The sequence below is a fragment of the Acanthochromis polyacanthus genome, chromosome 4 (genome assembly GCF_021347895.1).
Source record: "Acanthochromis polyacanthus isolate Apoly-LR-REF ecotype Palm Island chromosome 4, KAUST_Apoly_ChrSc, whole genome shotgun sequence".
In the NCBI taxonomy this organism is placed as follows: domain Eukaryota; kingdom Metazoa; phylum Chordata; class Actinopteri; family Pomacentridae; genus Acanthochromis; species Acanthochromis polyacanthus.
This window is the reverse complement of record NC_067116.1, coordinates 32490251-32562339: the sequence shown is the minus strand read 5'-3', so window position 1 is coordinate 32562339 and position 72089 is coordinate 32490251. Positions and strand designations below refer to the sequence as shown.

At 39.1% G+C, this 72089-nt stretch overlaps 2 protein-coding genes and 1 long non-coding RNA gene across 3 annotated transcripts; all 3 read left to right on the top strand.

Annotated features, from left to right (window-relative positions):
- Window positions 1–9671: 9671 nt before the first annotated feature.
- dpt (dermatopontin) lies at window positions 9672–17150 on the top strand. The gene is made up of 4 exons (XM_022213561.2): window positions 9672–10759; window positions 14415–14540; window positions 16139–16246; window positions 16455–17150. The coding sequence occupies exons 1-4, from the start codon at window positions 10485–10487 to the stop codon at window positions 16519–16521; spliced, it is 576 nt and encodes a 191-aa protein (XP_022069253.1). The 5' UTR covers window positions 9672–10484; the 3' UTR covers window positions 16522–17150.
- A 22853-nt stretch (window positions 17151–40003) lies between these two features.
- zbtb11 (zinc finger and BTB domain containing 11) lies at window positions 40004–52336 on the top strand. The gene is made up of 10 exons (XM_022213551.2): window positions 40004–40530; window positions 42437–42687; window positions 42781–43012; window positions 43094–44109; window positions 44973–45293; window positions 46785–47190; window positions 47594–47711; window positions 47798–47956; window positions 49937–50112; window positions 51588–52336. The coding sequence occupies exons 1-10, from the start codon at window positions 40221–40223 to the stop codon at window positions 52118–52120; spliced, it is 3522 nt and encodes a 1173-aa protein (XP_022069243.1). The 5' UTR covers window positions 40004–40220; the 3' UTR covers window positions 52121–52336.
- Window positions 52337–52979: 643 nt separating this feature from the next.
- LOC127533645 (uncharacterized) lies at window positions 52980–57657 on the top strand. Its single transcript, XR_007941410.1, has 4 exons — window positions 52980–54533; window positions 55106–55269; window positions 55414–55506; window positions 56361–57657. It is a non-coding gene; the product is annotated as an uncharacterized LOC127533645 (long non-coding RNA).
- The last annotated feature ends 14432 nt before the right edge of the window (window positions 57658–72089 follow it).

The window sequence follows — 72089 nt, the reverse complement described above, 5'->3', positions numbered from 1 at the left end:
AGCAGGATTTGATTGAGTTCGCTGAAAGGAATGGCGACATAAGAGCAAGGACCAGATTTTCTTTCCTACAGAGAGCTCAGTACAACTCATCATAACCAAATAAATAACTTATATGAAAAGTGACCTTGTACATTTTTCACCTTTGAAGCTAACATCACAGAGTTTTGATTTGAATTTCAAATGCTGCAAAACTAGACTGGAGGCATAGGAGGAAAGTAAACGCTCTGATTAGTGAAGCAGCGCCTGGGCTCTGATTTCTCAGAATCATTTGAATAACGTCATAGGCTGAAAAACAATACAGCATTAGCTGAGTCAGTGTCACTTTCCACATTTTCCACTCTACTGTATGATTTATGACCACTAGCAGCCCACTTCCCCTGCGGATCAGATTACAGATGCCAGACTTGTTTGTGGAGATGCTCCACTAAATGACATTGAGACAAATGTTTCCAGAGTCCTTTAAAAGGCCTGCTGCCATACTGTACAATTCCGATTAAACTTGAACTGTAATTAAAACGTAATTTACATGTGTTTTTATTAGTGTTAGCTGATGTTTGTACAGCAATTTACCTGGTGGAATAACTGTTCAAAAATATCAACTCAAAAGTCAAAGGAAGCCTTGAAAATGTCCCAAATCATTGTAACTGCCTCATAAAAATATCCATCCAAAGGATTTGTTCAATAAATTGTTCAGGCCTTGATGAGAACTCTGTCATAATCACTGTATTGAAACTAATGCAGAAGTTAAAAAAACTGAAATTCCTCAAATAGCCAAGTGAGGCTGACTCTAAACATGAGTCAATCTACATAGATCTCCATGTTACAATGTCCAGCTTTACAGCAGATATAAACAAAATTATTGCCAGATACAAAGAGCAGTTTTGGTCTTTATAGCTAATTTCACTGTTTATGACAACTTTATGAAGGAAGACTTTTTATAGAAACCACCTGTTTGAATTTTATAAAGTCTTAAAGTTATATATAATTAGAGTGATGCTGCTTTGTGTGACCAAACAGTCCATGACCAAGAAATGTTCCCATGACCTGTCTCCACTCACTCTCCATCTCTTTGCTCATTTTTTGCTCAGCTGGAAGTTAGGAGGATCCAGACACTGCCAAGATGGTGGTACCTGTGACCACCATACTTCAAAACATTTCTACAGGAGACACAGGTGACATGATGGATGGTTTGTCCATTTTTATACCCAGTCAGTGACTAAAACACAACTGAACAGGGTTCAGTGACCCCTTGTTCCTGGATAGTTCCAAATATGGCAAACTCGAGAATTCTTGAAATTGTAAATTTTTCTGTGTTGAATAATGGACAGGAATACTGTTTTTTTTTGTATTTTAATGATTTCTTTTAGTTCTGTACAGTTTCACATTATTTTTAAACTTGCTTTGATTCTGACAGTTTAAGCTGCTTACATTCACTGTGTAGTACTGTGAGTGAATGAATCATTGAACATCAACTGTTTCCTTGCCATGAAAGGATCTCAGACAATCCTCAGCCACCTGTTGTTGTATTGCGGGATACACTCACTGCTTGTGCACTAATCAATGATTTGAATTACTCACAGTGACTAAGTATATCCCCTGCACGTCCACTAGCTACTGACAAAGAGCTCAACTGAACTAAGCAAAAAACCGATTGTTTCAGGAAAGGATTTGGTTCAGTTTGTTTGCCCTAAAGATATTTTTTAAAAACATTTTTCCACCTGTGTGATCATACTGCAAGAGGGAGGCCTTCATATGTACTCTTTTCACGATAACATTAAAAATGATCAGGTTTGATGGCAAAAAGAATAGCATCAAGTGAGGATTTTTGCTAAATTTTTTTAAGCTAGGCTAATTAGCGCCCATTTTCGGCATGAAGTAAAAACTTCACAGCACAAAATATTGAATGATACAAAGGACAGACATGTAAACTACTAACAACATAGTGCTAAAAGAAGAGAAAACATGTTTAGTGTTAATAGGACATATGGGGGTATGATGTACTGACTTTGACCTGTTAATCAGCGGTTTATATAAAAAATACATCCCCAAACTCTTTTATCCTCTCCAGAAAATTTGAGAAAATATGCAATCCTGGCAGCATCATTGTAGTTTTCTTTTTAGGAGGCCTCAAATTTCTGTTTGACTCAAATAATCATTATCGAGATCACTGCGGTAGCGTCGAGCCATTGGAAATTAGTTTGTTTTCAGTTGGTGGTCTGACTTTCCAGGATCTGTCAGAGAGGATGAGAGTTATTGAACTGTGCTGGTTTTCCAAGCAGAACTAATATATTCACTCAATTTGTTAGTGACAGTGTCAAAATACGAAACACTGATGGGCGCAGCTGTACATCATCAGGAAATTTTAACAAGATGCAGTCAGCGTGCAGCGTTTGAGTTCAAATCCGGTGTATGGAATAAAAAACTGAATATATACGTATTGCTCTTGACAGTTTTACAATGTGGGAAGCATTTTGACCCTAGCATGTCATCTCAAGGGGTGGCGTGGATCAGTGGGTAGAGTAGCCGTCTTGCAACTGGAGGGTTGCCGGTTCGATCCTCGGCCTGTTGTGCTCATGTCGAGGTGTCCCTGAGAAAGACATCTAACCCCTAATTGCTCCTGATGGGTCATGGTTAGTGCCTTGCATGGCAGCTTCCGCCATCAGTGTGTGTGAATGTGATGTATCATGTGAAGCGCTTTGGGTACATTGCAAAAATACAGACCATTTTTACCATTTTTTTTTTTACCATCTCCCAGATAACCTTGAAGCCTCGGTGGGGGGAAACACTGTGGCATCAATGTACCCAAATAAATGAGAGCAGGGTATCATGCGCCTGAAATACTTGGGGTGTGATTACTTTCTGGGCAATCATTCCTGCTCTCCCATTATCATGACTGTCAGTGAGGCTTATCTGTGCCTGCCTGCTTTGGCGGCCGTGGCTCAGACACATCCTCCAAGCAACCACGACGCATTGTTCTAATGAGGTTACAGCCTGAAGCAAAGTGATTTGTTTTGTAGACGTTATTATGGTGGCCTTTTGGCTGGCCCCTTAATTTCATCAGTGAAGCACTATTAAACAGCAAAGGTCTGATGGGAAAACGAACCATGCTGAGGGACCTTTTGACATCCTCCCTGCGGCAGTTGCGTAACCTTGCATACCAGGGATGGTTGTGTTTTTAGAAGTGAAGTATCTCGCTATTCATTCACAATTATAGCCTCAGATGTTGACGTTGAATTAGTTTTGATAGTCTGTTTTCATTTTTTTTTAAAAAGCAGGCACTTTTTAATCATGCTTTCAAAGATAATTATGTTGATGATTCTTTGTGCTTTTAAGTGTGCATTGTGTTTAAGAGAATGCAGACTGCAAGAAGCCAAGCAAAAATATCCCTATGACTGAACTAACATTTTGGTAATTAAATATATGAAATTAGAATAGCGGCATTTAAAAATATATATAGGCAGAGACTGTTTGGGTGCAAATAAACTGAAAAAAAATTACAGTAGGATTTTAAAAAATAATAATAATTTAAAAGATATTTCTGCAAAGTTGCATGTAAAAATGGCAGATACACTACATAATATCATAGTAGCCTAGTAATTCATATACAAATTTCAACAGTTTGTAATTTTGTGAGATGAGCTTAAAATAGCAAATGTTGACTTCTGGCGGTTAATGATAAATAAATAAATTGTCACGGTAACAAAGCCAGTTACTCCAGATGTTGTAATTATTCACAGATCTCTGATTATTGTATGTGTATATTGCTGATATTTACATGACCTTTTAAATCTTGCCCAGTGCTGGCTCATCAGGTTTTATGATTTGCTCATTAATATCCTCTACTGAAATTCAACAAGTTGACCGTTTTAAACAGGATGCCACCTGCATTTTACAACTATGCTTCTAAAACATTGGTGGACTTGTAAGAGACGTGATAAAAATGGTTGAAAACATGCAACAAGACTCGGATATTCTGACATTTAGTCCCTGGTGTTGCTCAAGCTCCAAAAATGCTTGATCATTTGCCACAACGCAACAAGCAAGATTAGAAGCAAGATACAGAAAAAAGAAAAGCTGCAGAAGAACATGCAAGATGGATCTTTAGCCATACTCTGTGTCGGATGTTGCGGTTCATGATCTGCACCTAAAACCCTTGTGCTACTTAGACGTCTATCTTTCATAGGCCTCTTCCTGCCTGGTAAACCCCCACAGTTTCCCCTACGCTCAGCCTCTGACAGTTTTTTAGAAGTAACGGCACCATGTTTTTATCACCAACCACTAAAACTGAATGATGTTTGTTGGTGCTAACATTTACAAAAATAAAAGCCTTTTCTGATCTGACACAGCTATGTTAAAACTTTGGGGTCGCACTGAAACGTCTTGGCTAAGGAAAAATGTCTGCGTGAAATCACCAACTGTTTAAGTTTAGGAAAGCATTATGCTTTGCTCTGAAGTATTTATTTTTTTAAATTTAGAAAACGTGTTTAATTGAAAGATTGAGGGACATTTGTCATGGTTTAAGTGGAAACAGACAAGTTTTATACTTTCACTTATCATTGCAAAATAAATCTTGTTTGCACCATCTAATTATTATTGAATAACTTAGACTGTTGGCGTTTAGACCAGTCATTACTATGCAAATACAGGTAGGAAATCTCCCGGGAAACTTAGGTGTCATTTACAGTACAACTGGAGTAACTATGAAAGGTCTGCTTCGGAAAAAAAGAGTCTTGCAGTCTTTGGAGGTAAATTATATAATTGGCTGTTGTCCTCTGCCTCTACCATAACACTGAGATTCAGGTTTCTCTTTGAAATTGGACTTCTTACAGTTGTTTGTTGGTTTGGGCAGTAACCGAGCTGTGAGCGGTATCCATGTTGCTAACGCTATCTTTGGCAGCCTGAAAACGAGCCAGGAGTTTCTTTTCTCTCTCTTGTTTCCAAAGTGGTGTTGATCATTTTGTGTGTATAGTTGTTGGTAATTGCGAGGCTCTGAGGAAATTAGACAGTGATCTGGTCTTTGAGATAGCAGTGAAAAGAGTAAGTTTACAATTTGAAGTCTGCTACTTTATAATAACAACTGCGGGGTTAAGGTTGGGGAATTATAGTAACCATTAGAAGAAACTAACACTGACTCATGGTATGAAACAGCAGTTCTACCTTGCTAAAGCCTAACATCTTGTTGACCCATCCATCCACCCTGACCTCTTTCCCCAGAGGACTTCATGACTCTGCCACTTGTATTAGCTCCGACGTTCATCACATGATGCTCAGAGAAAGAGTAGCAAATCAGAAGAGTAGACTGATCAAATACCTGCCTTTAACTTGTGTCTAAAATTGATTTGTGGTTCAGGTTATCATTTTGGCTTTGTCTGAAATATCGTAGCAACTGTTGAATGGATGATCCTGATTTAAATTTGGGTGCATGATGAAATTACTTTGATGAGCATGAATCACCAACCATATAATGCCTTATACAATGCCTTTGTCCAAGCATAGATAACCAAATCTCTGCAAAACAAATTATTTGAGCATCACCACAAATCTGTACATTGTGTTGGGCGCCATTTTGAAAATTTTAGCACGCTAACATGCTATAACAAATTGGTGAAAGTACCACTATGATGGCTTTATCTCAAAGCTGTGCTGCACTTACATTAAAGTGTCTTTCTGGTATGACTGCAGATACTTAAAGCTGCTTCATGGTTTCTATGTTAAAATTTTTAAAACCTTTGTCATCTTCCCACATCCATAAATGGTAGGACTCTGTGTGGTCATTTCAACACAGCCTCATGCATATTGTAAACTGGATGTTTGTACCGTATTTCTCTTTCTTGGCCCTTTCCTCATTCACTGACTTTCTCATGTTGTTCAGCCAAACCTGATAAACAAAGGAGCTTTTCTTCTTGCTGTCAGGAGGTCGCCATCATGTGTTCTAGTGCGCATGTGTGGAACGTGTCGGCTTGCATCCAATTGTAGTTTGCGTAGAAATACATGCAGTCCAGACTGACCGCCAAGTTCCTCTAACCACAACCAAGTGCTTTTAGCCAGGCTGGGATTCTGTAAGACTAAATGTTTAATATTCAATATGCCTGAATGGGAATCTAGCTGCTGAAGAGTTTGCAACCATTTTCAACTAACTCCATGATATTTTAAAGTAACGGTCCCAAGAAGCATATAGTTTCTTTTAATATACGGGTGAGGAGAATCCTGTATTTGTTTGCATAAAGCCAGGAGTATATGAACGCTGGGTTTAGATATGATGAAAAGCAGATGTGCACCGTAGCTCCTAAATGTTTACCTTAGAAAAGACTGGTTTTCATTTGTGCACGTCTGACACAATGATGTTGCTATATTCATTCTCTTACGGATCACTGATCTGCATCAAAAAACACATTACATGCTGTTTATTAGATGCTAAAGAAGTCATTTGGTGTTTCTTTAACATCTGAATCCAGACGACTTCGACACAGTTCAGATCTCAGCTGGTTGATTCACACACTGACACCGCGTGAAGTGACTCTCGATCGGAGGCCTGACCGCCTCACAGTGTGATCTTTGGCACACTGCAGCCTGTATGTCACAGTCAGATCAAAGTATCGTGAATGAAGCCCTACATTTTCAACGCGCCAACAGCAATGCTCTAAATAGAGATTTTTAAATAGACAGTAGTGTCTATAAATACCCATCAGATCTGCTCCATTTTGACTTTTGTGGAACTCCTCTTGCACTGACTCACACACTATTCCTGAACATGTGCTGTTATTTATTTTTAGACGCTTTGAGGATGATCTCTCGCGTGGGATCAGATTCTCAGGCACACGGTTATCAAATGGATTTCTCCCCTCACAAATCAAAACCAACAAGTCTTTTCCTGACATTAAAGTGGTGAAAAGACACTGCAAACATCCTAAATCACAGTGTAGGTTTGGATGAGCAAGAAAATACTTAAAAAAATAAATAAATACAATGCAAAATAATGACCCATATCTTTGTTTTCCTGTTGTGTGCACTTACTAGCCACTTTATGAGCTATAACTATGAAATCGTCCAATGCATATCAACAGGGTGGACAAAGAGTGAAGAACACATTTGAAAGTAATGCAGTCCAGTAAACCACCCACTATGATCTCAGTAACAAACGCAAAGTAGAGTGATTACCTTTTTTTTTTTTTTTTTTAAAGTAGAATTTATGGGAAAAAATATTGTGTTTGATGACATGATGTTTCACAGCTGTACCTAATGAAGTGGCTAGTGATTGTATTATACTGTATATTGTGTAAGCAGACTATTAATGGTGTAGCTCATAAGGTTTTTTTACCATTTTGGTACAAGACTATGGATTGAGTTTGTTTGTTTAATATCTTAACTAAATGAAAATAGCGCCTTTAATATACTTGTTTCATCCAATCAAAAGATGACAGAAAAGTAAATGAAAGTTATTTAAATTATAAAAGAAAAGCAACAAATCTTTACACCTAAGAGACTGGAACCATCAAGTGTTATTGAAAAAGCTTCCAAATAATTTAAGGTCAGGTTTTGTTTGTATTTATGTTGTTGAATAGATAAATCTGTGGTGAAGCGTTTATGTTTTGTATTTAATCATATTGTATTTTTACATAAAACATGCATATATATATATATATATATATATATATATATATATATATATATATATATTTTAAAGAACACACACATATATATATATATATATACTAAATAACATAGTTGATTAATACTGAAGATGAACACTTTTTTGTTTACAACATAATTCCATATGCATTCTTTTATAGTTTTGATGTCTTCAGGTATTAATCCACAGTCTACAAAAATATTAAATAGAAACCATTAAATGAAAAGGTGTGTCTACGCTTTTGACTGGTAGTGTATATATAAAACATTTTTAATCTACAAAAAATGCTCAGTCCATCTTGATACCTGGCTGACCTGCACATTTTTACTTTTTTTAAAATGTTATTTTATTCTCTCATTATAATAATTATTCTCAATGACATGCTAACTTTTTATCATTAGGCTCAAAAGCTGTGCATTTCACCACATATTTTAACATTTTTTAAAGAGTCATTCAACAAACACATCCTCTGAATCCTGAATCACATTTGAACCTTGTTCCTTGGATTAAACTTCTTCTCCTGGCAGTGATTAAACTCCTTAAAACTCATCTCTGATCACCAGAATTACATCTTGTCATGAGAAATCCTTTATTAGGTCATAAAATATGCAGATATGGCCAAAAGTAACACCTGTGCAAAATTATTCTTAACGCCACACTCCATAAATAATATGAGCTCATTTTCTGACGGAGCCTCATTTGTCTGGCAGTCGGCTTTTACAAGATCGTGGTTTCACAGGAACAGGGCAGGCTGTGGGAAGTCTAATGGCTGCTGTCCTGTGATAAAGTGAAGAGAATGGATCGGTGACGCTGCACTGTGTCATGTGTGTTTGATTCCCCCTACATGTAAGGGTCATGTAGCACTTAGTGATGTGTGGATGTGTGTAACAGCTTTAATTTCACCCCTCTGACCGCTTAACTCCACTACCTTAATGTACAGCTCCATATTGTGTCTCATTATTGTAATATATTCTAAACAAGCTTCTTTCTACAGTGTTAAATGCTAAATTGAACTTTAAAGATATGACTGACTTTATACTTTTCTGTCAGACAGCAAATCCAGTCTGCTTTTCTCAGTTTCCCTATTGGTGACCCCAAGAACACTAGTTCCTACAACAAACATGTAAACCTTTAACCCTCTTGTTGTCCTCATTTAAGGGCACCAAAAAATATTGTTTCCTTGTCTGCAAAAAATCCAAAAATTCAGCAAAAAAATTCCCCAAATTTCTGAAAATTTGCAAAACTTTCAGGAAGAAAATTCTAATAATTCCTTAAAAGTTGCACTTAAAAGTTTTATTTCAAAAAAGTCCCCCAAGTTTGGCAAGAAAATTCTTGTCAATATTTTCAAAAAATCATAAAAATATCTAAAGTGATTACATATCTATCAGTAAAACTTCTATTTTCTTTAAGAACATTCACCAAAAAAATCAATTTTTTGGTGAATGTTCTTCAGTAACATCTTCAACATGTCTTTTTTTCACCAAAATTGTTCAAAGATTTCCCAAAAATGTTGAAAATGTGGACATCAGAAGTTTCACTGTGAAAATATTTTTTTTCCCCACATTTTCAGACTTTAAAACGGGTCAGTTTTGACCCGCAGGACAACACAAGGGTTCATAACTGGCCAAAATTATTTATTTAAATTTCTTGTATTAAAAAAAAGTGTCAGTAAAAAAGCATCTGGGTGCAATAGTTTTTATGAAGCATTGCACAACAGAGGTCAAATGAGTTTCTCTTAGGGACTATTTTGTTTTGTGGATTTCTACACACTTGCTATGTTGGTGGGTTTAAAGCACTGCAGTGTGTTTATGTGGGTTTGGCTCAAAATTAGCTAAAGTGCCCGTGTTTATAGTGAAGAAGGAACATGTCATCCACTGCAACACTGTGACTTATTGATGCTCATTTTAGTAGTTTTTAGTCCTTTCCTTTTACTTGGAGATGTTGTGTATACAAAGAATTCTTCTATTCTATTTATATACTATATAGTATGCTATTGATATAAAACTCTGGAGGTTTATCAAATTGTTTTTTTGTTTTTTTGTTTATTTCATGGTGTTTCTAATAGCAATAAACAAACATAGAAGGAGCTGAATATCATCAACTTTACTATTAATGTGACACTTGTTTATGAGCTTGATAAACGTTCACATTTAGAAGAGAAAGGAGTTAAGGAAGTTATTTATGTTCAACTGGAGCATTTATCTGTAAACAGAGGAGGTGTTCTACGGCTCCACTTATCAGGTACTTATAATGTAGTCCTGAGGTTCCAAGGCAGCTTCACCACCGTTAACACCTCGAGGCATAAGAGTCTGGGCCATTAGCTGTATGATTAATGTGTAAAGTAAATACCTGCAACTCCATGATTCAAGCTTAAACTAAGGAAGCCTCTTTGATAAGCGATGATAAGAAGTCCTGTTGCACTTTTGGTTGTTTTTTCATTTTCATGTTGCCTGAAAGAACAAATATTCAAACTCCAAACAGTTAAAACTTTGACATTGCTCTGCTTTATTCAGACAAATTAAGCTGTTATCACGGTGCAGGGTTCAGAGCATGAGCATTTAGACAGTTGACACGTGAGTTTCCATCCTCCAGAGTCAGATAAAGCATCGCATAAATATCTGAATGGCAAAATGCTGTCTCTTAAGGTAAACCCTCATCTGCATGAAGACTGTGTTAATGCTCCATCTCTTAGTCTACCTTAAAAAGACAAGTGAGGTGCACTTTTGGATTTGTCCTGCGAGCAGCAAATTACACATCACTCCTGGAAACAAAACATCTGGACAACAAAAGGCTCGTAGGAGTTTAAAGTGAGACAGCTGTGAAGGAGCTCTGCAGACGGACTGATCTCTTCAACATGAATCCTGCTCTGGTGGTGTTGGCGTCCTCACTGCTGGCCACAGTGGCAGCTCAGTCTCAGGACCATTATGACATGGGCTGGGTCAATGGCTACCGGCAGGGCTTCAACTTCCAGTGTCCCCACGGTGAGGTCCTGGTGGCTATCAGGAGCTACTTCAGCGAGCAGGACGGCTCGGACCGACTGTGGACGTTTGAGTGTCAGCCCACACCTGAAGGTCTGGGGGAGCCCAGTGACTGTTGGTGGGACGACATCAACCGGGCTGGGATGGAGTGGTGGGTCTTCTTTTTTAAATCAGTGTTTGCTCTCTTTAAACCACTTGTTACCTACTTTATCTGACTTTTATAGCTGTGAAGTGAATGCATGTTGGCAGACAGTCACATCTTTGCAGGATTTACAGTGAAATCAGGGAGAGTGTGGGTTAAATCTATAGAAATCAGGGTGTATTTAGAGTTTAAACATCCTGTAAATGAGGTTGATAATATGTTTGAAAATTGCTTAATTTGAAAGATGTCAAGTTTTTCATAAAGAGCTGCACTGAATTCAATCCGCTGTAGGTTTTTCTCCAGTTTATAATCTTGATAGCAGTACACTAACTGTGTTAGCTAACAGGGATTTAACCTGCCATGATACAAATAAATGATGCAGAATGATGTACTACTACAGCAAACTGGAAACAAACTGAAAAAGAGAAACATAAATCATTCATCTGGATACATCTGAGTCAGATTACATGCATGCAGGAAAATATCTTTGAACAATTTTCAGTTTGAATTCTTTTAAACTCAAACAGCTGTGAGCATGTTCAGATTTGCTGCTTTCACGCAATAAATTCAGAAGAAAAGTGTTTTGGCCCAAATAAGCATCTCAGGAGATTGATTGCAGACAAATCTGCATGAAAGCCACGTAGGAAGCCCATGATCCGTTTGAGTTATTGTTCCAATCAACAGGAGGAGGTGCAAATTATAGAGTTATGCCCTTTATGCTGGGACTTTGACCAACATGTACTCTTAAAGGTCACTATTAGTGGACAACAGACACCCACACAAGGCTTATGAGGACTTTGCTGTTGAAGGTGTGAACAAAACCACCCGTGTTGTGGGTCGTGGGTAACGTACACACAGATGGAAGATCTCCTGCTTTAACCTACTACAGGATGCTTTTGGTCTTTTAAAGAGCAGGCTGCAGCAAAGCTCAGAGTTAACCGTCTTTTAAGTGTTTAGTTAGTAGGCGGATGATAATGCGTCACTAAATTAAGACAACACTAATTATTCTTTTGTATAAATTTGTTGCTACAAGGGAAATATTTGCATCCAGTGGCCAACATGGCATCCAAACTTTGACAATCAAATAAAATATAGTGTATTCAAAAGTAGTGTAAATGAAAAGCTTAAAGAGCCCATATTGTACATTTATACATGCTTTTTTGTTTTTCTTTTGGGAGTCTACTGGAATAAGTTTAAATGCTTTAGTGTTCAAAAAATGTTTTTGCTCATGCCATACTTTGCTGAAGCGTCTCTTCTCAGCCTCTGTTTGAAACACTCTGTTTTAGCTGTTGTTATCAAACTATTCCCTCCTATCTGCTCTGATTTGTCAGCTGGCTGGATGAAAGTGAGGCAACACTGGTTACGTACTGGAACTGTAATCTCTACTGTACAGGAATGCAGCTTTCACTCTAACAAGGACATGCTGGCTGACGGCAAGGCAGCCAAACAAGCTGTTAGGAAGGTTTTATGTAAACGTCTTACATGATGATGTAAATAAGTAACAGCAAAAGTCTGGATTTTAAAGTTTGTAGGACTGCAGACGTTATGCATGCAACAGAAAAAGCAGAATACGAGCTCTTTAAACTTCATTATGCAAAAATAGCACAGCTAGTGATGGTAGCTAGGTTGCCATGATGGTTTTTTTCAGTGCAATTCCACAAGTGACCACTTGGACAAAACAGGCAGCAAGGCATAGTGGTGGCCCGCTGTAATCGGTCCATGTGTATTCCTTCTCATTCCAAACTATATTAATACAAATAGCACTTAACAGCTATAAAGAGAAATCGATGAACCTCCATAGACTAAACTGATGCAACAACTTTAGTGACTGTCAGTTTGTAAGGGAGTTAAAATTGTATCCAAAGGAGGGATGAGACACTCTGTTGTGACAGTGCATGCTGCTTAGAAACAATGCATCAGTATAAAGAAAGGTGAATTTAGACTTACAGTTTGATCAGCTGCATTACAGTGTTTACCCACCAAAACTACCAAAAGTCAGGAAAGCTGTGAACATTTGTAAATGCTATATGTGCATTTGAATGAAAATGCAAACAACTCTGCTTACAAGTAATGAATAAGACACTAAGATACCACCCTTGGTTTGTGGACATTTTGTGAAGGAGCCAGCATGCACACGTCTGAAATCTCAACAGAATATTGTACTGGTCTGCACATAAAGAAAACCTGAATGGTTGATTCGGCTTTCTTAAAACATAAATGTATTGCAATATGAAAGAAACGAGCAAATACATGCATCCATGTACGCTCATGCTACCTTACAGAAATAATTGTGGCTGAACTCTGTAACATACATTTGTCCATGTATGCCTGAATAAAAAACATTCATTTATTGCAGGCAAGTATTTTTAATAAATTGCCCCACCTAAGAAATAAATAATGTCATTTTTAAAAGTTTTACTTCTATATATAACTATTTGCTTGGAGTCGCTAGAAATTTGTTAGATTTTTGAAAATTTATGTGAAGACATGACTTGAAGTGAAAATGGTGCAAGAAGACAAACAGTTGAGGCCAACTTGTGGTTTCCAAGACGTTTAAAGAGTTCACACTCAAATCTAGCCCATAATGACAGCCTGCAAAGCTTTGTCTCAGACTTTCCACATGTGCATCTTTTGTTGCTTTCATGAAATTTTGAATTCTGTCCACTGTTGTCTCATTCAGAGGAGCAAAGCCAGGTCCTCCTGCGCCTATATGAATCACAGTCTCTCTCCACAACAGTGTCTTCGCCTGTCAGTTCCTGGGAACATGACTAACCTCAGTGAATTTTAACAAGCTTCGCAAAGAAGGAAAACACATTGTACTTTGTAGACCGCAAGTTAAAACATTTTCCTGAAGCTTTGCAACACGCCATTCATAAAAACCGGATTGTAAAAACAGTTAACAGCAACAATAATCCACAACAGGTTCGGCCAGGAAGTAGGAAAAAATGAAAAAAATGTGTTTGTGCTTGCCCTTAATTTCGTTCCTATGACTTACAGTTTCACCTTCTTCCAAACGCCACAACCTCACATAAACACATTTGACTAACCATGAGCTTCACTTAAAGGTTGATCTAATTAAAGGACTTGGATCAACCTTCAGAAAATCTGTTAGGAGGGAGAATTGTGGCCTGACATGTTTTTGTAAACAGCCGTTTGATTCATACCCTTAAACCCACCTCTGACTCTGATATACTGGTTTCAGAAGACTTTTTCTTCTCTTCAGATTTATTTCGAGTTGAGCCTGGCTGCACCCAGCCCTCTAATTCGATGGCAAACACTGAATGCTCTTTATCACAGCCACGCCTGCCTCTCTTTAACATAGCTGTCTGTTTGAATTACACTGGCAAGGACATTACCCTGCAGGGAAACTGCCCCCATTGGCTGAATGGCTGAAGGCTGTGTCCATGTTGCCATGACAAACGTCTACACATGCTTCACCCCCTGCTGCTTGGACCTGGTATTCTTGGAGTGTTGTGGTGACAGAGGAGAGTATGGGCCATAAACAAATGGCACCATTAACCAACTTGTATTTACAACAAACAAAACAATCACATTTGGTTATCTAAACAGTTTTTCAGTGTTTCACTCTGTAAACTTCATGTTTGTCTTGAGAGAAATTTGAAGAAACTGTACATCACCTAATGACTCTTGTTTGTCTCTGCAGGACTTCAACATGCACTCGAAATGGCCTGGTAGCTGGTGTTCAGAGCAAGTACTTTGAGTCCGTTCTGGACCGTGAATGGCAGTTCTACTGCTGTTACTACAAACGCCGCTGTCCCTACTCCTGCATGTATGTTCTCACGGTGCTATAGACATTTTAAAGAAGTAGTTTGTCATTTTGGGAAATGTTCACTTTGTTGCACAGACTGAGAAGGAAACAAACTTGCAAATTTATCTGTTAAAGCCAGTAAACAGTCAGTTTAACTTAGCATAGAGAATGGAATAGGGTTAAGCAGTTAGCATGCCACTGAGCACATGGAAAGCTCACTAATTAATACTGTTTTAGTAGTTTTTCTTAATCCATACACAAAGAGAAGAGTAAAGGTCAATTCATGCTTTCCATGTTTAAAAGGGTCTGCAGAAGTGTGCACAATGTGCATTTTTTCATCCGCTGACATCTGGGAGGGTCAACATACATGCCTATGTGGACACTGGCATGCCTGAAACCGCCGTTTGCTATGAGGAGATACACACCTTTATAGTTCATTATTTAAACAGCTGTAACTGAAGTAGTTGCTGATTGACTTTGTAAGTGCATTGATTTGTACATGCTTTCTATTGAAGGCACCCAAACACAGTAGGAAGTTCTAAAATTTTCAGAATGTCATAATTACTGACATAACACCAATCTGTAACCAGCTGCTTTATTCTTTTAGAAACATCCAGAGGAGTCCCATGTGTTTTTCTGTGTTCAATACGGGAGGCAATGATAAAATAAGATAAAACTAATTATTCCCAAAGGAAATTGACACAGTCTGCGTAGTGTAGTCTGTGCACCTATTGTAGTCTGCATTGGTCATGCAAAAACCATGAACTGACCTTAGAATGACACCCTTCTGGTTTCATATGAAGTCTGTACCAGAATATGTTGTAGAGACTCCAGAAGTCACTGCTCCCAGCCAAGAAATAGTCCCACACATAACCACCCATGGAACATATATGTTTTTGTGTGGCTAAAATGTAACTACCATGATGTCTCACATTGGTTTGTTCAATCAAGTTTAAAATTTGCCCTTTGCTATCTTGGTTTTGTGAAACCCAATGGACGGATCTGGCTAAGAACTTGAAGACACCATACACACCCAGACAGTGCAGTAGTCTATCAAAAGATAGCACTGCTTTGAAACAGCTATATGGTCTATTTTACTCTAAATGGGACCATAATTTACTAAATTTACATCATGCTGTATTGCAGAACACTTGGAACTAGTGATCTTGTCCATAAACTGATTAGAAAAATGTTTACTGAAGTAACGATCAAGTGAGAAGTCATTTGAGTCATTTTCTCAAAAACTTCTATATAGTTGGATTTCTTTTGGTAACTGGAGGAGTCGCCCTCTGTTAGATGTCAGAAATTATATTTAAGAATTTTATTGGCTTTTCTTTCCCAGAGGCTACATATTTTTATATACAGTCTGTGGATGAAACATTAGCAACCTTTACAGCTCGTGGTAGATCTTGGCTAACTCTTTGCTCCATCGTTCAGTCTTTGCCAAATTGGCTGTAGCATCACATTTAACAGCCAGAGAAGAGAGTGCTACCTTCCCTTTTAACTTTCTGCTAAAAAAAAAAGTGAATTAGTTTTTCCCCAAACTGTCCTCACTAAGGAGTTATACATTAATACTTAACTTGTCAAAACATTTAATAACCTTTCACTGCTTTCCACAGGAAAACCAGTGACATCCCTGAACACTACAGAGAAGAGGGTGAGCTGGTTGTCCCCACTTATGGCTACTTTATCCGAGGTGCCCAGACCACCTTCAGTGGAGTGCTGAGGTTTGTCCAAAAGAGATGTTTTTTCTCTTCCTGAATTATTTCAGATTTGTTGTGGCTGAAATTTAGAGCTCGAGTCTGTCCAAAAATGTTTTGTGAGGCCTGTGAGACCAGGATTTATTGGCAGATCAGACTATTAGCTGAAAAAACAATGAATATTTAATAATTTATGATTGTTGAACTGACTAATTTTTCCTGCACTTTGTTTCAGAGATCGGCAGTGGAAGTACATCCTGTGCAGGATGACAGACTTTGACTGTGAATTTGAGAATTTATAGACCTGTAAGGAACATTTTACTGATGCATAAATACATTTAATACATATTCACTCTTTCATATATGCAGATATGCAACACTGATATAATACATAACTGATATGGTTCATGTTTTCACTCACTATAGTCACTGTTTTTATTAGTCTAGCATGCAGAATGGCTCACATCATATAAAGGTAACAGTTAAACAAGCATCTATGTAGTGGATCTACTGAGGATTCGGGCAGTTTGGATGGCTTTAAGTGTTTTCATTTAGTTGAGAAGAACTGGAAGTCTATTGGCAGCAAGTCAAAGTGGTTTTCCAAAACAAACTCAATTATTTGACACTGTGTTCATAGTGGTGGAAAAACACAGTGTGTCAGGCTCTGCTCCAAGATCTCTGAGCTTCAGTGAGCTGATTGATTGGGATATTCTCTTGGTAGTAGCACTTTGTGTTGGAACGCATGAGAAACTCTTTGAGTCGTTGGAAAAACCAGCTTTGCATGCAATGAAATGTGCCCCACCAGCTGACATCACCTCCATTCTTTATTATAGTGTCTTGTTCAGTTTGGCAATTACATACTGTATGCCTACTCATGTAACCGTATTATGTGAAAATGGGATTAATAAAATCATTTATTTAATATTAACAATGTTGTGTTCACTTTTAGGGACAATAACAATATATAACGTTTGAATGTGTTCACTGATACTATCTCAGAAAATGTTGTGGTAGAAAGGATAACGTAGCCATGTGAGAGTAGAAACCTTATAAAAGCCCAGAGAAGATGAACTCAGCCATGACGATATCAACAGCTCCTTTGGGCTTAACTTGGCTGATGGAGCGCTCAACACTATGTGATATTGCCACAACACAAAGCTCAGAGGCTGGTTGTGTTTGTGTGCTCACATGCTGCTTGGAAAGAGCTAACATCAGAGATTACCATATCAACAGCTCATCATTTCTGAGGAGATACTATGCCAAATGTGAAACATGAAGAAAGAATGTGAACAAATACATCTCATGCAACTAAACAAGGCATTTTGAAGGATTAGTTTCCTGCTGATGACTGGAAGAGAAGACTGACTCCAGTATTTAACTGTTCAATTTAGGACTAAAGCCGCAGATTAGAAAACAACGGCAGGTTACTCTTGAGGGCCTGGAGCTGTCAAATCATCAAGTGCATAGGAGTCTTTCACAGACGTTTCAGACCATACATACTTTACCTCAGAGAGTTACCTATAGCTAATAGCGTTATGATGTTAAACTCGGGTAACCAGAGGGATGAGCTAAGATGCAACACTAACAGGTTTGTAGGATATGCTGAGTCTAAAGTCAGAGTTTTTCTATAAGGAGGTTCTTCTTTAATCTGCTACATCGCCATGGTAACTCAGACTTTTTCAGATTCAAATTAGCTATAAGAATCGCCACATTTTCCCCAAATCATTTCCTGACAATTCTCAATGAGCAATATAAATTCTCAGCTGAGGGAATAAATGACATTTGCAAACCTGTTGAGCCATACATTAGTAATACCACTAAATGAAACAATGCATTCACAGCAGGTAAACCGTACGCATTGTGTTGCCAGCAGAACATCCATGTATTCAACTGGTGATGCAGAACATGCATGAATTTGTTTTTATGTTTGGACTGATTTGCTGTCACTTTACATTAGTGACATTTATCACAGAGGCTATTCAGTCACTACATTTATTTTACCTTTAGTTTGTCCTACAGCTAAAGTGATTTCCATGTAGCCTTCATTGTGGGAAAGTGTTTGAATATGTTAGCACTTGTTCAGTATGAATGTTGAAGTTTAAGAGCTCCAGTGTGCAGCTGTGATGGTAGAAATCAGCAACTGCAGCTGTTTTTCTGCTATTATACCTCTCTGAAATGATTTGCAGTAACAGTAATTTTTGCTGTAATACATTTTTAACACCTCCACAACAACAACCAGCTGATTAGAGAAGGCACCATGCCATCGAAGCGTTCAGTGTGTGGTAGAAGAGTCACATGATGTTTCTGAAATTACCTTTTGTTGAAGGGAAAACAGATCCTGATGAAGAGAATCTGGTTAACCAAAGGAGCTGATAGCTAACATTGTGCCACCTATTATCTCAGACTGAGGTTTAGGTTTTGTTAAGCTAATGTACACAAATAAAGCCCAGCTGTGTGAACTTGGTTCGTATGATATCCCTCTAAGGAAGTCCTGGAATGCATTAGGAAAAGATGAACAAAGAAGCATCGAAGAAGCAAGAAACTTCAACATTGCTATTGAAAGAAATTTACATGTGAGCATAAACACACAACTGTGTATTTGTTTGTCTTATGACTCCATATCTGTTTCTCCAAATATGCATTTCCTTAAAGCAGCAGCAGGAATGAATAACAACAAAGTTTGCAATGAAAAGAGGATGTGGTGATACAGAGCAGGATTTGAATGTCACAAATGTGAGATTACTTTTAGTTTGACTGTCTTTGCTCATTTGTAATGCATGCTTGTGTGATATGAGTAGTTTGGCTGTGAATAAAGTAAAACGTTCCAAATCAACGACAGACTGAAGCCTGTTGTGGAGTCTTTAGGGTAATGTGATATGTTGCAAAGTGCTGTCTCATTCCTATATGAAACCTTTGAGCCCTCACAGCCTCTCTTACTCAACCAATTACCAGGTTTCATCAATAAACTCAATAAAGGGTTTAGTGCTCTAGGTGGAGATTGGAATTGGGCCTAAATCTGGGTCTGTCTGAAGGTTAGAAAATCTGCCTTCTAGCAGATTTTTTCTTCTATAGGAAAGCTGAAACGTTAAACACCGTGGTTTCACAGAAGACAGGTTGCCAGATTCTTGGTCAGGGTGAACTGTCTGACCTCCAGACACCACTGGGCTAGCTGTATCTCACTGTATTTAGCTTTTATCTAACGGCCTGATGACTCATGCTTCCAGCTTCATAGACACACATGAGAGTGGTATCAGTTTTTTCAACTAACTCTTGATGCAACAGCAAATTTAATTTTTTTTCTTACGAAACTTGTAGTGATGATGGCTAATCATGCTAACTGCAAATGTATGAAAAAGCATGTTTACTTTTTTCATTTTGGAAACCATATCAACTCAAACTTAGTAGATTTTTCAGAGCTTTCACCAAAACCATTTAGTTGAAAGCACAGGTGAGAGCTCCTCAAACTGCAATAAAGGAACGTTTACAATATTTATATGTCTGCTCTTCTGCCTTTGAATGGCATATAACTTTTATACTGTGCAGCTGAGAGTTCATATAACAAAATTTTCTTAACTTTCCGACTTCATCTGCCAACTTTTCTTTGAACTTTGAGGTAAATATGTTCTTTCCAAACAGTGGTACCATGTGAATTCAGGGTAGGTCGTAAAAGAACAAATACTAGAATATAAAGTACCTACCAGCCACTTAGTGCTCATTCTCCTTCCACTTGTTGTGGATTTTCTTTGCCACCTCAACTTTCCAAATCTATTCAAACCTAATGGAGTGAGCTGGTTGAAGGTCAGCGGGCTGCTGCACCGTCTTGAAAAGAGCTGGGGACCGGGCCAGTAGCTTTCAGCACTGTTTGTTTATGGCAGCTGCTGTTTTGGGGCAGGAGGCCAAACGCCGCAGCGTCACACAGCTGTCCCCTGAGCCAGCAGCCGGTGGCGAGCCACGAGCCTGCAGCGTTCTCCTGCCCTCAGAGACCACTGTCCCTGTGGTGGAGGCCTCCTTCCTGAACTGGAGATATATTGTCCTGCTCCGTCTTCTCCTACCTCCAACACGTTTTCATTACAGCCAGATGAAAAACGATCCTTTCCAAACTACACTCACACTGGCTGTAATTAGAGTTCGTAGGAGGAGCCACAGAGCTATTAAAGTCTTCTTACTGCAATCACTTCTGGAATCTGTAGTTAGCCACCATATAATCAAGAGCTAAGTATACATTTATGGCAACAAAGCACCATAGCAATGAAGGATTAAAATTCAAATTCAATTTGCTTCTGTTTAGAGCAGAATAACTCAGATATTAACGCTTATAAAGCTCATAATGCATGTATATTTTATGACAGTCCTTGATCACTGCACTTGCAGCTTTTAATCTGCATTCAGAGAACTTGTGTAATATGTAAAAGTTCACATGTAAGGACAATACATCAAAAATAAAAGCAATCAGCTGTTGGTCAGTGTCACTTGGCGAATGAATGAGCTACTCTGAAATAAGTTAGCGTGGCAACATGCTAACATGCTCATTGTATCATAGCTAACATGCTGATGTCAGCAGGTTTACATTTGTTCATTAGAACGAAACACAAAGTACAGCTGACACTGATGCGTAGACTGCAAATAAGAGATAGATGTAGCCGTCATGGCGCCAACCGTTTCTTTGTGGAGCATTGTTTTGAAGCCTCCAGGCTGGATTTTGGCCATCGCCACATTGGCCTTTTGAAACATAAAGAGCCAGGGGTGGATCTGACTGAGAACTCGAGGACACGACTAACGCCCATACGGTAGTGACCAGTTCATTAAAAGGTAGCCCTGTGCTAAAACAGACCCTACTTTAGCGTCTATTTTACTTTAAACAGAATAATAATTTGCAGAATGAACATCACACTTTTAAAGGAAACTTGAAACTCGTGATTGAGACCATAAAACTATTAGGAAAAGGATTACTGAGCTAACAAATCAAGTGAGAAGTACGGTCATTGTCTCATAGACTTCTGTACAATCTGACTTATTATTGAAACCACAGGAGTCGCCCCCTGCTGACTGTTAGCAAGACTACAGGTTTGAAGCATTTCAGCATTTGCTGTCCTCCTATCTGACTTGATGATGTAGCAAATGATGATGTCCTGAAGTAGAACAGGAATGCCTGAAGAACATGATGAAGAACATGAATAATTGAAGGCAAAATATTGCAGAAACAAAAGATATACCTGGCATGTAAAGATATGGTATCAAGATCCCACACTCTTCCTGGCCCCCAATGATGAGCTTAGTGCAAGACCAATTTATGGGAAAATGCATTTAAATGTAGTTAGCTAGCTTAAAAATGAGCAATTTCAAAACATTTGTATTGATAAATTCCTAAATATACAGCAAGAATCCAATGCAGAAGTTATTGTGGCAGCTTTATGAAGTCACTTGACACTAGCTGAAAACGATATCACCTTGCAACACAAATTTTTGCAAGGTTTAGCCTTCGCTTTTGTACAGTGGGAGGAAGTGGTGATGTCTCCTCCATCATTACATACAGTAACGTGATTTGGGTGTAATCATCCCATTCAGGAGGCGTTCTCATTGTGGATGATTTCTGTACATACGGGCCAAAAGGGAGCTTTTTCTCCTTCTAGATGGCTCTGTGGGTGCATGATCACCTTATTCAAAGGTGTTGTTGCTGTAATTTAGCACAAAGAGGACCAAAAGTCTTCATTTGGAGGTTGGAGGGTTGGTGTTGGTGGGGTCAGTGGACATTCTTTTAGGAGACTTGAGTTAAAGTCTCATCTCAGACCATAATTATAGTATTATTCTTTGATTTAAGTCTCATTTTGACTTGGCTTTCACTGTTTTTCAGCTGATGTTTGGTTAAATTTAGGCACGAAAACCATTTGGCTAGGTTGAGAAAAGCATCATGGTTTTGAGTTAAAATACACCCTGTCACTCAGTTTACCACATTTTACAAAGCTCCGGAGCTTGTAAAATCAGCCTGGATCAAAGCGATAAAACCCACAAGCTGACGTCTCTGTCTCCAAACCAACACCGATTAAAAATTCTACATAAAATCAATAAATTATTCAGTATAACTGCACAATTGGGGGTTCGTGAAAGAATTGTTGGTTGTCCGCATGCACCACATCACATCCACACTGCAGCTGATGAGATGAAGGGAACCACTTGTATCAATTATACAACTTGAAAATGATTGACTCCAAGGACACTTCTCTCATCAAACACCAATCATTTCTGAATAAAAACAGCGAGCATGTGATGATTTTGTATTCACAGTGAATCCCTGAGTGCCTCTGGCTCAGTTATTGCCTGAGTTCATCAGATGTGATCCAGTGAGGCTTTTCTGCTTCTGGAGTTATGAACGAGACAAATAACAGCTTCTCAGAATAAGAAGCTATTGCAGTCACGCTTTAATTTTTTTTTTTAAATTTCATTTTAGTGTTTCTAAACATGTTTGCAGGAGGCTCAGAGTGAGTGCCGAGCTGAACAATATTCAGATCTGTCTTCTATGCTCCTACTGGTGAGAATATCTTATTTGTGAATATCAATGCATATAAGAGTTTCCTAAATGTTCCAAAACAAGCCAAACTAGCAGGAAACACATATGTGCTACTTGTAATAAAATAAGCACCATTTTTCAACAGTATGTCAAATGGTGTGCATATGTTCAGATATGGACTTTTTTTCATTTGCTTGTTTAGCACTGCGGAATTTTAGTCTTTTTATGTTTTTAACAGTTCATTTTTTATGTTCTATTACTGTCTCACTTTGCTTTTTTTTTTAACTTGTCCTGTTGTTTCTTCATCGTAAATACAGGAAATATATAAGATGTATTTATGATAGTGTTTCTTCAGATTCACAGCCCCTACTGAGTCCTTCATTTATAATGCAAAATAGGGGTGTATTTTTCATTGTTTTTTAGTGTTGTTAACCCAACTTTGTGTCACATTTGTGATAAAAAGTGCAACATACTATAACTAAAGTTTGAATGTTTAGCAAACAGCATTTCCCATAAGCGCTTCTCCATCCACTACCAAGTAGAGAAGCTATGAATCTGTTGATGTGAATACCTGGGATCTGTAGTTATTTATATATATATATATAAATAACTATAACTATAACTCTATACACACACACATATATATATATATATATATATATATATTTTTTTTACATATATACTTGCAAGGTAACCAGCTGCTTTGAATATTAAATTAAACCATTCTCAGTGGAATACTGTTTAGAGTTACAACAGCTAGTGAAACAGAAGTTAGTGAGATGTTGTGAGACTGTGTTTTACCTGCAAAGCCAAATGCATTTCTCTTAGCTGCAGCTATGCTTTGTGTTTTGTGCTAATTAGCAAATTTTACCTTGCTCTATTAAGATGTGAGCACAGACAAACATCACATTTACTAAGCTTTGACGTCAGACGCTTGTATATTTACGTGTTGCTCTCATGTTAGTTAGCAATTACCCTCACAAAGCTGCTAGCATGGCTGTAAACTTTTAGCTGTTTAATTTAGGAGAGAGTTTCTATTGATATGTATAGAATATGAAGTGAGTTTACTCCTTGCTAAATTACATATATCACTGTTTTACTTTGTATGTACTTTAATAATCTTTTAGCATTTGAAATTTTGTCAAATGTAGTCATCTAACAGTTGACTGCTTCTATTTTTCATGTGATGTCTTTTACAGTTTCTGTTGCAGTTGCTTTAGAGAGTGTTCAGCCCAATTCAGTTAAGTTTTTGCAAACGTTATAGTTCTGTAGAAAGTGAAAATGATGCAAAGAATCTTCCACGTCTTGTTACAGTGCTCTGTTCTGCTGGGAAACCTTCACTTAGAACAAAAGCTGCTCAGGAGCAGCTTGAGGAACACAACCAAGAGCTCAAGGTCTCAAAACTCCAGAAACTCCGATTCAAGCGAGTATTTGCAGGATGTCTAAAACAAGGCCAATCCACTAATACCCCATAGGACCTTGAGGATCCACTAGTTCAGTTCAGTTGAGTTCAGTTTATTTGCCATTTGAAGTAACAAACCACATTGGAAAGAGGTGCACTACAAATATCAGGACAACTCTGTTCATGATCTATTGATATTTGTTTTTATTTTAGCTATTGACCAGGGATGTCCCAAGCCTGATTTGAAAATCAGGAGCAGGACTTATCACAGTAATATTTAGTAAGAATCTTTGACTGCATCGGTTGGAACACAGGAACATGGAACAAACCAGCACAAATAAAAATATATTTTGCAATTACTCTCTATACATCCATGTTATATGTTGATATTATACCAAATTATTTATTTCTCAAATATGTGAGCTGAGAACAAACTATAAAGGGATTAAGCTTTTTTTTTTTCCAGCAAACTGCTCCTCTAGAGTAAATCAGTGCAGTGTTGTGTGAAGAAGTGAAGAAGTGAGGGGCTGTTTGGAGGTGGGCAGGACAGACCAGTGAGGCAGCACCATGCAGTGTGACCCTGACCCAGCCCTGGGGCTGCACAGATAGCCTGTTTATTTTAGGGAGCCTCTGCTTGCTCTCACTGCTCTCACTCGAGGACAAAAACAGCTGCCTCGTTTCATGTCTGACAAGAAGAAGAACTCTGCGGCACAAAGCAGCCAAAACTCATTCTGAGCAAAACTTTATCACAGAGCTTCACTACTTTTCTGACAACACAGACATCATATGGGTGCACAATAGTGACTATCAAACTGTTGTGACCAGTTTAAAGGGTCAGTTCCATCAAAGTATCTGTCTCTGTGTACGCTGTTTCCATCCAAAACAGTTGTTGCTACTGGAATAATGCATGTATAATGTGTAAAAAAAAGAAAGAAAAAGGCATCTGAAAAATTCAAGAGCAGCAACTGTTTTCCAGAAACAACATCCTTGTTACTCTGGATAATCCACAGACCTCATTCTCAGGAATTTTAATAGGGACTGTTTCTTTTGTAGAAAGTCATTGAAGTGAAAATTTTTCGCCACAACCGCCATGGCAGCATGACCAGATACCACTGTGGGTAAGTAGGAGCATATGGTTTTTGAATTTTTTGGTTTGGTAAAAGGCACAATTTGGGCTTTTATTTATTTTTTGTAGAAACAGATTTTGCCCACACTGAGACAAAACTATGGAAATTTTGCTGGAGGATGACCACGGGATAATGACACAGTGAACTTCCCTTCATTTCCTAGGATTTTATAGAGTCAGCTGCTTTAAACATACCATAAAGATGTTAACCATCATAAGCTACAAGCCAAAACAGACCAAGTCAGGCTGCAGCAGCAGGAGTTGCTCTTTTTGTTTTGTAAGAAGACAATTGTGTTATTTTTCCATTTATAAAGTACGTCACTTTAATATGACCAACAACATGCGTTTTTAATTTGTGGCAAGACACTGCAGCAAAAACATGTTTTTTCATGCAGTATTCAAGTTTAAGGTTTTGTTCTTCTTTCAAGACAAGCAGAAGGAAAACATTCAAAATACACATTTGGGTGTTTAGTTTATCAAGCATTGTCTGTTTGAGTTTGTAGATTTCCCTGAACATATGTGTCTGTTAAGGGTTTTATTCTCAAAGTGAATTTTCCTTCTAGTCAGAGCCAGAAATCTCCTCCTCACTTCCACCTATATACACCAAATCTCCCAGTTTCATTCCTAACTATATTCTGAAGGTGTTTGCAGAAGGATTACTTCATATATCATTCATAGTGTGGTTTATAGAACATTTTATTCCTGTAAACATGGTGAAAATTGACATTTTCAGGCTGTTGAAAGTAGTTTCTGATTCATGGAGTGATAAAAAGAAATATCAAAAATTCCATCAGTGAAAACCTTTAACTCTAGTATGTCAACAAAATGACACAAGCTGGCTTTTTCCATGCAAGTTTGCACATAGGTGTAGGTGGATAAGGTTATATTTGCTTATTCAAACCTGGAATTTAAGAAAATTAGTAATGAAAAAATGTGATTGATTTATTGTAAGTGAAGTTTCATGGTGATGTCTGTCTGGCAGAACTGTGTCGTGTCCCCCCTTAAGTTCCAACTACATCGGACCTTGGTGTGTCCTGGTCCACATGTGGCAGCTTGCTCAGTACACTCCTTACAGTTTGGATGTTTTTGGTGGTGTGGGATCATGCAGAAGCTGTTGCCTAAGGCAGGGTTCAAGACAAAAGGAAGCATGTGAAAACCTGTGGCTTGTTTTTGCAGGACACTGATTAATAGTTTAAGGAGTGTCCTTTATTGAGCGCTGTATTTACATTGGATGCCGAGACTGAATATGAATTATAGAAACTCAGTTCTAGTCTAAAAAGAGCATTTCAGTTATCCACAATGACATTCTTCCAGCACAAATGATATCATGTTTACCATTCATATGTGTGGAGTTTCTCATTACAGATATCTATGGTTGAGCTGCAGTATCAGATGTCAACAGCCAGTTAAAAATGTAATAGCTGAGTCTGATTACTTGGAACTAAAATTAGAGATATCAGGAATGTCCTTCTGCCTAGTCATACTGTGATAGTAAGAACGTGAGGTTTAACACTGGATATCAATCCAGCAAAGCATTTGAACAGTGTTAAAGAGGCATTAGTGGCTGCAGTGGTGGATGAGATCATTTGAAAATCAGAAGATTTCATCAGCAATGGGATTGTGGAGAACAACAGCTTTGTATATTAGACACTTGTGGTCGAAACTTTGTTTAACTTTGGACTTTAGCTGCTCTGACATGGAAGTAAAACAGTTTGTCACATCCAGTTACGGCTGCAGCGCCAAAGTATTTTTGAAAGGCAAGCTGTCTGCGACTTGCTGTAGTTTTGGACGTAACCACAGATGTCTGCAATGTCAAAACTCTATTCCAGTTTGGGATGTCTTCACCGTCATTCTGACTAGTTCAAACTTGGATTAAGACTTCCAGAAAGGACAATGTAGATATTTTGAACTAGAGAGATCTTGAACTAGAATTAAGACTAGTCAGAATTAAACAGTAGATGTCTGAAACTGGAATTACAACTAGTCAAAATCCAGCTGCTGATATCTGCAATTCGTATCACAGATATCTACTGAATTGTAGATATATGTATGAGAAACCCTATAAATATATTCAGTGAACATGACGCCATTTGTCCTTGAAGAATGACAACATGGATATCTGAAATGTTCATTTTGACCCGAAAAAACTGAATTATGCACATCTGTGATACATATCCAGTTCTGCCGGGTTAAAATGTGTTGTCATATTGTGACTGCTTATAGTGGTTTTTGTAGGTCTTCATCTGTGTCTGCAGAAAGAAAACTTTTAATATGCTTTCATTCTCCACAAACTCCTCATGTAGGAGCTCTTATCAGTCACAACAGCTGCCATTACTTCTGCAAACAGTTCAAATGCTTCACTGGACCAATATCCAATGAGAAGCCTTGTGTGAGCAGCATCATCACAATAATTTGGGCTGGTCATAGATATTTTGGAACAAAGAATCCGACTGATGTTGTTGATTCCTGTAGCTGTAATTCCTCACAGTCAAACGCAGCTGAAGTCGTAGTTTGGTTTTAATGAGGACATGTTATTGAGATTCACCACCTGAGATCAACAGACTAAATACTCCACCAAAATTGATTTCTTGATGCCTCATTTTGTGTTTAGAAACTTGAACAGAAAGGTGAATCCTCTGCTTCCTGACTGCTGCAGTTCCCAGTCGTTGGCTCTTGTGAAATGTTCTTTGCATTGAGGACTCAGGAGGGAGCTCTGCACTTGTGTTTACACAGTCACCTCGTGCTCAACCTGCGCTCACAAAATTACGGTGTCAGATAATCGAAGCCGGTTGAGATTTAAAGTTAAGAACAACAGCTTACCCACTTTTTTCCCCTCTGGATGTGCGGAGCGAGGAGAGTGCGTGATGTGGGAAGGCAGCCAAAGCATTGTGGGAACAAGAGGTGTAAGGTGAGCTCAGTGACCTACTGGTTCCCAGCCTTCCCTTTGGTTTTCTCACTTTCTCTGTTTGCAGCACCTCCAGACAAAAGCATCATTATTGCTCTTGGATTCTGCTGGTGGTGAATTCTCGGCAGTGAAACAACGGCACAGAATAAATTATACGGTTTATGGGCTGCGATGGAGACAGATGAATGGACGATGACGAGTCAGCAGCAGCTGATGTTTCCGGTCACTCAGACTTGGAAATGTTTCACTACAACCCTTCCAATGGCAGTTTTGTCTCTGTCTCATTAGCTATGATGAGCTTGTTGCTGCCTTCCCCGGAAGCATGAGAATGAATCAGATGGTGCCACAGAGAGCGTCTTTATTATGAAGGTGTCAGGGCTTATTTTTACCGGACGTCCCTGCAGGTGAAAGGTCGAGGCTATGAGATGTACTAAGGTTTGTCTGTGCGTTAATGTGTCTGTTGCCCAGAGGCCCAGGCAGAGAGAAGAGCAGGACTCTGACAGTATTGTGTTACACCAAACAGCCTCTTCTCACACCACAGAGCATGTGCTTGTGTCTTAGTTGTGTGGAACCCAACCGTGATGCAGAGTTTAGACACACTGCAGGAGGTTCTCAGGATATAGAAAATACATCTCAAGGTACAGAACAGTGCTCGCAGAACAAGCACTGACATTCTGAACATGACAGTTTCTACTCTTGGGATGCACTTGCCTCACATGAAATACAGTTAAAATAAAATCTGTTCACTGTCGCGGTTGTTCAAGGTTAATAAATGCAAATTGGAGAAAAGAAGCCAAGCGCTGCCAGCTGTAATTATTCGGAAAGACTAAAACGTACTGGTCCAGCACTTTGATGTTTTTCTCCAAGAACATTAGTTCAGAAGCAAAGATTTACATCAGCACAAGATCCAACACAAATCTCCATTAAAATGTCATGTTCATTTATCTTTTACATTCAGTGACAGTTAAATTGACTAACATTGATCATCTCGTTATAATGCAGTTATTATAATGCTTTCTGTATTCATGTTTCGTCCACCTAAACGTTGTACCGACAAAGCACCTCCTCCTGTGGCAAAATATTGCCATGCCATAAAACAAAAACTGGTCAGGATCAGTTTGAGGAACATGATGAAGAGCCCAGGGCATTGATCTGGCTTCCAAACTCCACACATCCAATCCAGTCAAGCATTTGCAGGATGTGCGATAAACAAGCCCGATTCACAGAGGCACCAACCTGATGAATCACAGCTCCTTTGGTGGCATATGAGCAAACTACACAATTTTATGTGGTTTGTTTTAATCTTGTGGCTAGGAATGTTGTTTATCTGTGCTGATTTTTAAAGATATTAGGGCCCAAATTAGAGATTGTAAGCAGGACCAATCACTCTAACTTTTGTTAAAGTATTGACAGAAAACAAAATCTGGTTACATCTGTTGCTCCATGGGAACATGGCACAAGCCACAAATTGTTTTTTCATATGCTACTAATCCACTGTTGTAATTTATCTTGATTTGATATTAAAGCCTGGACGCTGGTTGGAGGTCATTAAGCATCAGAGAAGGCTGTCATGGTGTCCCTTTACTAGCTCAACACCCACAATGCTCTCTGTTTGCCTCCTCAGCTAATCTGCAATACTTGAGGTGTCTATTATTGAAAACAAAAGGTATCTGGTATCAGCACATACCAAGTATTTTTGATTCAGATCAGATTGGGAACAAAGAAACTTGTTTGGGACATTGCTAATATTAGAGTATCATCAGTAAACCCGCAAAGGTGGAATCTGTGATTCTAGTGTAAGATTGTTGATATTTATTTAGTCAGCATTTCCATAATTAGCATATATTAGGTTTCCTGTCGCATGTCTTCCACCCACCCACAATCCCATTTTTTTCTCCTCTTGTGTGCACAAACTTGAATGTACACAGAACTTCCAGGAATAGTGTTGTGTAAATCAGTCCAAACCACTTTGTTTGTTTCCCATTTACAGAGCCAGTGTTGTGCTGGACAGAATGGACAGTTCGTGGACTGTGGGGAGATTTTCACAGATTTTGGCGGAAAGTGTGTTGAATTAGTATCACCGACTTTCAGTGTATCTTCACCTCTTCTACACTTAGTCATTCCATCTGCCTGCTAACCTGCTAGTACTGGTTTGTTTTACATGCAAGAAGACATTATCACATAATCGTACATGTGACAGCCGTATTGCTCACATCATTATTTGCAGTGATTTAATTTGGTGCATTTTCCTCAAAACTCCCTCAGTGTAGTTTAACTAGCTGCCCAGAGAACACAGGACTTTTTAAGGCCTGTTGAGAAACAAGTTCACCTCCTGTTCCACAGCCTTATTCCTGTAAATGCCGTGAAGTGTCCGCCTCTTAGCCAACCAGACAACAAAGCACTGAAGGATAAGTGAAAGCGGTGACATAAGCAGAGCCGTGATCGTGAGCTCTTACATCATCCATTCATGGCCTCTGTGCTGGTTTCCATGACAAGCTGTGCCTGACTGCCAGTGACCTCCATCGTGGACTTTTCTCTTTTGTGCTCAGTATCACAGAGAAGGATTAAAGGAAAATTATGATACAAAAGTTTCTGGATGAAACTCTGAGACAGATTTGTATCTCCAGGTGTGTTCACATCTTGGCTGCCTCTCTGTGGCACAGAGACCCTCCTCAGGCAGAGTGTAATGGAAAAGTACTCCACTGCCAGCAGAGCTGTAACAAGCTTTCTATCACCATGTCTGGCCTTGGGCACAGCAAGAGCAAGACAATGAGAGATAAGGCAGTCTCCACTTGCCCATTCTCCAGCTGTGTTTGATACCTTTATCTTGCCCAGGAGTCTGGGTCAGACACAAGATCTTCCGGCCTGTCTCAAAGCTCCACGACTGAGCCATTACTGTAACAGGATAGATAATAGATTACAAATCTGCACCTTAAAAATAGATGATTTATTCCATTCACATCACAGGTTCATGTGGAGGGAACAACTTTAATGTTACCAGATGGTGAGGTATGTCTGTTACATTCAAACCAACAAGTTCACATGATGCTGATTAAGCCTATTACACTAAAAATGGAAAAAAATAGATGATGAATAAAAACAAAATATGAAAAATAAGCCTTAAAGAATGAAGAAATTTAAAAAAATTAAAATGGGGTCATTACAAAAGTGAAGATGGGCCCATTTTTAGTTTTTCCGTAAACATAAAACGAACTTGCCAGGCAACCAACAGAGACAGAAAGTCTGAATGTGACTTTGATGACTCAAATGGGACCATAGTAATTTGCGTCCAGTTTGGTTTTTGGGGAAAACCTGTTCAAATTCTAAAATTCCTGGATACATTTTTTGACTCTTTGAACTCAAACTGTATACATAGAAGTGGTTTGGAGTTATTCATAAACATGCTGTAACTTGGAGAAGACAGGTTGGTTTGAGATAGAACTGATGGTAAAAGGCGGCATCATCAGCATAAAAAAGGACATTTCTGACTGTAGAATAGCAGGGAACTTAATGCTGATCTTTATGGACGATAAAAACATTATCATCCTGAAAGATTTCCATATTTTAAGATTAGACAATTGATTTGTGATCAGAGAGAGACGCTTGGATGTTGGTCGACTAAACCAAAATCAATAGAAGGTCATTTTCATTCAACTGTTTGACTTCAACCTTTGTATTTCTGACATAATATGAACATGTATGCAAGACACAAATCACCTAACAATAAATCAGTAAATTATGATTATGCAAATAGAACACACAAACAAAACCTGGATCTTGTAATTATGATACCTGCTTTAATTGTCCTATTTCTGTTGTGTACCATTGGTTGTACTGACGAATATCATAAAATCACTTTGAAATCTTGAAAACCTGCAGATTCACAGGAAAGTTCTGAGGTGCTCCATTTCCAACCCCTTTAATCAATATATTTTGTCTTGGAAGTACACTTTCAGTCCACATTAACACAAGTTTTTTTTATTTAAAAACAGTAATTATGATCTTATATTCATGATGACTCAGAGATCTTGATCATTTCATATCAAGGACAGCTAAAATGCCTTTATTCTTGGGAAAGTGTTTGTGTACAGTCAATATTGGCACACTTAAAAGGGTGAGTGGAAAAAGATTCAACAGCAAATATACAACCAAAACCACAAATGACTGAATATGCAGGTAATAGGGGCACAGATGAGTATTATTTTGCTCTGAAAGGCCAGAGGCTCCGTATACTCTCATTTCAAGGTTAGCGGCTGAGGAGAACATGTGCGTAGAGGGAACCATTTTGGCTGGATCTGTGTGTCACAAGATGTACTGTTCATGACAGATATTTTGGTTACTGTGTATGGGGCCTTTGATGAAATCATGAAAAAAGACTTTGTAATAGCGAGCCCACTTGGGCCAAGAGGCCGGCAGGCTTCTGAGTAAAAATGGACAATTGTGATAAGAGAGGATATAAATTGGTGTTATGTGGAGCTTTTATGGGAGAACTTCCTCCATATCATTCAGTGTGAAGCTGAAGAAATCGATGATGAGGGCATCAAAGTGGTCAGAGAATGGAGAAAGAGGGCAGCTCGTAAAGGCAGGAGTTACACAGCAGCTATGAGTGCAAGTAAAAAGAAGATGAGTTTGATAGTAATTCAAAAACTTGCAAATCTGGAGACATCTATCTCATGAGGGGAAGCTTTCAGACAAAACACTGACAGAAAACCAATTTCAGCTTCGTGTGTGGAGTGCATACAAGGAAAAAATGTGGCAGTGATGGAAGATGCATTCAAATCCTTTGCTTAAGTGAAAGTATTAATGCAGCCATGTAAAAATTCTCCGTTATAAGTAAAAATCCTGCTTGAAAAATATTTAAAAGTGTCATATTGCGCGCCCTCTCAGCCAATTAATTAAAGTCACACATGTCCACACATTGTTTCTTTACATTTTTCAGCTCAAAATACTGCTTAGATAGTATATTTTATATATTTTATTTATTTTTTATTATTTATATATTGAATTTCCCTTCGGGGATGAATAAAGTGATTCTATTCTATTCTATTCTTTTCTATTCTATTCTATTCTATTCTATTCTATTCTATTCTATATTTCACCATGACTGTATAACCCCTGGCTTTAGGACTGTTCAAAATATCCTGCTGTGTTTGAAAAGCAATGACCTGCTTCTGTTTCCGCCCCCTTCAGGAAGAACATGCTGTCTGAGCTGGATGACCATTGCGTACTGTAGTTATGGGGCAGAAATAAACAATATCTTAACAGCTTTTATTTATCTCCAAGTTTGTAAAAAACACAAAATGCAATATAAATAGGTATTCATCATATGGGATGTTTAAGTAAAAGTACATAGGTTTTAGTGGCAAAATGTCGTTGAACAATAATGTAAAAGTACTGGTTTGGTCCTTCTGACTGATAAATGATTATACTAAAATATGACATGATTATGTTATTAATCAGTATTTTTTTTAACTGCTGCAGGTTTGAACTACTTCAAATACAGTCTTATTTATAGGCATCATAGATAAACCTGAAAGTTTTTCTCCTGATCAGTGGAAGAGGGAAAGAAGGAAAAACAAAGTTCTGATACACAAATCTGTTTTCAATGTTTAGACTTTTTCTCAAACCTTGGATTTTTGGAGAGAAATTTGGTCATTTGAACATTTATTGTAATCAAAATTTGCTTAGAAGGAAAATCTGAATTTGCTGAAACATGTTAACAACTCACAGGCATATCCCCTGCCTTTGGTGGTTATTCAACACAGAAGTATGAATGAAGCTTTATCCTAACCTTTTCTTTACCCTCTACCCTTTACTGAACATTCTCAGCAGCTGTCTGTTCACTAACATCTATCATATACATGTGGTTTTATATTTTCATCTAATTCAATAAGAGGACAGGCGTGCTTCCAAAAACTATTTCTATAAGTTTTCAGTTTTCTCTACAGCTGCACTCTGTTGCGTCGTCTCCTCTTTTGCATATGACTGAAACCCTCAACTTAACAAAGCACCTGTCTAAACTGAAGATATGTTGTTTTTTACTAGACTGAAACAGACACTAGTCTTCCTGTTTTGGACACCTTTGTCTTCATAGCAGCAAACCTGCATGAAACCAAACAACACTTCAAGAGAGGAGGAAGTGTCACAATGAGCAGAGCAGCTATGAAGCTGTGAGCTGACGGCTGGTTTAAAACAGAGGAACTAAACAGGAGTGATAATAATGCAGATCAGATTTAAGCAACCTGTGGTGTGCTGTTAAACCTCAAGAGACGGCTGGATGAAGCAAACAAATGTCCTCTGACAGGATGCAAATAACCTCTTTTCCAGTGTTCATGTAAACGCTCAGCAACACGTGTTGAGGTGTCTGCCAGCGGCAACTGAGAATAAACATATTGAATCTCTGCCTCACCAGAGAGGGAACCAAATCAGCTCTGTATGGGAAGTTAAACAAGATGGGAATGACAAGAAGACAGAGGCAGCTGCACTTTCTGGCTTTGTTACGCTTCCAAACAGTCCAGAACTGCAAGAATGATTATTTTTTTCTAAATAACTGGGCGTCCTGTCCAAAAATGTTCTCCCTGAGGCCAATCAGTAACAACTGTGTCCTTTTATTTGGAGCTGTGGCTGCAGTTTGCCCTTGGTCCAGGTAGTGTAACCCAGGAATGCAGTAGCAAAACACACCACTGACTAGTTTTTGATGTCAGGATTGGTATGTGGCACATGGATGAGCAACAAATTAAGTATCGCTCCTCCCCTCAGGGTCAGCGTAATTCAGTGAAAATGTGAGCCTGGTGACTTGCTGAGATGCACAATTCTTTCTTGAATCAGCCAGTTATTGCAGTAGCGCCCCCTTCAGGCCCGTTGGACCAATACGAATCACTTTCTTTAGGTTCAGAAACAGTGAAGCGGTGACACCAAAACTTCTGTGTGTGAACAGTTATACAAGTACTGCAGTGCCTCACTAAAGCCAGTCAGTGTAATTCAGAGGATTGAAATGCAGCGTTTCTGTCCAGCAGGTTCTCATCTGTGACTAATAGATGGACCGCTGATTCATCTCCTCTAAATTTGACTGTGGGGGATAATAGTGGAGCTTGTTGCTGTTGTTTGGGAGACTATGGAGCTTTGGGAACTGCTGAAGGCCTTGTTTCCTGTAAATGTAACAACAACCAGCAGCAAACTGATGAATGATTAATCATTCATGTACTGAGCAATGACAGACTTTTGTTTAGAATTTGCAGCTTTGTTCTGTTTGTAATAATTTAAAAATTTGGGGGGTTGGATATTTGGTGACATAAAACAAACAGAAAATGTCAAAATGAGCAATTTGTTTTACTTTTCTTGAGTTTTTAGCTGTCAGTAAATTGGTAAAAACCACTTTGATCCAGACTGAAATATCTGAAGAACTATTAGATAAAGAGTTGCACTGGCATCTAAGCAAAAACTGAAGTCACACCTGCAAAATGATATTGTTAGCAGTACTTAGTGTTCACTGCTAACTAATAACTGTTTAGCATGTTAAAATGCCAAATGAGCACAGTGAGCAGGGTTTACCTTATCCCGACCAACCATTAGCAAGTTGGCATTGTCACTGTAATGCAGAAAATAGACCTGAAGCGAATCTCCAGCACCGTGGCGCGCGCCGGCGCTTCAGAGACGCGGCGCTGGCGCTCCGCAGTGTGTGCAGTGGAAACTGTCTGATAGAAGAGAATGGGTTCTAAGTGCTGCGCAGTACGATTCAAGAGCGGTTTCACGTTAGGTGGAATTTAGGGGTAAGGAAGTCATGTGTTCCCCAGCTCTATGTAGCACATAGAGAGAACTTGATGAACATGCTTCCAGCACAGACTGTGTACAAAAGATGGACATGTCTACCTTGATGTCATCCAATGCTTTGCAGGCTACTGTTTTTAAGATTCAAGTTTGGAATGTTATCAGATACTTTAAATGGTACCATCATTTACAAAATGAGCCTCAAACTATACTGAGGGAAACTTGAAACTAGTTACTGACACCAGAATAAATGTTTACTGAGGTAACAGGTCAAGCGAGAAGCAAGGTTATTGTCTCAGAGTCCAGAGTCCTCTTCAGAGGCCTTTTCAGACCTGGAGGTTATATCCATTTATATATATATATATATATATATATATATATAAGTTTCTTAAACAATGGTTTTGATACTAAGTGTTGTGGCTAATCTAATATTAAGCCACAAGGTGGAGCATGAGTGGGGCTGAGATGGACCATACAAAGGTCTCTGGGACATTAACTCTTCTGTGACGGTATTGACCTGTCACTCAAGGAAGCTGTTCCCTCAATGCATTAATATAATTCAAACAGGTGAGTAAAATAAAAATGGGTTCCCTGTGCAGTTGTCATTAACAGGAAATTATGCTCTTTAGACTGAAACTGTTCATCTGTACCAGGATGTAAATGTGTTGATTTCCACTGCATAGTTGGATTTTTTTAACATGGCGGTCTGAGCTTATACATCCAGCCTCAAGTGGCCATTTGAGGAACTGCAATTTTTGGTGCTTCCATGTTGGTTTTATTTTTCAGGCCTGAAGGTGCCGCTTGCATCCATCCATCCATTATCTATACACCTCTCAATCCTCATTAGGATGGTGGGAGGGGGGCTGAAGCCTATCCCAGCTGACTTAGGGTCACCAGTCTATTGCATGTCAACGTGCCACATGCATATAACTCTAAATTACAGGCTGACAGCTGAAGTTTAGTAACATGTGTTAGCATGCTTACATTAGCATTTTGCTAAAGACAGCATAAGCCTTACGCAATGCATGACTGCAGATTCTGAGCTATAGTTTAGTTAGTTAGTTAGGCTCATCACTTTCTCCTGGAGCATAGGCCACCGACAACAGTCCGGCAGAGTGCTCTGTCCTGGGCTGCTCTTTCCAGCTGTCTCCAGGTCTTTCCCATCTTCTTGATGTCAGCATCGAGGTCTCGTCACCAGGTGTTTCTTGGCCTTCCTCTCTTCCGCTTCCCTTGGGGGTTCTACTTGAGTGCTTGCCTTGTGGTGTTACTGGTTGGCTTCCTCAGGGTGTGCCCGATCCAGATTGTTAGCTTTGCCACAGAATAAATAATTAGGTGCTAAAACAAAGTGACTGTAACCAGGAAAGTTACGTTTGCACTGAATCTACATACACTACTGGTCAAAATTTTTTAGAACAACCCAATTTTTCCAGTTTTTTAAAAATTGAAATTCAAGTAGTTTAAGTCCAATGAATAGCTTGAAATGGTACAAAGGTACATAGTGAACTGCCAGAGGTTAAAAAAACAAACTCCAGGCCTACTATTCCACTACCAAATATTTTTGAACGGTAGTGTAGATGGCAATCCTCATCAACCAGGATAGTATCAGGGTCTACATGTCTCCGCTCATAACCTTCAATCCAATCCAACTTTATTTATATAGCACTTTAAACAACCACAGTTGAAGTGTGTACACAATAGCTGTACAACCTTGCAGAGGAGAATCTTCTCTCAGATGCGTAGAGGCAGGTGTCCGGATTAATGTAATAAATTCTGTATATATGAAAACTGTGAACTAGGATTTATTTATGACAAATCCCAGGCAGTTGCACCTTAATCCACAGACACTCAGGACATTTGTCCCATAATTGAAGCTAATATCAACTGTGCTGTGAAGATTAAACATAATCAGAACCATTAGAGAAGCAAACGTATTTACAGTTGTATCCAGCTACTTATGTAAAAGAAGGTCTGATTTCCGTATGTCCTAAATTTTTGTGTTTCTAAGGACAACTTGAAGTCTTTTAAATCAATCTAAAACATGTGAAAGAATTTGAAAGACGGTAAGTCTGACAAAAAATCTGCTGTAACCTGCTTTCATTCTGACAAATGCCACAAAACGATACTTTCATACAGGAAGTGAAACCAAACCTCATCTTGCTTCTCTTTCGAGTTCAACCACTTTAAAACAACAGCAAAACAGAAGTAAAAAAGCAAAACCAGTCAATTGGCGCCAAGTGATGCCAACTTCATTAGATGCCTGCAAACACATGGTTTGCATGGACTGAAAGCAAATGTAAAGCAGATCTTTGTGCAGTGGTTGCTCCGCAGCTGGAGGTTACAATGGAAAACATTTGATCACCCCTAGATTTTTAACTTGGACACTGAAAAGGAGAGTCTAAGACAAGGATTGTTGAGGGTCCAAGTGGTTTAGACTGAGTTTACTGGCAACTAAACCTGAAGAAGTCAGAAGAATAAACTGCTGTTTCAGTTGCCTTTTGATTTAAAGGATGGTGACAGGAGCTAAATGTTAACTATCTCACTCTGCATACATGCAGTTAATCCCAGGCATACATGAAGACAGTGAAGCTCCTTTGTTTCCCCCACTTTCATTCATGTGCACACTGCTGGTAAAGTATAGTTACTGTGCAGTAACAGTAATCACATGACTGCTGTAGGAGGTCTCACAGCTCAGTCAGTGTGAAAGGTAACAAAATGATCCTAATTTAATGTTACTGGAAGATTAGTTACACACTTTTTCTGCGTGACTGAAGTGTATTTTATTGCTATGGGTGCCTCCAAGCGGAATTTACCTTCAGATACAATAACATTTCTTTCTTTCACTCGTCCTACATGTGCGTTTTATTCCATCTAGCTTTAAGACCAACAGTCCAACAGTAGTTAAAAGGTGGCTGCGATGATACAGTATGACAAACTGTATTTTTTAAAGCCCCCCTCCACTTGTAAATATGTGTTTTGGTGTAGTTGCTGGCTTTCAATGACCGTTATTTGACCTGTCAAATGATCAGATCTGACATCCAGCATTTTTTGAATTATCAGTATTGTTACTTAATGTAATTCCCAATAAAATCAATCAATCAGTCTCTCTATCTGTAGTTGCTCTGTGGTCCTAAACAATGCCCTGCCCACAGCAAATCTGATGAGTTACACATCACCAATACCAGCCAATCAGCACTATGAGATAAGTGATGAAAAACAAAGGCAGTTTCTGTTGGAGTTTATGCCATTCAAAATTTTGACCTCAAGATTTTTTTTCTAAAAATATATTTTGGTTACAAATATTGGTTGTCATTGGCCTAGGTTACCAATATACAAAATTGGAATTAGCCGTAAAAAAACAAAACAACAAAAACATACCAGTCTCTCTCTACTTTCTGTTGTTTTTTTCTGTTGTCATTAATAAATTAGTGAATTTGTCAACAAGGGAGATGTAGTTTTAAGAATTTTAATTCATGCGATTGAATTTTTTAATCCAAAACTCTGATAAAACAGAAATTGTAATATAAACCAAGTATTTTTAGATTAGAAACACATCTGAATAGTGAAAATGTAACTAGGAACCATAAAATATATTAACTTAGTTTGTTATTATTATGCTGAGAAACACAACTGCCAAAAAGTAAAATACCAATAATTAATTAATTAAAAGTAAAACATAATGGTTAAACTTTTAAAATAAAAAGTATAGAAAAAGATTTGTGAACTAATCAATGGAGGAGGTGTAATTGTAAGAATTTAAATGAGGTGTGTATTATTTTTTATTTTATATAAAAGGTGTGTTGTTTCAGTTATGGGCATTATTTTTCATTTTACAAACAAGGTGTGTGGTTATAACCATAGACTGGATAAATGTATTTATTTATTGTTTTCATTTGATATACAGGGTGTGGAGTAAATACTGCAGATTGTATAGATTCTGATTATAACTGGAGACTATCTACATATTATTTATTTTATATATATTTCTAAAGTATACAGTTTTTGTGCGTATACCTTTGCACGTGGCGCCCCCGTGTGGCAGATGACGATCATTACGTCAGCGTACGCAACGTCCGGTTGTGCAGCAGCCATTTTGTCTGCTCGGGTCTCCCCAGACGGCAGAGAACTGCAGTTCCACCTTAACAAACAATTTGAAATATTGTTGTGGCGTCTATGTTTCACGTTATTTACTATTTGATCGCCGCATAAAATCAATACCCGTCTTTTAGGAGCGGAGGAGGGCTCTCCTCTTCGAAAAATACCCGTAACTCGGCGTAAGAAGCGCGGCTGGGCTGAGACATGTCGTGTGAGGAGAGCTACTTGGCCATCATTCGCTATCTGACCGACGAGCGGGAGCCGTACGCGCCGGGGACGTCCGGTAATACCAAGAGGAAAATACGCAAAGCGGCGACCTGCTACGTTGTGCGGAACGGGACGTTGTTTTACCAACGCCGGCTGAAGGACCAGAATGACTTCACGGAGCTGGAGGTGGTGCTGCAGGCCAGCCGGAGGAACGAACTTATCAACGAGGCGCACATTATGGTCGAGGGGGAACACCTGAACCAGCAACTCACTTGGGAAGTCATCTCTCAGAAGTACTGGTGGAGAGGTTAGTTAGTTTGCTGGCTGGCCAGGTTAACTAGCAGTGACCGGGAGGTGGTTAAAACAGCCTTTTTAAAGCTGCAACACATTTAAAAATACGCCACCGTCACCACCGGACACGCACCGACTCTCTGCTTCCATCTAGTGGACAGACAAGTGTTTTCTGTCTGAACAGTTTCATCTCTAATTCCTACAGTTTAGGGCTCAACTATTTGGAAAAAAATATAGAATTCGGTTTGTTTTCTGACAGCTATCGCAATCTGTGATATAATTTAAAGCTTAGCACGCAGGCTAATGTGTTTAACAGAGGTTCTTTCTCAGTAGTTTGAGCAATATCAGTTTCATAATATTGTAATATTTTTATCTTATGTTCAATATTACAGTTCTATGTGCAGTATTTGATTATGAAGTGTAATATTTCTTTACTGCTTAAGTAGTTTTGCAGTATTATAGCCAACTTTAGCTCAGTTATTTTTATTTTCAGTAATATATTGTACTGATGTCTTATTGCTTTTCTATTTGGTGCTGCATTTAGTCTTTTGTTACAGTTTTTTGAGTTATATATTCTATCCATATTTTCAAAAATTCTGTCTTATCTTACTTCATAAGATACCGTCACAGTATGAGCAGTTCTTTTTTCCAGTGTACATATAATAACATGTAGGCTGCTTCCAACATTTTTTTTCTATTACATTTTAAAATGGCATTGTGTTATAATACAAGTATCACACAAGGCGTTGCTGTGTTAAGTTAAACACACAACAAACAAAAAAGAACGTACAGAAAGGAAATAATTGGACCTTTCGGTAAACAATCCCTGACATTTAAATAGGTAATTATTCACGTCTCAAGTGCAGCATCAAAGTATTGCACATTCTGCAATTAAGTTAAATAAATTAATAATAAAAACGTCTGTGTGGCTTCTTAGTCTTTCCAGTAACAGTAAGCTTCAGTACAAAGCCACTGGACTTCCCTCTGGTTCTTGAGCTGTTTAGATGGACTGAATTATGTCCTAAACTGCAGCCTTTGCGATTAGCTAATTGCATTGCTTTGAATAGTGAGATGAACGGGACGTTTCTAAATAATTAGTTTTACTGATTGTGTGATTGAATTGAATGTGAGTGCTTTACTTTTTAAAGAAAAAAATATACTCGAAGAAGGTTGATGTAAATGTTGACATTAAATGCAATAAAGTAGGGCAGGAGAATAATGATATGTTAAAGAAAAACTACCTTAAATGTCAACATTTTCATACTTTCTAGTATTTTATTATAGAAAATATAACAACAGTAAATACCTCAGTTAAATTAAGTTGAATCTTTACTGGCCAAGTATGTTTAAGCATATAAAGGGTCTAGTACACTTGCACACAACAATATTCAGGAGAGATATGTACCTGGTATGTTTATATGGAAACATGATGTGTGAATTTGTTGCATTGGGGAATCTTGATGGACAGCATTTGCAGATTTCTACCAAAACAATAACCAAAGGAAATAATTGTTGGTTGCAGCGCTGTGGTTAGTTGGTGTATTAGTGTCAGGGCTCCAGATTGACTCACACACAGGAAGCGCTGGTGCTGCCTGCTGACGTCCTGCACAGAATTGTGACTGTTTATCTCACAAACACACTCCAGCCTGGTGTTTCACGTTTAGAACACTCCAGTGGTTTGAAAAATATTGAAGTGAAAGAGAAAAAAAACAAAGCTTTGCAAGTCATATTCCCAATTATATAATTTAGTAGTGCTGCTTCTAGAAATGGACGCAGACTTCGCCTACTTGGTTGCAGTCTGAAGCCCTGATATTGTTAATTTAAATACATGTATAAGGTACTGAAATATCTCTCTGCGTTCCTTTTTGTTGGTGTTATTGTCCCCAGTCATTGACATGTCCTTTCTGTTTGGACTCCTCCAGGTATCCTAAAGAATGTCAAAGACCACATCAGAAAATGTGTTCACTGTCAGAGCAGGCGGAGCGCTGATGACGGCTCTGGGGCTCGGTCGTCTATCCGGCCGGGGAAACGCAAGACGGCCGGCAACATGAACGATGAAGAGGACGAGGAAGATGAGGAAGACGAGGAGGACGAGAGTTTATTTATCGGTGATTCTTCCTCCCAGCAGAGATCTAAAGTGGCAAAGGGAATGTCCAAACATGAACTGGTCTTTGTAAGTAACAGACACCTTATCAATTAGTGAGATAAATTTAATGAAAAGACTTTTAACGTGTTTTTGTTGTTGTTTGTTTTGCACTCTTTCCAGGTTGACAGTAAAGGTGAAGTGAATCAGTTCCTGCCCAAACACAGCCAGACGATGTTGGACAAACTCAACCATCAGCGTCTCAGTAATCAGTTCTGCGACATCACACTGCTGATTGAAGGGGAGGAGTATCGTGCACACAAAGCTGTGCTGGCAGCCTGCAGCGAGTACTTCAACGAGCTCTTCTTTGAGAAGGGGGCTGCGTCCACACATGAGGCTGTGGTTGACCTCTCTGGTGAGATTTTTGTTTCTTCATTTCTGTGGTAAATGTTTCACATCGTCGTTTGTGTTTTCACCTTCCTTCTTCTTTCTGCAGGTTTCACCAAAGCCAGCTTCCTGCCACTGCTGGATTTTGCGTACACTTCAATGCTTACGTTTAATTTCTGCATAATGGCGGACATTGCCAACCTCGCTCGGCACTTGCTGATGACGGAGGTGCTGCAGATCTGTGAGTCGGTGCACAAGCAGGTGGAGGAACAGAAGCTGACGGTGTATCAAAGAGGAGACGTGCACACTGTGGTGTCGAGCCAGCTGAATTCTCCGGAGTCGAAGGCCGAGTCTGACGCCTACATGGTGACCATCCAGAGTGACGGCAGGGCAGTGGTCACACACAGTGGTGTCGCTGTTTCAGGCGAGTCTTTGGCTTTTGTTGCTGCTCCAAAAGAAGCCTACATCGAGCAGCAGATGACAGTCGTCACTCAGGCTGTGGATGAAGGCCAAGTTCACGTTGAGGAGGCCGGACAGAGTGACACTGTGGCCCTGATCGCTCAGAGCGGTCCGACAGAACCAGGACAGACCGTCACACTTATCTCAGGAAATGCAGAAGGACTGCAGGGGGAGACGATGACTGTGGTCACCCACAGTGGACAAGCCGGAGCCAGCGAGTCGCTTGCCGTGGTGTCGGCCTGCTTGGCGATGGAGCAGCCGCAGGTTGCTGAAGCAGGAGCTTTTGTTATAAACGTAGATCCAGACAAAATGAGTCCCTCTGAGGTCACCAAGCTGGCATCTGCAGCGACTTCGCCGCAGAAGGAAACTACAGAGCCCCAGAGAGTTGAACCAGTGCCTGCACCATCGGGCCGCAAACGAGGTCGTCCAGCCAAAGTGAAGAAACCAGTGGAGGTGGAGAAGTTCCTGCCGCTGGAGGAGGAGGATCCATCTGCAGATGAAAGCCACGCAGACAAGCAGGAACTGATGTCAGATGACCCAAACAAAAGGCGACTCCGGCAGCGCTCTATTGGTGAGGGCGGCTATGCTCGTCTGCATATGGGGCTGGAGGATGAAGAAGAGGGCAAGAAAGGTTCAACTCCACCGCGGGCAGCCACACCTGCCAAGGTACACAATTATAGTTCAAATAAAGAATGCAGAAACACACATTCAGACTTCTATGGTTTCACATGTAACAAACACAAGGAACTGGTCCTGTCATCCTGCAGGGTGGAGCTTTCCGTACTGTTTGTCTGACTGTCAATGTTACAACGGTCGACTGTTGAGTACAGAGCAGTTCATCAGTGTTTTAACAGAGTCTCAGATGAGCTGGTGTGTTGTGCTCCATATAATGGCAAGAAGAAAATGTTACATTTTCACATTTATTTACTATGCTAATCTTAATATATAGAACAGTTAAAAAAACAAGTTACAAAGTGCTTCACAAAGCAGTGAATAAAAAGAAATAAAAGACAGGTTGAAAGGAAACTGAAGTAAAATCAGGCAAGGCCATCTGATAAAAGCAGAAAGATACAGATCCTTTCAGAGTCTCAAGCCTCGACTACAGACCCTGTGTCCACGTTAGTTTTCAGGTGTATCTGATCAGATTTGAATGTGAAGGGCATCAATAGTAATCCCTAAAGTAATCCTGTCATCTGTACAGATGATTGATCCTTTTTTTTTGTGTTGCAGGTAAAAAGGCTGTTGCAGTAAACAACGGGTGATGAGAAAAAATTGTGCAAAATGGTCTCCATCCTTGAAAATTAAAAAAAAAAAGTGTTTTGAATGATTTTTAAGATGATTAAAAATGATTTTACAGGCTTTAAAGCATACTGTTCAAAACTCAGATTACTGTCAAACCATGACTCTTCACAACAAGCTTCACATGATCCAAAAGAGCTTTTTAGGGGTTAAATCAGTGACTAGAAAGGGACTCTTTTCAATCACGTGTGATGTGTTAAAAGTTGTTGATGTGCTTTTGTGTGGTTTAGATGACTCCACGAACCGGGAAGAGAGGAAGACCACCAAAGCAGCCAGTAGAGACTCCTGTGGAGGGACAGCCCGTGTCTGAATCTGTGTCAGACCCGGAGGTCAGCACTATGGAGGCGTTGACGACAACAGAGGAACGCACAGAGGAGGAAGCGACGAAGGCGGCAGATCCAGAGACTGGAGCCAAGCCAGAACGAACCCCAGCAGAGAGCGCCGTGGAGGGAGAACACACCTGCTCTGAGTGCGGCATGTCCTTCCAGAGACGTTACTCCCTCATCATGCACACATTAAAACACGAGAAAGCTCGTGGATACAAGTGCAGCGTAAGTCTTCCTGTCGGTGTGATGTTTAATTAAGTGCAAACTGTTGTTGCTTGGGCTCATTCCTAGTCTTTCAGCACATAACTCGTCCCACAGCTTTAAGAAAACCCGTACAAATTATATAGCGAAACACGTGGCTCTGGAACGGTGTGCTTTATTGTTGGTTTGCGATTCATCATACAGTTCCGAAATTTAAAAAAAAAAAAAACTTACTGAAATGAAGCCAGCCAGACAACTGTAAAAACACAGCTGTCTTGTTTATGCTGTAGCTCCTGGATATTTTATTGCAGAAATTTCATGCAATTTTAACCCTAAAAACCCAATGTTGCAAAATACACTTTTTTTGTTATTATTTTCAAAAATTACATATGTACACACCTATATCTCTATATATCTATATCTATCTATCTATCTATCTATCTATCTATATAGATAGATAGATAGGTGTGTACATATGTAATTTTTGCTCATTGTTTTCTTTATTTCGGTTTTTATATATATATATATATATATATATATAATTTTTTTAGGTTGTGTTGCAAATTTAGATTTTTTTAAAGATCTGTTTATATATAGCTATAATTTTTTGTTTTCTTTTTGCTAATATTATATATATATATATATATATATATATATATATACACACACATATTATACAGTTTTAAGTTCAATTTTATGTTGCTAATTTTTTTTCGATATTTGGCTCATACAGGGTAAACGGTCACAGTACTTTAAATGTTATTCCTTCTTCTATGGGTTTTTATGCAGTTGCAGTATAAGTGTTACGACTTCTTTGAAAATCCAGAATTTTTGTCCACCTACAGACTACATTTTCACCAAATACATTTTTTGAAAAGGTGCAGTTAACCTTTTCTCCTTCTCACATTTTCTACTGCAAATGAACAATTCATGTAGACATTTTTGTCCTCTTTCACTCAGTGTAACTCTCATTACTGTAGGAATTGCTTTTTTTCATAATTTACCTCAGAGCACAGACCAACATTCTCACTGACTCCCATTATGTCTGAGCTCTAAGTGTCGGTAGAAATCAGAAACAGTGAGTCACCAAACCTGCGACCAAATCTAGATAATGCACAGTACGTACATGAAAATACATCAGCATGGTTGAAAAAAAGATTATGGTGCACGTGGTAAAATAAATTTATTCATTCAGCTTTTAGTTTCTGAGCTGTGACTGTTTTTTAGAGGGTCTAATCATTAGTCTGCCTCTCTGCTCGCCAGCTCTTCTCACTGCGAGCAGCTGATTGATACTGAACCACATTTTAAAAGATATTAAAAAGTATCGGTACCGGGTTTGTGAAACATGCTGGCTTTTCAAAATAGCATGCTTATATAAATATTACCTTATGTATAATTATAGCAGGCAGGACATATTAACTGGCAAAAGCTGCATTGGCACATCCAGAAATGTCAAAGAAATGTCGTTATTGCTGCTGTTTTCAGGCTCTCACTCTGATGATTCTGTCCTTGTAGCTGTGCAGCAAAGAGTTCCAGTACGCCGCCTCGCTCAGAGCCCATCTGGCCCGACACAAGCAGCAGAGCAGCCAGCGAGCGCCCATCTCCAAACCCGTGGCAGAACCCAAGCCTGATGGCAAAGCTGAAAGTGATGCGGAGGAGAAGAAGCTCACCAGAAGAGAGTTTGTGTGCGACATCTGCGGGAAGACGTTACCGAAGCTGTACTCTCTGAGGATCCACATGCTGAACCACACCGGCGTTCGGCCTCACTCCTGCAAGGTCTGTGGTAAGACGTTCGCCCACAAACACAGCCTGAAGATGCACCGAGTGCTGCACGACGTCACCAAGCAGTTTCAGTGTGAGTTCTGTAAGAAGACGTTTGTGAGCAAGAGGAGCATGGAGGAGCACACGAGCCTCCACACAGGTCAGTTCCTTTGAAAGGTTATTTCAGACGGTTCACTGAGAATGACTGTTTCTGCCAATGCTGATGTGGATGACTCGTATGTAGCTCAGTTTCCATTCAAGCGCATACATCATACATGTATGCATGAACACAATAAGCAGCTCACAGTAAAGTGAATCAGGAAATGTGTCAGATGTTCCTTTAAATATTTCAGACTGTCTGGAACTGGACGAGGATCTCCAACAAATTAGAAAAAAGAAGGCTTATTGTAATCAATGACAGAAAAAGAGTTTTTTTTTAAATTTTCTGTCATAAGATGTGTCTCTTCTTGTTATTTTGTTGGCAATTTGTGCAAACTGACTCCTTAATTCTTAAATGTACACATGGTAATATAGCTGATGTTTTCTCTCAAACCCACGTCCAGGTGAATCGAAGTATCTTTGCAACACGTGTGGAGCCACTTTCCACCGAGCCTCAGCTCTGAGCAAACATCTGAAGAAGCACCAACCCAAGCCTGATGTCCGGCCGTTCGCTTGTGCTCAGTGAGTAACTCATCGTCACATCAGAGTCTGAACTGTACTGAGATTTAAATGTACTTTGACTCACGTCGCCTCGTCTCCTCCTGTAGCTGTGACAAGAGGTTTTACGAAGCGAAAGATCTCCAGCAGCACATGAACAAACACATGGGTCTGAAGCCTTTCCAGTGTCAGGTGTGTGGGAAGTGCTACAGCTGGAAGAAGGACTGGTACTCTCACGTCAAGTCTCACAGCGTCGCCGAGCCTTTTAAGTACGTAAAGTACACAAACCTGGTCTACCAGGCCAGATTAACCCCTTGGCCCAACCACTACATCAGCATATCTCATAGTATATTCTACCTATACTATGAGATAGGGGATGGCATGGCTCAGTGGGTAGAGTGGCCGTCTTGCAACCGAAGGCTTGCCGGTTCAATCCTCGCCCCGTCGTGTTCGAGGTGTCCCTGAGCAAGACACCTAACCCCGAATTGCTCCTGATGGGGTCGTGGTTAGCGCCTTGCATGGCAGCTTTCGCCATCAGTGTGTGAATGGGTGAATGTGATGTATCATGTAAAGCGCTTTGGGTACCTTGCAGGTATAGTAAAGCGCTATATAAATACAGACCATTTACCATTTACCTAAAATCCATCCACTATCTAAACACCGCTTAATCCTCATTATGGTAGCGGGGCGCTGGATTCTATCCCAGTTGACTTAAGATGAAGACGGGGGACACCTGGACAGGTCACCAGTCTATCACAGGACTACATATAGAGACAAACTGTCACACTCACATTCACACCTTCAGACAATTTAGAGTAATGTTTTTGGACTGTGGGCAGAAGCCAGGGTACCTGGAGAAAACCAACAGCATGCTCAGAACATGCAAGCTCCATGCAGGAAGATCCCAGGCCGGGACACGAACTGGGGCTCTTCTAGCTACAAGGCGTCAGTGCTAACCACCGATCCACTCTATTTTGCCTGAAATGTTTGATTTAATTTCATTGATTTGTGCTTAAATTAAGATAAAATTCATTTCATCTCATATTACATGGTATGTATTTTAGCCTGGAAGGGCTATTTCAGCTCCTGGGGTATAAATTGGGCCAAAGTATACTTTGGCTGGGGGTTTTATCTGGCCTGCTACACACAGATCAAGTCAGTCTTAGTTTATGCACAAATCAAAGACAATACAAAGAGATATTATACTGAAATCTGTCGTACAGAAACAATTGAAAGCAACACCAGCCAATGTGGATGCTCTTTCATACTTTTTGCTTAAATTTTTCTTGGTTTTCAATTCTGTTTTTCCTTTGAACTTATAAAATCATAATTGGCTCAAGGACATTCTCGTTATGTTCTTTTATAATGATCTGCTTGCTGAGCACACCGCTTTGTACAACAACAAAAAAAACCTAAATAACTTAACAATTAAAAGTTTAACATTCCTAATTTTTATGTGTCAGCAGGTATAAAGTGGCCGGGGGGTAATCTGGCCTGTTACACCGGTAGCAGCAGGGCTAGATGTGATTGTATTTCAGTGATTCTGCTTAATGATCTAAGTTCCTAATGATTCTTATTCTTTGAGGGGCAAATGGTTAGAGTTAATACAACAGAAAAGTCCTGCTTTTACGTTAACGGATCAGTAACAGTCGTCTGATGAAATCCTATTCATGATACCATGTACAGTATTGTAGTATAGCAGTCACAGGAAACATTTTTCTGCACTGACTACATTTACTTTTAATACATCTTTCTGACTATACTCACATACATTGACTTTAAGTAACATTTTTTCATGTAGAACTTTTAGATAGCAATAATTGGGAAATGTCTGATAATCAGTCACACTGTAGCAGACAGATTGCTGTAGATATTGTAGCAGTTCATGGTTTAAGAGCTAGTGCAAGCAAAAACAAATGTTGATGAACAGAATCAAAATGAAACTTTTCTTAATTATTCCTTTGGATTCAGACTTTGGGAACGAGTTGTGTGTTAGGACCTACTATCTATCTCTTCTTTGTGAAATTTTGGAACAGTTAGAAATACATTTGCTAAAGGGCACACCTCTGTTTACTGCTGGGTATTAGATTGTGTGTGGTGGTTAATACTTGTGTTTGGATTGATTCTGTTCATTTTGTCGTCTTTTTTATTTATCAGATTAGCGTTTCTTTTTTACCGATAAATTATTAAGGATGATTTACCTTGCTGACATGTTTCGACTCTAATATTTGTGTTTGTTTGCCCCTCAGGTGTAACGTATGCGGTAAGGAGTTCTTTGAGAAGGCTTTGTTCAGGAGACACGTGAAGAAAGCGACACACGGGAAGAAAGGCCGAGTGAAACAGAACCTGGAGAGAGAGTGTGAGCAGTGTGGCAGGAAGTTCACTCAGCTGAGAGAGTACAGACGCCACATCAACAACCACCAGGGTGAGCTCAGCGGGAGGCAGCTGCCCCGATGCTTTACAAGGAGTCTTCTAATTGTGTGTTTTGTTTTTTTTTATCAATTCAGTTTTCAATTCAGGTCAATTTAATTTTATTTATATAGTGCTAATTACAATTCAGATTGTCTCAAGACGCTTTACAGAACCCATATGCCTGAACTCCCAGAGAAAGCCCCAAGGCGACGGTGGCAAGAAAAAACTCCCTTTTACAGGGAAGAAACCATTAGCAGAACCCCATCTACCTGCTGGCCGGCGGGTTGAGACAGAAGAGGTAGAGAGGGTAGGGGAGGGAGAGGGTAGGGTGGGGAACAAGGAACACACAATTGGATACATGCATGATAAGATAGATGATACATACAAAGTACAAGCTAACATTGAAATTGATTCATAGTTTATTGTTATGGTGTACGACTCTGACGTTAAATATACAACATATATAGCTGGTAGGAAAATTCAGACAGTGTGTAGATGAACATATCAAGTATAGTGAAGGCGATGCAGAGTAGACTGGTGGAAATGGGCGGCTGGAAGCAGTATTATCATTTGATTTGCAATATAATTGTCCACAGTCAAGCTTAAGTTTAATATTGATTAATAGATTTAAACCATTGAAAGTGTCACTGTCACACAAATTGTAAAACCATTAATTTGACAGTTTAAACCTCTGAAAACAGGGCAGTTTCTGGGTATGTTCTGCTCCCATCACATTTTTACTCCACCAAGGAAGGCGGAAGGGTTATGTGACTATCAGCGTCTGTATGCCTGTCTCTGTCTGTCTGTCCGCCCACCCACCCACCCACCCACTATTTGGATTGATGGGTTTGGATGAAATTTTCAGGAAAGGTCAGAAATGACACAAGGACCAGCTCATTAGATTTTGGCGGTGATGCGGCTTATAGTCTGGATCCATGGATTTGTTAAGGATATCCCATTGCGAGATATAAGAGGCACAGCGTCACCGTAACCATGAAAACAAGTGAACATTCTGTCAGTTACCTGCATCAATTCACTCGGCCCACTACAAATTTCAGTAACGCAGTTCGGTATCCGTACATAACGTACGCATGCATAACACATGCCTGTGCTCTCTGCAAAGTAATTTTTTATTTGTTTAGTTAGTTTGTGGGTCAGTTTATGTTAAACGGCCAGATTCTATGTTGCCAGGATTTCTGAATACACAAAATGAGCCTTGGCGGAGGGCCACTTTCTCTGAGCGCTTTTCTTGTTACTCATTGTGGATTCATTTTCCACTGCAATGTAAAGTCCTGCAACTCAATGGAAACGGCCCAGTTGTGGCTGTCTTAATAAAACTGACATATGAGGTCTAGGCTCGGGTTAAACTCTGACATGCTCTGTTAAGAAAATTCCAAATTGTATCCTGTGTGATTTGCTAGTTGCGATTCTGAAATGAATTTTTTAACCCTGTGTGACGGTGCTGATTCTCACCTGCTCTGTCTTCAGGAGTGAAGCCCTTTGAATGTCTGACTTGTGGTGTGGCCTGGGCCGACGCTCGCTCTCTGAAGCGCCACGTTCGCACTCACACCGGTGAGCGTCCGTACGTCTGTCCGATGTGTCAGGAGGCTCACATCGACGCTCGGACGCTTCGCAAGCACATGGCCAAGTACCACGTGGACAGCCTGCCCGGAAAGATCATGCTGGAGAAAGACACGCTGCAGTTCCACAACCAGGGCACCCAGGTGGAGCACGCCGTCAGCATCCTGGCCTCCGACCTGCCTCCAGAGCTCCGACCGGCCCAGCAGCCGCCGTCAGAGGAGATCGAGACGGTGCTGATCACCGAGGAGACGGTGGAGGCGGTTCAGGCCGTCCAGGCGGTGAGCGACGGCTCGGTGGCGACGCTCTCGGATCAGGGCATCATGCAGGTGGTGAACTACGTCTTGGCCCAGCAGGCGCTCACTGGGGGCAAACTGGAGGAGGCCCCCGAGGAGGTTCAGACCATGGAGGTGGAGGTGGCTCAAGTAGCCGAGGTGGAGTAACTCAGACTGATCGCAGGATTCCTTCAGTCTGTATAAAATGTTTAAGACTCCTATTTTTCTGAAAATGTAAATACTGTAACAGGTGTTGAGCTGTGAATGGTGAATTTCTGCACACGTTCACATTTGGTTGTGTAAATAGATAGAAATTCAGGAACAAGAGGAAGTGATGTATTACAAGTCTGCATTTGGAAATACAAGTTGAATGATGACACTCGATTTGAAAGTAACTTTTCTTGTCTCCAGTCTGTTTTCCTGCTTTTGTTGTTGACAGAAAAGCTGTGAAACTTTACTGACATCCAGGTTACAGCAAATTTTTTTGGAAGTTTCCTATAAATTCTCTGGTGGGGCAGAAAATTTATAGGAAACGTTCATGAAATTCAAAATATAACCGGCAAATGAGTTAAACTGTGGATTCTTTGAGATGGAAATAATTTGACACACAGGAATGTTAACATGCAATACAGCAAGTGTGGATATTTATTTCTGCTTTATATCAAAATACCCTTGGTTTATTGCAACATATTTACAATACATTGTACAAAAATATGAAACTGCAGTTGGTTTCTGTTCTGTGACAACGCTGGGCTATGATTCGTGTGAAATATTCCAAACATTGTTCTTACTGATAAAGTCGGAGGTTTCTTACTGCCACAAAGAGAAAAATATATCAATATCATATTATAATGCAAAAGGTTTATTGTAATAACATAAATATATCTTATTACAAACTTTTGACATTATAACAAGACGTTTTTCTTTTTCTGGTGTGGCAGTAATACATGTTTCAGTTGAAAATGCACCAGATGTGTTTCACATCAGTATATTTGGTTCATGATGGAAATCATGCAGTTCCTTAAGATGACTTTCCAAAACAAACTATACAAATTTATATACATTTAAATCAGGTTATCAAATGAACTAAACCTCTACCAAAACACGGTTCATGAACAAAAAAAGAAAAACACTTGTGCTCCGCAGAGCTAAAAACCTTTTCTCAAAATGTGATCACAACCACTTTTCCACAGCAGTAAACAGGAATAAACAAACATCATCAGTCATAGTATCATTTAACTGTAGAAACACTGGGTCAAGAGCATTAGGCCTATATATGGCTACATCAAATGAATGACCATCTGTCACTTTAACACACATTCTTCACAACCAGTCTCAATAAACATTACAATAGTTACAATAAAATAATCATATTCTGGTCTCTGAATGTATTTCAAACACTAAGCAACACTGTGGAATCTGGACAACCTGCTGTGAACCTCAGATAAAACATGGAGTCAAACTGCTGAACGATTCTTTGATTTCAGATTTCAACCTCAAATTTTTCATTTAGCAAAGGCAAGCATAAAAGATGTGTGGCCGTTAAATGATGAGACTAAGGCTGTTAATCTATTTTTGTGATTTTTGTTTTTAATTGAAGCAGATTGAAACTGTCAGAGGTTGTTGATGGATAAGCACTATATGGTTCATGGTTCCACTGACATGAGCTCAGTCTCACTATCGATACATTTTGCAGCATCAAAGTCATTTGTTCTGAAGTTCAAACTAATTTGTAACTTCAGTCCAATTTACTGTCTGCTGTTGAATGGCTTTAGTTCTTAGTGACTAAAAGTCTTGATCCAAAATAAAACATTACTAAATGGAATACATGAATAAATGGCAGAAAAACAATGATGTCATGGGAGCTTATCGTAGAAAAACATGAACAGCAGTCAACAGCAGTGCCTTAAATGAAACTATTTGACCTTGTTTTAATTGTACCATGAATTGCTCAAGATTTATCAATTTCATTCTCAGAGTCAGGAAAGTTACATTTGTTGCAATGACAGCAAAAACACCATTTCTGTGTGTCTGTAACTACAAATTTAAACAGCAGCTTAATGTATTTTTTGCAAGTCGCAAGTTTTCGCAGACTGTGTCCCATTAGAACAAAGGGCCAGCCATTTACCAGCCTATCCCTTGCTTTAGTTTGGGAAGAACGTCTTTAACATCTCCAGATATGCTCCAGGGTACATTTTGGAATGGCCCTTTGTGTTCAAAACAGAACTTGATGCTATCTAAATTTTAAAAAATCTACATAATTCTAATATTTTTATTGTTTTCATATGCCTGTGATAAGCGGTTTTCCCTAATGCATGAACTGGCTGAGTATACACTATTGCTATGACTGTGGGCACGCTGTGTGCTTTCCTAGGTGTTCACATTACAAATAGACCAGACCAGTATGGAGTCCAAACGAAAGGAACTTGTAGAGGAGATGAAGAAACGTCGTCCAACTGCTGCTCTGATAACCAAAAACATGGACTCGACTTTTGCCTTGAGAAGACAAGAGTTGATGAACTTGGAGCCTCCAGTGAATGACACAATGGAAAGGTGGCCAGCACTCTTTACAGAGTGTCAGGTAATTGAACACTCGTCCTCTCTTTTATGCGTTAGTTTTTTTAGTTCTTTGTCTTATCTTTGATTAACTTACGGAATTAGCTTCAGTGTCCTACAAGTGAAAAGTAGTCCTAAGATGTTAAAGATTCCTTCCAAACATGTTTTAAGATGTACAGAAATCTTTACTTTAAATAATAATTTGTCTTTTTTCCACAAAAAACAGTTATCTTGATAAAATCCTTAAAATTATATCCACTCCTTCTCGTTGAAATCCCTATTTTTTCTGCAGTTGAATGCAGAATCCACCTTTCATTGTCAAACTGCACAGTGAAGCCCAAATATTCAACTTCAATAGGAACACTAAGAAAAACATTTTTGAGTGGAGGTTGACTTCATGATTTAAGAAATTGATCACTGTAAATCTGAGTGCTGAAGTGTCTCATCATATAGTAACAAAACACTTAATCACATGGGCAGAAACAGTATTGTACTGGCCTCCAAAGATCAGATACAGATTTCTATTTTTTGTTATTCTTTAATGTGGGTGAAATATGGCTACATCTTGAATAATAACTTGTCATACTTTTCCTTTAGATTCCGGCAGAGTTCTGTCGCTTGTCAAGCAAAAACTTGAATACAGAATTCTTCAAAGAACTTGACAAATACACTCCTCGCTTCTTTGAGATCTTCAAGACCAAGGGGGGAAGTGTTGGCCAGAAACTTAAGAATTATCTGCAACAAGACAAGTCACACCAGAGGTAAGTTTCACGGATACAAAGAAATTCATTTTTTGTCATGTGGGGAACAAAAAATGCAATCCCGTTGTGTATGCAGAGGTATTAATTGATTGTCCTTAACCACAGAAGTGATGTGTGTTTGATGTGATTTTTTGTTTTCTCCAGAGTACAGATGTTTCTGCGAAGTGAACAGCTGTCCTCCGTGGCCTTCCTGTCATCCTTGGAGATGAGAACACAGACTTCTTCATGACATGCTTTGTAAGTTGTCTATACTACTAAGGGTGCTTTCACACCTGTTAGTCCGTTAGAGTGGTTCGTTTGGACCCAAAAGTTGTTACAATGTTGCTAATTTCAACTGGTTCGGTTCGCATTCACACCAGTGTTTTCGCAGTTGAACCAACAACGATGAATGTTATATCTCCCCCTGGTCGTTTGGCGGCGCTGTTCACAAAAATAATGACGTAGGTGAACGCTGATATTCGTATCATTGCTTTATGCAGCAAGCACAAATGCTGCTGTTGTTCCAGCATGAAGCTCGCATTCGGTACGAGAACATTACACAGTCGTTTTTGGCATGGAGAAGATGCATTGCAAGACGTTATCATTATCCCAAAATTCCCCGTGCAGGTTGCTACGGAAGCTCCTGTAGACTAAAAAGTCTGCTGCGCTATCAAGCCGGTCCGAATGGAGACAGGTTTGTGTTCTCACCAGAAGCAAACCGAACTTGAGTTCACATAGAAGCGGACCGAGACCACCTCTCGAAGGTGGTCTCGGTCCGGTTCTTTAGTCCGCACCAAAAACATCTGGTCTGCTTTCACACCAGCCCAAACGAACCGTACTTGCTGGTGTTGCGGACTCCAGTCCGCTTTAAGCGGACCAAATGGCGTATGTGTGAAAGCACCCTAAGTTTTTATTCCACGCCACAGGATGTCCACTCTATTTAATTCTCCTTATGTTACTTTGATAGCTTTAGGTGAAGTTACTTTACCTCCACACAGCCTCTAATATCAGAATATCGCTTACTTTTAGTGGCTGTCTTGTGTTTTCTGCCGTAGAAATTCAAGATAACATCTGATATGTAATTCTGGCTGTATTTCTGCTATTGTTGTTAGGACTGTGATGACCCAGGCATATCTCACATCCCCATTGGAATCCTGAGGACGAACAGCTCTCCCTTGACTCACTGCACCTTCAGACTTCAGGTACTGCAATCATTTTGGAAGGAAGAATTGTGATGGAAGACCTTGAAAATCTTCCACATGCCATGTGCTTGCTCTTTGGACTTACTTACGCCCTGAATTTGGAGTACCCTCAACAACTGAAGTACACCTTTGACGTCATTCAAAGGGTGCTTCTCTCACTTGGACATAAATCCCTAAAACCAAAAATACAATCACTCAAAAATCTTCTGATGCAATGAGTGAATGTAATCATGATGTGAATGTGGCTTGACATCTTGGGTCACATTGATACCTTTACCCTTATTGGAAAAGTGATATTTTTTCTTGTTTGAGCTTTTTTTTTGGGAAGGAGCCTAATCACCCTTTTTAGACTACTGAATGATTTTATGTTCATGAGGAGAAAAATGAACACCTACTTTCCTTTTAGCTTTTGTTTTTCCTTTTGTGTTGATGCTGAAATGATTGTGGTGATATTGATTACCAGCATCGGGTTCTTTAGCAAGTTATCTCTGACTTAATATATATTGTAAGTCAATCTCTACTGCAGTTCTGAACTCAACCACTAAGAATTATAATCAGAAAGCTCTTAGCAGTTTTTAGCGGGAGCTGGCTCAAACATAAGAATTGCAGTTGCACATTCAGCTGAAATATTGATTTTATTTTGCAGTCATGCAATAGGTGGATTGTAAGTTGAGCTATGTCTGCTGTTCACTTTACTGATGTTAAGATAAATGTTAGGCCCTGCAATTGACTACTGAGTTTATCTGTAGTTCACATCATAGTCAACAGAGATATTTAAGCAGGAATTCTCAAGTTTTAATGACAGAGGGCTGTTTTAAGTACTCAATATTAGATTGAAGGCCGCCCAAGAAAAAGTCATGTCACTTTTTTTCTGAAAAGTTAGTCTTTTATATTACATGCTTTCTATGTAATACAAATTAAAAATAAAAATAAAAAATTACATGGTTTTATGACTTTTGGCAAGTTCCTGCAATTTTTGCATTACGCCGTGATTTAGCCTATTTTCCACTTTGCATTGTGATATACGACATTGACATATAATGGGGTTAAGGTTGTTCTCACTGTTAATCAAAATTTTACTGGAAGCATGCATTTCATGTCATCTTTACTCAGTGGGTTGCCATTGTAGACTGCACATTAAGAACCCCTGTATGTAAGGTGTGTTCTGAAAAAAAAGTTAAATTATTAAACTTTGTTTCCATTCAAACTGTTGTCTTTCTTTGTTTCAATAGCTTATCACTTTAAGTTCATCTTACTTGAACATATCGAGGCAATCGGTTTCCTGATATTTTGCTAGTAAGGTGAATGCTTAAACTTGTAAAGTTAACTTTTTTTTTTTTTTACAAGTACTGCTTAATTTACATAACTCATAAATTTAAGTAGACAAAATTGACATTTTATAGTGAAACTATCTAATGATTTTAAGTTAACTTTACTCAAGTTTACTGGCACTGTATGACTTGTCTGAATTTATATTTTATAGTTAACCTAACTAATGATTTTTAGTTAACTTCACTCAAATTTACTGACATTATCTGAGTTATCTAAACATAGTTATTTTCAGCTTTAACAACTTAAAATGAATTATCTACTTTACTTGGGAATTTTGAGGCAATCGGTTTCCTGACTTTTTTTTTTAAGTAAAGTCAACTTATTACATTTGACAGTGTTTTACTTACTTGACCAGATCAGTATCCCACATGTTTGACTGATTTGATGCAATACTTAGATTAAAAAGTGTTCCTTTAATTTTTTTGAGCAGTGTATTTGTTTATAAAAAGCAGTAAATAGCATTGTTTTGACAAGCTGGCAAGAGTATATGTTAAAGTTATGCAATGAACAAGTGAGGTTGCCTTACAAAAAAATGTAATTTATTCACTCAAGTTTCTCAAAACAATGGTAGACAAAATGTTAACAATGTTAATGTTTTTACTATTTGTGACTCATATTAGTGAACATTTTCAGTCACATTCAATTCAAAACACAATTTGAGTTTCATATACTGTTGGAAAGTTGTGTAAAGGTTCTGAGTATTTTAAAGGCATCATAATATTGTCTTTGTACTCCAAACATTAAGCAAGAAATAACATATTGAACTGTCACTGAACTGGGATTTTGAGAGAGGTTTCCAAATAAAGTGTCCCAGTTCACTGCTATCTGGTGCCTAAACATGCCTACTTCATTTGAATGTTTTTAAATTCTTTTCTCTTGTTCAGTGAGAGAAATCTAATCTCTGCTGGGCTTTAACGAGTGCATCAAAGTCAGGTTGAATGTCTGAAGAGGAGATGCGAAGCACAGCTGACAGATGATCATCAGTGAGAGAGGATCTATATCTGGATTTTGTAAACTTCATTAAAAATGTTTGTTCACCTGCTTTATGCAGATGACTTGGTCATTATGTCACCCTACTCTGCAGGCCTGCAGCAGTTGCACACAGTCTGCTCTGAGTACAGGGAGCAGTATGATATCAAGTTTAACTCCAATAAGAGCGTTGTGATGGTTGTGAAGACTAAAGAACAGATCAAGACAGTGTTTCCTGCGTTCTCCTTGTCAGGAGGGCCGTTGGCTGTGTTGGATAAGGTGAAATACCTGGGTCACATCATCAGGAGTGACCTCTCCGATGATGATGACATCCAGAGACAGTATTGTAAACTGTATGCTCAAGCAAACATGCTGGCGCGAAAGTTTGGATTCTGCACAGAAAATGTTAAAATTGCATTGTTTAAAGCTTTCTGCACACCATTTTATACTGCGCACTTGTGGTGTTGCTACACTAAAGCTAAATACAACAAGCTGCGTGTTGCCTACAATGATGCTTTTAGGCACCTATTGAAGGTCCCTCGCTGGAACAGTGCCAGTTTCCTTTTTGTGCAAAATAACGTGACTACATTAAACGCTGTTATAAGAAATTTTATTCACAGATTTATAACAAGACTGATGGTTTCTCAAAATGAAATTATAAATGTTTTTATAAATCTAAAGCGGAGCAGTGTCATGTACAGTTCTGAGCTCTGGAGTCACTGGAGAGACTGCTTATATGGATTATAACTGTTGTTGGTTTTTGTCTGTTGGTGTTTTGTTTGTTTTTATATGGACCGTTTCTGTGTCTGAAATAAATAAAATAAATACAAATGTAGGTAGAGCCAAAGAGAACAAACATCTTCTGAGCATGTCTCCTAATGTTTGGAAAGTTCTCCTCCTTGAGAGAAGAGTAGAAATCCAGCAGAGATCCTGACTTCAAGTCTGCCAGTACTACATCAGACTGCAGGTCAGTGAGTTCCAGATTAGTAGGTCGTCCGAAAATGGACTAAAAAAAATCATTTTTTTTGTCAGGAAATGGACAAAAAGTCTTTTTTATCCGAGAATGGACAAAAACGTCATAGTTTAGTATGTCATTCGAAAATGGACCAATAAATGTTACAGTTTAGTATGTCGTTCGGAAAATTGACAAAAAAGTCCTTTGTGGTCTGAAAATGGACAAAAAAGTCATTTTTGTCCGAAAATGGACAAAAAATGTCACAGTTTAGTATCTTGTCCAAAAATGGAAAAAAAGTCATTTTTTGTCTGAAAATGGACAAAAACATCATCGTTTAGCATGTCATCCAAAAATGGATAAAAAAAATTCATAGCTTAGTATGCCATCCGAAAATGGACAAAAAAGTCATTTGTGGTCCGAAAATGGACAAAAACGTCATTTTTTGTCCGAAAATGGACAAAAACATCATCGTTTAGGATGTTGTCCGAAAATGTTTTCTTCCATTCCAGTCCAGTCCAATTTTTGGAGCGATACGGTCCACGTTTTCCTCAATTCCAGTCTGGTCCACTTTTTGGAGTGATCCGGTCCACTTTTTCTATATTTTGTTTTCTTTCCCAGTTTTGCCAACTTCAAAAGAGAAATTTGGTTGTATTTGCAAGATTAGCTTTGTCCTGATCAAAGGACTGAATTGTACCCTGCAGTGTCTTAACTGAGGCACTTTCCCCACGCAGCACAGTTTGCTGACTCTTCAAGTTTTCCACCTGCTGGTCCTTTTCTGAGATTAAGGGCACTGTTTTCATGAAGGGCAGGCTCGTCCTTATCTGTTCCTTCAAGGTGCCGTCTTTTGTCGTCTGTTGTCTTGTCTCTGACAAAAAAGTCATTTTTGTCTGAAAATGGACAAAAACGTCATAGTTTAGTATCTTGTCCAAAACGGACAAAAACGTCATAGTTTAGTATGTCATTTGAAAATGGACCAAAAAATGTCATAGTTTAGTATGTCATCCGAACATGGACAAAAAAGTCCTTTGTGGTCCGAAAATGGACAAAGAAGTCATTTTTTGTCCAAAAATGGACAAAAACATCACAGTTTACATGTCGTTCGAAAATGGACCAAAAAATGTCATGGTTTAGTATGTCGTCCGAACATGGACAAAAAAGTCCTTTGTGGTCCGAAAATGGACAAAGAAGTCATTTTTTGTCCGAAAATGGACAAAAACATCACAGTTTAGGTTGTCGTCCGAAAATGTTTTCCTCAAAGTTCGGTCCACTTTTTGGAGCTATCCGGTCCATGTTTTCCTCCACTCCACTCCGTTCCAGTCTTTGAAGCAATCCGGTACACGTTTTCCTCAACTCCAGTCCGTTCCCCTTTTTGGAGCGATCCGGTACACTTTTTCCTCAACTTCAGTCTGGTCCACTTTTTGGAGTGATCCGGTCCACGTTTTCCTATAATACAGTCCCGTCCACTTTTTGGAGCTATGCAGTCTGGAAAAAGACATCGTTCAGTATGTCGCCCAAAATGGACAAAAAATGGCATAGTATGTCACCCGAAAAGTGACAAAAAACGTCAGTTGTCCAAAAATGAAGAAAAATGTTACAGTTTAGTATGTCGTCCAAAAATGATAAAAAAAAATGTCAGAGTATGTCATTCGTAAATGGACAAAAAAATGTCATAGTTTGGTATGTCACCCGAAATGTCACCAAAAATGTCATAGTTTAGTATGTCGTCCAAAATGGACAAAAATGTCATAGTTTAGTATGCTGTCCGACAATGTTTTCCTCAACTGCAGTCCGGTCCACTTTTTGGAGCGATCCGGTCCACGTTTTCCTACAATCCAGTCCGGTCCACTTTTTGGAGTGATCCGGTCCACGTTTTCTTCAACTCCACTCCGTTCCAATTTTTGGAGCGATCCGGTCCATGTTTTCCTATAATCCAGTCCGGTCCACTTTTTTGGAGCGATCCGGTCCACGTTTTCCTCAACTCAAGTCCGGTCCACTTTTTGGAGCGATCCGGTCCACGTTTTCCTCAACTCCAGTCCGGTCCACTTTTTGGAGCGATCCGGTCCATGTTTTCCTATAATCCAGTCCGGTCCATTTTTTTGGAGCAGTCCGGTCCACTTTTTGGAGCGATCCGGTCCATGTCTTCCCATAATCCTGTCCGGTCCACTTTTTTGGAGCAGTCCAGTCCACGTTTTCCGAAATGTCACAAAAAACGTCATAGTTTAGTATGTCGTCCGAAAATGGATAAAAAAGTCATAGCTTAGTATGTTGTCCGACAATGGACACAAAACGTCATAGTTTAGTACGTCGCCTGAAAATGGACAAAAAACGTCATAGTTTAGTATGTCGTCCGAAAATGGATAAAAAAGTCATAGTTTAGTATGTTGTCCAACAATGGACAAAAAACGTCATAGTTTAGTATGTCGCTTGAAAATGGACAAAAATGTCATAGTTTAGTATGTTGTTCAACAATGGACAAAAAAAGTCATAGTTTAGTATGTCGCCTGAAAATAGAAAAAAAATGTCATAGTTTAGTATGTCGTCCAAAATGGACAAAATATGTCATAGTTTAGTCGGTCGTTCGAAAATGGATAAAAAAGTCATAGTTTAGTATGTTGTCCGACAATGGACAAAAAACGTCATAGTTTAGTATGTCGCCTGAAAATGGACAAAAAAACGTCATAGTTTAGTATGTCGCCTGTAAATGGACAAAAAAGTCATAGTTTAGTCGGTCGTTCGAAAATGGACAAAAACGTCATAGTTTAATATGTTGTCCGACAATGGACAAAAAAACGTCATAGTTTAGTATGTCGCCTGAAAATGGACAAAAAACGTCATAGTTTAATATGTGGTCCAAAATGGACATAAAACGTCATAGTTTAGTCGGTCGTCCAAAAATGGACAAAAAAAGTCATAGTTTAGTATGTCGTCCGAAAATGGACAAAATGTCATAGTTTAGTTTGTTGTCCGACAATGGACACAAAACGTCATAGTTTAGTATGTCGCCTGAAAACGGACAAAAAACGTCATAGTTTAGTATGTCGTCCGAAAATGGATAAAAAAGTCATAGTTTAGTATGTTGTCCGACAATGGACAAAAAAACGTCATAGTTTAGTATGTCGCCCGAAAATGGACAAAAAACGTCATAGTTTAGTACGTTGTTCGAAAATGTTTTCCTCAACTCCAGTCCGGTCCACTTTATGGAGCGATCCGATCCACGTTTTCCTATAATCCAGTCCGGTCCGCTTTTTTGGAGCGATCCGGTCCACATTTTCATCAACTCCAGTCCGGTCCACTTTTTTGAGCGATCCAGTCCACGTTTTCCCAAATGTCACAAAACACGTCATAGTTTAGTATGTCGTCCGAAAATGTTTTCCTCAACTCCAGTCCGGTCCACTTTTTGGAGCGATCCGCTTCACGTTTTCCTCAACTCCACTCCTTTCCACTTTTTGGAGGGGTCCGGTCCACGTTTTCCTCAATTTCAGTCCGTTCCACTTTATGGAGCGATCCGGTCCACGTTTTCCTATAATCCAGTCCGGTCCACTTTTTTGAGCGATCCAGTCCACGTTTTCCCAAATGTCACCAAAAAACGTCATAGTTTAGTCTGTCGTCCGAAAATGGAGAAAAATGTCATAGTTTAGTATGTTGTCCGACAATGTTTTCCTCAACTGCAGTCCGGTCCACTTTTTGGAGCGATCCGGTCCAGGTTTTCATCAACTCAACTCCGTTCCACTTTTTGGAAGGGTCCGGTCCACGTTTTCCTCAATTTCAGTCCGTTCCACTTTATGGAGCGATCCGGTCCACGTTTTCCTATAATCCAGTCCGGTCCACTTTTTTGAGCGATCCAGTCCACGTTTTCCCAAATGTCACAAAAACACGTCATAGTTTAGTATGTCGTCCGAAAATGGACAAAAAAGTCATAGCTTAGTATGTTGTCCGACAATGGACACAAAACGTCATAGTTTAGTACGTCGCCTGAAAATGGACAAAAAACGTCATAGTTTAGTATGTCGTCCGAAAATGGATAAAAAAGTCATAGTTTAGTATGTTGTCCGACAATGGACAAAAAACATCATAGTTTAGTATGTCGCCTGAAAATGGACAAAAAAACGTCATAGTTTAGTATGTCGCCTGTAAATGGACAAAAAAGTCATAGTTTAGTATGTCGTCCGAAAATGTACAAAAATGTCATAGTTTAATATGTTGTTCGACAATGGACAAAAAAAGGTCATAGTTTAGTACGTCGCCTGAAAATGGACAAAAAACGTCATAGTTTAGTATGTCGTCCGAAAATGGATAAAAAAGTCATAGTTTAGTATGTTGTCCGACAATGGACAAAAAAGTCATAGCTTAGTATGTCGCCTGAAAATGGACAAAAAAACGTCATAGTTTAGTATGTCGCCTGAAAATGGACAAAAAAACGTCATAGTTTAGTATGTCGCCTGTAAATGGACAAAAAAGTCATAGCTTAGTATGTCGTCCGAAAATGTAAAAAAATGTCATAGTTTAATATGTTGTTCGACAATGGACAAAAAAACGTCTTAGTTTAGTATGTCGCCTGAAAATGGACAAAAAACGTCATAGTTTAATATGTGGTCCAAAATGGACATAAAACGTCATAGTTTAGTCGGTCGTCCAAAAATGGACAAAAAAACGTCATAGTTTAGTATGTCGTCCGAAAATGGACAAAAATGTCATAGTTTAATATGTTGTTCAACAATGGACAAAAAAAGTCATAGTTTAGTATGTCGCCTGAAAATAGAAAAAAAATGTCATAGTTTAGTATGTCGTCCAAAATGGACAAAATATGTCATAGTTTAGTCGGTCGTTCGAAAATGGACAAAAAACGTCATAGTTTAGTATGTTGTCCGACAATGGACAAAAAACGTCATAGTTTAGTATGTCGCCTGAAAATGGACAAAAAACGTCATAGTTTAGTATGTGGTCCAAAATGGACATAAAACGACATAGTTTAATCGGTCGTCCAAAAATGGACAAAAAAACGTCATAGTTTAGTATGTCGTCCGAAAATGGACAAAAATGTCATAGTTTAGTTTGTTGTCCGACAATGGACACAAAACGTCATAGTTTAGTATGTCGCCTGAAAACGGACAAAAAACGTCATAGCTTAGTATGTCGACCGAAAATGGACAAAAACGTCAAAGTTTAGTCTGTTGTCCGAAAATGTTTTCCTCAACTCCAGTCCGGTCCACTTTTTGGAGCGATCCGATCCATGTTTTCCTATAATCCAGTCTGGTCCGCTTTTTTGGAGCGATCCGGTCCACATTTTTCTCAACTCCAGTCCGGTCCACTTTTTTGAGCGATCCAGTCCACGTTTTCCCAAATGTCACAAAACACGTCATAGTTTAGTTTGTCGTCCGAAAATGTTTTCCTCAACTCCAGTCCGGTCCACTTTTTGGAGCGATCCGCTTCACGTTTTCCTCAACTCCACTCCGTTCCACTTTTTGGAGGGGTCCGGTCCAGGTTTTCCTCAACTCAACTCCGTTCCACTTTTTGGAAGGGTCCGGTCCACGTTTTCCTATAATCCAGTCCGGTCCACTTTTTTGAGCGATCCAGTCCACGTTTTCCCAAATGTCACAAAAACACGTCATAGTTTAGCATGTCGTCAAAAATGGACAAAATATGTCATAGTTTAGTCGATCGTTCGAAAATGTCACCAAAAAACGTCATAGTTTAGTCTGTCGTCCAAAAATGGACAAAAATATCATAGTTTAGAATGTTGTCCGACAATGTTTTCCTCAACTGCAGTCCGGTCCACTTTTTGGAGCGATCCGGTCCACGTTTTCCTACAATCCAGTCCGGTCCACTTTTTGGAGCGATCCAGTCCACGTTTTCCGAAATGTCACAAAAAAACGTCATAGTTTAGTATGTCGTCCAAAATGGACAAAATATGTCATAGTTTAGTCGGTCGTTCAAAAATGGACAAAAAACGTCACAGTTTAGTATGTCGTCCGAAAACGTTTTCCTCAACTGCAGTCCGGTCCACTTTTTGGAGCGATCCGGTCCACGTTTTCATCAACTCAACTCCGTTCCACTTTTTGGAAGGGTCCGGTCCACGTTTTCCTCAATTTCAGTCCGTTCCACTTTATGGAGCGATCCGGTCCACGTTTTCCTATAATCCAGTCCGGTCCACTTTTTTGAGCGATCCAGTCCACGTTTTCCCAAATGTCACAAAAAAACGTCATAGTTTAGTATGTCGTCCGAAAATGTACAAAAAAGTCATAGCTTAGTATGTTGTCCGACAATGGACACAAAACGTCATAGTTTAGTACGTCGCCTGAAAATGGACAAAAAACGTCATAGTTTAGTATGTCGTCCGAAAATGGATAAAAAAGTCATAGTTTAGTATGTTGTCCGACAATGGACAAAAAACATCATAGTTTAGTATGTCGCCTGAAAATGGACAAAAAAACGTCATAGTTTAGTATGTCGCCTGTAAATGGACAAAAAAGTCATAGTTTAGTATGTCGTCCGAAAATGTACAAAAATGTCATAGTTTAATATGTTGTTCGACAATGGACAAAAAAAGGTCATAGTTTAGTACGTCGCCTGAAAATGGACAAAAAACGTCATAGTTTAGTATGTCGTCCGAAAATGGATAAAAAAGTCATAGTTTAGTATGTTGTCCGACAATGGACAAAAAAGTCATAGCTTAGTATGTCGCCTGAAAATGGACAAAAAAACGTCATAGTTTAGTATGTCGCATGAAAATGGACAAAAAAACGTCATAGTTTAGTATGTCGCCTGTAAATGGACAAAAAAGTCATAGTTTAGTATGTCGTCCGAAAATGTACAAAAATGTCATAGTTTAATATGTTGTTCGACAATGGACAAAAAAACGTCATAGTTTAGTATGTCGCCTGAAAATGGACAAAAAACGTCATAGTTTAATATGTGATCCAAAATGGACAAAAAAACATCATAGTTTAGTATGTCGTCCGAAAATGGACAAAATGTCATAGTTTAGTATGTTGTTCAACAATGGACAAAAAAAGTCATAGTTTAGTATGTCGCCTGTAAATGGACAAAAACGTCATAGTTTAGTATGTTGCCTGAAAATGCACAAAAAAGTCATAGTTTAGTATGTCGTCCGACAATGGACAAAAAAGTCATAGTTTAGTATGTCGCCTGAATATGGACAAAAAAACGTCATAGTTTAGTATGCCGCCTGTAAATGGACAAAAAAAGTCATAGTTAAGTATGTCGTCCGAAAATGTACAAAAATGTCATAGTTTAATATGTTGTTCGACAATGGACAAAAAAGTCATAGCTTAGTATGTTGTCTGACAATGGACAAAAAACGTCATAGTTTAGTATGTGGTCCAAAATGGACATAAAACGTCATAGTTTAGTATGTCGTCTGAAAATGGACAAAAATGTCATAGTTTAGTATGTCGTCCGAAAATGGACAAAAAAGTCATAGCTTAGTATGTTGTCTGACAATGGACAAAAAACGTCATAGTTTAGTATGTCGTCCGAAAATGGACAAAAAACGTCATAGCTGAGTATGTCGTCCGAAAATGTTTTCCTCAACTCCAGTCCAGTCCACTTTTTGCAGCGATCCGGTCCACGTTTTCCTACAATCCAGTCCGGTCCACTTTTCGGAGCGATCCTGTCCACGTTTTGCTCAACTCAACTCCGTCCCACTTTTTGGAGCGATCCGGTCCATGTTTTCATCAATTTCAGTCCAGTCCACTTTTTGGAGCGATCCGGTCCATGTTTTCCTATAGTCCAGTCCGGTCCGCTTTTTTGGAGCGATCCGGTACACGTTTTCCTCAACTCAACTCCGTTCCACTTTTTGGAGTGATCCGGTCCACGTTTTCCTCAATTTCAGTCCAGTCCACTTTTTGGAGTGATCCGGTCCATGTTTTCCTATACTCCAGTCCGGTCCACTTTTTTGGAGCGATCCGGTCCACGTTTTCCTCAACTCCAGTCCGGTCCACCTTTTGGAGCGATCCGGTCCACGTTTTCCTATAAACCAGTCCGGTCCACTTTTTTGGAGCGATCCGGTCCACGTTTTCCTCAACTCCAGTCCGGTCCACTTTTTGCAGCGATCCGGTCCACGTTTTCCTACAATCCAGTCCGGTCCACTTTTCGGAGCGATCCGGTCCACGTTTTGCTCAACTCAACTCCGTTCCACTTTTTGGAGCGATCCGGTCCACGTTTTCCTCAATTTCAGTCCAGTCCACTTTTTGGAGCGATCCGGTCCATGTTTTCCTATAATCCAGTCCGGTCCACTTTTTTGGAGCGATCCGGTCCACGTTTTCCTCAACTCCAGTCTGGTCCACCTTTTGGAGCGATCCAGTCCACGTTTTCCCAAATGTCACAAAAACACATCATAGTTTAGTATGTCGTCCGAAAATGGACAAAAAAGTCATAGCTTAGTATGTTGTCCGACAATGGACACAAAACGTCATAGTTTAGTACGTCGCCTGAAAATGGACAAAAAACATCATAGTTTAGTATGTCGTCCGAAAATGGATAAAAAAGTCATAGTTTAGTATGTTGTCCGACAATGGACAAAAAACATCATAGTTTAGTATGTCGCCTGAAAATGGACAAAAAAACGTCATAGTTTAGTATGTCGCCTGTAAATGGACAAAAAAGTCATAGTTTAGTATGTCGTCCGAAAATGTACAAAAATGTCATAGTTTAATATGTTGTTCGACAATGGACAAAAAAAGGTCATAGTTTAGTACGTCGCCTGAAAATGGACAAAAAACGTCATAGTTTAGTATGTCGTCCAAAAATGGATAAAAAAGTCATAGTTTAGTATGTTGTCCGACAATGGACAAAAAAGTCATAGCTTAGTATGTCGCCTGAAAATGGACAAAAAAACGTCATAGTTTAGTATGTCGCCTGAAAATGGACAAAAAAACGTCATAGTTTAGTATGTCGCCTGTAAATGGACAAAAAAGTCATAGTTTAGTATGTCGTCCGAAAATGTAAAAAAATGTCATAGTTTAATATGTTGTTCGACAATGGACAAAAAACGTCTTAGTTTAGTATGTCGCCTGAAAATGGACAAAAAAACGTCATAGTTTAATATGTGGTCCAAAATGGACATAAAACGTCATAGTTTAGTCGGTCGTCCAAAAATGGACAAAAAAACGTCATAGTTTAGTATGTCGTCCGAAAATGGACAAAAATGTCATAGTTTAGTATGTTGTTCAACAATGGACACAAAAAGTCATAGTTTAGTATGTCGCCTGAAAATAGAAAAAAAATGTCATAGTTTAGTATGTCGTCCAAAATGGACAAAATATGTCATAGTTTAGTCGGTCGTTCGAAAATGGACAAAAAACGTCATAGTTTAGTATGTTGTCCGACAATGGACAAAAAACGTCATAGTTTAGTATGTCGCCTGAAAATGGACAAAAAACGTCATAGTTTAGTATGTGGTCCAAAATGGACATAAAACGACATAGTTTAATCGGTCGTCCAAAAATGGACAAAAAACGTCATAGTTTAGTATGTCGTCCGAAAATGGACAAAAATGTCATAGTTTAGTTTGTTGTCCGACAATGGACACAAACGTCATAGTTTAGTATGTCGCCTGAAAACGGACAAAAACGTCATAGTTTAGTATGTCGTCCGAAAATGGATAAAAAAGTCATAGCTTAGTATGTCGACCGAAAATGGACAAAAACGTCAAAGTTTAGTCTGTTGTCCGAAAATGTTTTCCTCAACTCCAGTCCGGTCCACTTTTTGGAGCGATCCAATCCATGTTTTCCTATAATCCAGTCTGGTCCGCTTTTTTGGAGCGATCCGGTCCACATTTTTCTCAACTCCAGTCCGGTCCACTTTTTTGAGCGATCCAGTCCACGTTTTCCCAAATGTCACAAAACACGTCATAGTTTAGTTTGTCGTCCGAAAATGTTTTCCTCAACTCCAGTCCGGTCCACTTTTTGGAGCGATCCGCTTCACGTTTTCCTCAACTCCACTCCGTTCCACTTTTTGGAGGGGTCCGGTCCACGTTTTCCTCAACTCAACTCCGTTCCACTTTTTGGAGCGATCCGGTCCACGTTTTCCTACAATCCAGTCCGGTCCACTTTTTGGAGCGATCCAGTCCACGTTTTCCGAAATGTCACAAAAAAACGTCATAGTTTAGTATGTCGTCCAAAATGGACAAAATATGTCATAGTTTAGTCGGTCGTTCAAAAATGGACAAAAAACGTCACAGTTTAGTATGTCGTCCAAAACGTTTTTCTCAACTGCAGTCCGGTCCACTTTTTGGAGCGATCCGGTCCACGTTTTCATCAACTCAACTCCGTTCCACTTTTTGGAAGGGTCCGGTCCACGTTTTCCTCAATTTCAGTCCGTTCCACTTTATGGAGCGATCCGGTCCACGTTTTCCTATAATCCAGTCCGGTCCACTTTTTTGAGCGATCCAGTCCACGTTTTCCCAAATGTCACAAAAAAGTCATAGTTTAGTATGTCGTCCGAAAATGTACAAAAAAGTCATAGCTTAGTATGTTGTCCGACAATGGACACAAAACGTCATAGTTTAGTACGTCGCCTGAAAATGGACAAAAAACGTCATAGTTTAGTATGTCGTCCGAAAATGGATAAAAAAGTCATAGTTTAGTATGTTGTCCGACAATGGACAAAAACATCATAGTTTAGTATGTCGCCTGACAATGGACAAAAAAACGTCATAGTTTAGTATGTCGCCTGTAAATGGACAAAAAAGTCATAGTTTAGTATGTCGTCCGAAAATGTACAAAAATGTCATAGTTTAATATGTTGTTCGACAATGGACAAAAAAAGGTCATAGTTTAGTACGTCGCCTGAAAATGGACAAAAAACGTCATAGTTTAGTATGTCGTCCGAAAATGGATAAAAAAGTCATAGTTTAGTATGTTGTCCGACAATGGACAAAAAAGTCATAGCTTAGTATGTCGCCTGAAAATGGACAAAAAAACGTCATAGTTTAGTATGTCGCATGAAAATGGACAAAAAACGTCATAGTTTAGTATGTCGTCCGAAAATGGATAAAAAAGTCATAGTTTAGTATGTTGTCCGACAATGGACAAAAAAGTCATAGCTTAGTATGTCGCCTGAAAATGGACAAAAAAACGTCACAGTTTAGTATGTCGCCTGAAAATGGACAAAAAAACGTCATAGTTTAGTATGTCGCCTGTAAAATGGACAAAAAAGTCATAGTTTAGTATGTCGTCCGAAAATGTACAAAAATGTCATAGTTTAATATGTTGTTCGACAATGGACAAAAAAACGTCATAGTTTAGTATGTCGCCTGAAAATGGACAAAAAACGTCATAGTTTAATATGTGATCCAAAATGGACAAAAAAACATCATAGTTTAGTATGTCGTCCGAAAATGGACAAAAATGTCATAGTTTAGTATGTTGTTCAACAATGGACAAAAAAAGTCATAGTTTAGTATGTCGCCTGAAAATAGAAAAAAAATGTCATAGTTTAGTATGTCGTCCAAAATGGACAAAATATGTCATAGTTTAGTCGGTCGTTCGAAAATGGACAAAAAACGTCATAGTTTAGTATGTTGTCCGACAATGGACAAAAAACGTCATAGTTTAGTATGTCGCCTGAAAATGGACAAAAAACGTCATAGTTTAGTATGTGGTCCAAAATGGACATAAAACGTCATAGTTTAGTCGGTCGTCCAAAAATGGACAAAAAAACGTCATAGTTTAGTATGTCGTCCGAAAATGGACAAAAATGTCATAGTTTAGTTTGTTGTCCGACAATGGACACAAAACGTCATAGTTTAGTATGTCGCCTGAAAACGGACAAAAAACGTCATAGTTTAGTATGTCGTCCGAAAATGGATAAAAAAGTCATAGTTTAGTATGTCGACCGAAAATGGACAAAAACGTCAAAGTTTAGTCTGTTGTCCGAAAATGTTTTCCTCAACTCCAGTCCGGTCCACTTTTTGGAGCGATCCGATCCATGTTTTCCTATAATCCAGTCTGGTCCGCTTTTTTGGAGCGATCCGGTCCACATTTTCCTCAACTCCAGTCCGGTCCACTTTTTGGAGCGATCCGGTCCACGTTTTCCTCAATTTCAGTCCGGTTCCACTTTTTGGAGCGATCCAGTACACGTTTTCCTACAATCCAGTCCGGTCCACTTTTTGGAGCGATCCGGTACACGTTTTCTTCAACTCCACTCCGTTCCACTTTATGGAGCGATCCGGTCCACGTTTTCCTCAACTCCAGTCCGGTCCACTTTTTGGAGCGATCCGGTCCATGTTTTGCTATAATCCAGTCCGGTCCACTTTTTTGGAGCGATCAGGTACACGTTTTCCTCAACTCCAGTCCGGTCCACTTTTTGGAGCGATGCGGTCCACGTTTTCCTCAATTTCAGTCCGGTCCACTTTTTGGAGC

Coding starts and splice junctions, on each gene's coding strand:
- dpt (XM_022213561.2), top strand. CDS start 10,485: ATGAATCCTGCTCTGGTGGTGTTGGCGTCCTCACTGCTGGCCACAGTG. Junction 10,760..14,414: donor AACCGGGCTGGGATGGAGTG/GTGGGTCTTCTT, acceptor TTGTCTCTGCAG/GACTTCAACATGCACTCGAA. Junction 16,247..16,454: donor ACCTTCAGTGGAGTGCTGAG/GTTTGTCCAAAA, acceptor ACTTTGTTTCAG/AGATCGGCAGTGGAAGTACA.
- zbtb11 (XM_022213551.2), top strand. CDS start 40,221: ATGTCGTGTGAGGAGAGCTACTTGGCCATCATTCGCTATCTGACCGAC. Junction 43,013..43,093: donor GGCTGTGGTTGACCTCTCTG/GTGAGATTTTTG, acceptor TTCTTTCTGCAG/GTTTCACCAAAGCCAGCTTC. Junction 47,191..47,593: donor GCACACGAGCCTCCACACAG/GTCAGTTCCTTT, acceptor ACCCACGTCCAG/GTGAATCGAAGTATCTTTGC.